At 48.6% G+C, this 70,540-nt stretch overlaps 2 protein-coding genes and 1 long non-coding RNA gene across 4 annotated transcripts; 1 reads left to right on the plus strand and 2 right to left on the minus strand.

The window, feature by feature from the left end:
• Window positions 1-574: 574 nt before the first annotated feature.
• On the minus strand, window positions 575-16,172 carry FBXO41 (F-box protein 41). Its single transcript, XM_030921224.1, has 12 exons — window positions 15,218-16,172; window positions 12,537-12,762; window positions 11,975-12,048; window positions 11,365-11,723; window positions 10,369-10,610; window positions 10,030-10,145; window positions 9,762-9,914; window positions 9,322-9,417; window positions 6,504-6,622; window positions 6,153-6,311; window positions 5,040-5,155; window positions 575-4,926 (listed from the first exon to the last, which is right to left on the minus strand). The coding sequence occupies exons 1-12, from the start codon at window positions 16,120-16,122 to the stop codon at window positions 4,864-4,866; spliced, it is 2,628 nt and encodes an 875-aa protein (XP_030777084.1). The 5' UTR covers window positions 16,123-16,172; the 3' UTR covers window positions 575-4,863.
• A 15,338-nt stretch (window positions 16,173-31,510) lies between these two features.
• LOC104661362 lies at window positions 31,511-33,023 on the plus strand. Its single transcript, XR_747841.1, has 2 exons — window positions 31,511-31,561; window positions 32,815-33,023. It is a non-coding gene; the product is annotated as an uncharacterized LOC104661362 (long non-coding RNA).
• Window positions 33,024-37,329: 4,306 nt separating this feature from the next.
• Window positions 37,330-40,605, minus strand: EGR4 (early growth response 4). 2 transcript variants are annotated; one of them, XM_010361967.2, is made up of 2 exons: window positions 40,088-40,436; window positions 37,330-39,684 (listed from the first exon to the last, which is right to left on the minus strand). In XM_010361967.2, exons 1-2 carry the CDS (start codon window positions 40,221-40,223, stop codon window positions 38,363-38,365), a joined length of 1,458 nt encoding a protein of 485 aa, XP_010360269.1. In that variant the 5' UTR covers window positions 40,224-40,436; the 3' UTR covers window positions 37,330-38,362. The 2 variants fall into 2 exon arrangements, with proteins under 2 accessions (XP_010360269.1, XP_010360268.2); XM_010361966.2 differs by having other exon boundaries at window positions 37,842-39,687; window positions 40,088-40,605.
• Window positions 40,606-70,540: the final 29,935 nt, after the last annotated feature.

The raw sequence follows: 70,540 nt of genomic DNA on the forward strand, positions 1-70,540 counted from the left end.
TGTTGTACTGGTGCTGAATTTGCCCTTGAAGATAGTCTCCCAGCTGAGAGTCAGAAATGATGTATCTCAAGGCGTTTCCTCTGGATGCACACACTGAAAGCAGGGTTGAGCAGTGGCAGGACAGTAACCCTAGGTGGCTTTTCTGCAGCCCTGAGGCAAGTTTTTGTTGTTTCTGAGACAGGGCCTCACTCGGTTACCTAAGCTGGAGTGTGCAGTGGCGTGATCTCAGCTCACTGTAACCTCCACCTCCCTGGCTCGATATCCTCCCACCTCAGCCTCCCAAGTAGCTAGCACTGCAGGCACATGCCCAGCTAATTTTTCAAATTTTTTTTGTAGAGACAGGGTTTCACTATGTTGCCCAGACTAGTCTCGAATTCCTGGGCTCAAGCAATTCTCCCGCCTCAGTCTCCCAAAGTGCTAGGATTACAGGTGTGAGCAACTGTGCCCGCTGGCAAGTCTTGCTAATACTTCATTCCACTGGGTTACTTGCCTCTGTACACTTGAGCTGCAGAAAGACCATGATAGCACAGATGACAAGTGTGGCCACAATACCATTTACTTCTGGGGCAGATATACCAGTTTCACCATCTTCTTTATTGGATACAGAGCCATAAATTCTCTGATGCCCATGTGAGTCCTTTTAAATACATACACTCAGGTACATTCAGCAAAGGGCATCTTATGGGTGACATGGAGCAAAGTGCTGGGATGGCGATGCCTGGGTGGGGCAGAGAAGTGTGGCCAGGAAAGGCCCCCTGGGGGCTGGAGGTACAGGCACCACTTCAGAAACAAAAATAAAACCAAAAATTGCTTTCCACCCCTCTGCCTGTGCTTGGGGCTGGGGAAGCTACCCTCTCACGCTCAGGCCCATTATAGCCTAGCTGTGCAGGAAGGCAGGGCCTAAGGGCCAGTTATGGAGGTCGCCCACCAGTGGTGCCCACTAGAACCAAGCCTGCTGGCATCAGCCATGAGGCAAGCCTGGGTCACCTCAGGCCTCTGCCCTGGATACAAGACCCTTGCCAGGGCAGAGCTGAGGCTGGCAAGCCCAAGGCCAAGCCTTCCTTGGGCCATGCTGGCAGTGGCAGAGGAGGCTTAGTCTCATGGTGGGGAGCCTGCCTGATTGTCAGGGCAGCCTTGGGACTGGCTGAGGTCCCAAGGGGTTGGGGAGGGAGTCGTTGCCTTAGCTGGCCCTGGTATTCTGATCTTTACCCAATCCTAAACCTTATCCTCAGGCAAGGGCTGCAGATGAACACACTTGTCCAGGAATACATACATACACACAATACACAGCAATATATACAGAAATGCAGGCTGGGCACAAGGCTGGGTGAGAAAGCATGGCCACTGGGGTAGAGAGAAGGGCCAGGCCCCCAGGGGAAGGAAGTTACACTCATCAGGGACTGACAGGCTGGGACATGTCCCATGGGTTCGAGTTAACTTCTCTGGGCACTTGGGCCATACACCCACTCACTATCTCTCCTGTTTTTACCCCAAGTCCAACAGGAACTGGGACTTTGGCACCAATAGTCACTCTGGGAAGGCCTCCTTCAACTTAGCGCCTTAGAGGGATTGGGGCCCAGGTGACTCCCCACCTGTGGCCCCAAAGATTAGAGACCAGGACCAGGGTAATAGGCAGGACCCAAAGGCAAGGGATGGAGCCAAACCTTGGAGTAGCAGGCCTTGGGAAGGAGGCCTTTTTTTTTTTTTTTTTTTCCTCCCCCTTTTGAGGCAATTCCTGAGGGGCTGGCTCAGACTCGAGTGTCACAGGACCAAGAAAACAGGAGCTGCCTTGATCCTTAGGTGGTCTCTCCTGGCTGGGGAAAGGCCGTGGTGCTGGGCAGCCCACCCACTCTTTATTCCCGCAGGGATGCATGTAAGTGCATCTTCATTTCCTGTTGGTGCTGTGGGGAAGCAGCCTAAATAAAGCATGAAGTACTTAAGCCAAGTACACCAACCTCCCAGGTAGGCACTGGGGCCAGACTGGATGGCAGGGGGTGGTAGAAACACCAAGTGGCCACCCCCACTGGGCCTCTACACATACCTGGGTCCCCTGGAGCAGGGCTGCTTGCTCTCAGATATTCCTTTCTTGCATCTTACTGGGTATGAGATGTGGAGGGATCCCTTTGGGTGGGTAAAGATGGATGAAGTGCTTCTGGGGATAGCCAGGCCCTCTGTCCTTATTCCCATCCTCAGCCCTGGCTGTATGGTTGCCAAAGAAATCCATGCATAGAGCCTCCCAGCAAGCCAAAGCTCCCTACTCAGCAGCAGGGCTCATCCCCAAGGAAAGAACAAAAGAAGAGCATCAAGGGGCTGGTGGGGCAGGGGCTGCAAAGCTGCCAGTGCTCAGGCATGCATGAAGGCTGGGGGGCACAAGTCTGTCAGCCCGGGGGTGCGTGTGCAGTGGGATACTCTGACCTCTCATTCCTGCTGCAAAGGATTGGGCCTGCTCACACACATCCTTCACACACAGCCAGAACAGGGTGGAGGACTGAGGGGCTTTCCTGGAAACAGCCAAACCCATGGGAAGTGGACGTCCCCCAGGCAGAAGGGTATCTTGTTCACCCCTCTGCCTCCAGTGCTGGTGGTGCTCAGTACTGTTGCACAAATGAATGAATGAGTCAAACTGCAACTAGCATCTGGCCTTTCAGCACCACCTTTCTCCCCCCTAGCTCGCTGCCCATATGCCCCAAACTCCTTTCCCTGTGCTAATGCCAGGCATTCTAGTGTGTACCACCCAGAGAGAAGTTGCCCAGAGCCTTGTATTCAGGGATGGAAGGTCCCTGGGACAGAGAAAATCCCTCAGTTGGGCAGACTGAAGCCAAGCAGGGCATCCCTTTGTGCTTTGTCCAGGAGACAGGGAAGGCAGCACCTCTGGTTCTGGGGTCACAGGGAGCAGGAGCTGCAGGCTGCAGTTGGCAAGGCAGGACCAACAAATCCAAGGTAGCTAGGCCCTTAGTGGACCCCCACCTCCCTTCCAGGCCTCTGGAGGAGAGGAAAGAAAGCCATGCTGCTTTTTCCTGACCCCTGAGGACAGGGAGAAGCCAATGGAGCCAGCTGCTCTGGGGTAGGGGCAGGGGGTGCCACACACAGCCAAGGCTTCGTGCAGGACTGGGCAGGGAGTTGCCAGCATGACACCCTTGGTATTTTAGGTTTTCAAAGGGCAGGGACAGAACAAGCCACAGGAGGAAAAGTCAACAATGATAGCAAGATCCGGGACAGAGCTAGGGATGGCGCCATGGGAGCTGGGTGTGCTGCTGCGTCCGTGGGGTCCCAGCTCTGGAGGACTCTCTACAAGGTAACCGAGGGCTGGGTCTTCATGTCCAAGCCAGGTTGCGTTAGGGAGTTGGGTTCCTGGGAAGGACTGGGTAACGAGGGGACCCCATCCCCAGCCAGGACCAGCAGCCTAATGGCTAGGGCTGGGAGCTGATCCTATCTAGGAGAGAAAGAAACCCTAAGACAGATCTAGTTTAGATGTTTGAAAGAACTTTCCAAATGAAAGTTGGCAGGACCCCCGGCCTCTGAGCCACTATGGGAGTTCTGAGAGGAGGAACTGGGGAGACCTCAAGCCTTTGGAGCCTTGGTTCTGAGACCTGATCCTTTGGGGACTGCAAAGGCCAGTGAAAAGCCCCACTGGAATCCTGTGGCTTCTAAGCCAAGTGGCTCCAGCCCAGGTCCAGCACTTCCCCTAGGCAGAAGACCCCAATGCAGCCCTCAGCCCGTGGGGCCCGTGGAGACCGAGGAAGGGGGAGTGAGTCTGTTGAGGAAGCTCTTCCTCTTCCTTGGCCCCATGGGTCTGGCTCCCTGCCAAGGCTACATCTTCAAGCAAGCTAATTAGACAAGGAAGCAAAGCAAGCCACCCTCCTCCTGGCTTCCTCCACGGCCTCAGCACAGAGGGCGGCCCCGTGCCTCCCTCCCAGACAGCCTTGGTGACCCGAAGGCCATCAGGTTCCTGCCCAAGCACCTGGATTAGAAGGAAATTCTTTGAGGACAGGAAGTACTTCTCACTGTGACAGGGCTGCCTGGGGCTGGGACCTTGACCCTCTGGAGGGTCCCTCAGGAATGAATGTAGGTATAGAAACGTGCGCCTTTCAGCTTTGAATTTAGCTCTGGTATGCGGTAGGGTGTGGGGTTGGGAGGAGGGGTCTTGTCTTACAGCAATAAATAAGTTTCCTCTCCCTGGCAATCCCCCACCTTGGAAGGGTGGTCTCATCCTGGAGAGAAGTTCTGGGTGATTGTTTCCTTTCCAAACCCACCCCCACTACCCCACTGTACTGCTGCCCCCAGCTTTTGGCTGACCACGTGCCCAGGCCCCTAGGTCTGCCTGTGGTATCCCCAGAAAATGTGGATTCAGAGCCTAGGCAGGCTGTCTGAAGGGGTGCCCCCAGAAGGCTGGGGCAGGGTTGGGGAGAAGAGTCCTCCTTGCCAAGTCTGAGCTGCCCTGTGGAGACCCCGCTGGCCTGGGGCCCCAGAGGCTCCTGACCAGGAGGCTGGGCCTCAGGAAGGAGAGGCCGGCCAGAACAGCTGAGGAGCCACTGGGTGGTTATTGCAGATCCTCCAGGTGATGACACCAGGCGCTGGTGGTGACAGCTCCTCACTGGCTGTGCCAGAGGCTGCTCCAGCCGGGGTAGGGTCGGGGTCGGAGGGCAGCTTCTGTCCAAGCCCCTGTACTAGGGAAGCAGTGCCCTGGGTCAGGCCCGTTGCTCCGCTGCTCCAGGAAGAGGACAGGAGATTTGTCAGTCCCCCTCCAGAAGCCAGGGATAACACTCGACCTCCAAAGGTCTAGTCCAAACCAGGGTCCCTCTGAAGTCCAAAGAGAGTGCCCTGATATGGGGCTGGCAGGGGCCCTGCCGCCCCCTACCCGGGTTAGCAGCCGCCTTCCACCTTGATGTGCAGAATCTTAGAGAAGCCGGGCCTCCGTCGCAGGGCCTGCGGACCGAACCCTGGGTTAATTCTCCCTCCTGCCACACTCACCCAGGTCACCAGCCCCAGTCTAGGGATGCCACCTGGGGTCTTGGACAGCCTCAGAGCCGACCCCTCACCTGGAGTTTTGTCACCATGTCCTCAAACAGCTTTTGGGCCTCAGGGCTGCTGGGCTCTTTGAAATAATCCGCAATCCCAATCTGGACCACAATCGACTTGAGGTTCCGGCAGATGCCTGAGAAAAGATGGGCAAGGCAAGGGCGTGTTTGGCCTGGGCTGTGGAGCTGCCTCCTCTCCTCTCACTAATTAATGAAATCAGACAATCAGGTGCCAGCCACTGGGAACACGACAAAGGAGAGCAGACCCATGCCACCTGGGGGCTTGTGACCGGATGCGGGGAGAGGGAGGTGGGGCTGAGGGACAGGAGAGGCTGCAGTGGCCTCTGGGAGGGTGAGTGGGCAGCCGCCAGTTGTCCAAGGCCTCTAGGAACTTCCCTGACACAGGGGGCAGCTATACTATGGTCTGGGCATTTGGGGATGAATGACAAGGAACAGAGTGGCTGAGGTAAGGCTCATGGATCCAGGCTGAAGCACAAAGGAGGGGGAGGTGGGACAAACACTTGGAACAGACGGCTTAAGGAACTGGATATGGCGTGAAGTCGGGGGAGGTGGAGGAAGATCAGATGGCTGAGAAGGGCCTGGAGGTCATGATTCTGGAGGCTGAGCAGTTAGTTCTGGTGATAAAGTCCAGGGCGTCCCATGTGGCTGAAGGGGGAAGAAGGTCTTGGAAAGAGGGTCCTCAGTGCAGGTGTAGTGACTGAGAGTGGAGTGGGTGGTTTGAGAAAGGTGTGGAAGCCAAGGAGGTATGATCTGGAGTCCAGGGAGAGAGGAGTCTTCACCCTGAGAACTGTCCTGGGGTGGGGGGTGGGGGGAGCTTTCACATATCTCATTTAATCCTCTCACCCATACTAGAGAGTCACCTTAGAAGATGGGAATACAGGACTCAGAGAGGTATAGTAACTTGCCCAACATCACTCAGCTAATAAGTAGCAGAGCCAGACCTGGGACCTAGGTCAGTCAAGCTCCAGAACCAGTGCTCTTAACCTGTCCCCCTGCCTCTGCCCTTGGCTGGAGGCCCTGATCCATCTGCCCCAGTGATAGTTAGGCTACCTGCTGACAGAGCCCCGTGGCAGGTGATAGTCATACCCTGCCCCTCATTTCCCCATTGCTCACTGTTGAAGTGCAGCAGGGCCTTAGGGGTGACGGGAGTCGCTGTGAGCACTAGCATCTCCAATCCCTTCAGGCCTTCCCGGCAGACCTCTGCCGCCACCTCCTGGGTGATCTCTGACACATGGTCAAGCTCCAGGACCTGCAGCCGCATGCAGTTTCTCGCTAGGAAGAGGAAGAAGGGGGATCCTGCTGACAAACTCCCCAGGTCATCCCTGCAGCCAGCACCCTGGCCACCACTCTGCCACCCGCCACCACCCAGGCTGCAGCCCCAGGCCCCTGTGGGATTTCACGGGGCAGCACTGCACCCATGCCTGCTTCTTACTACCCACCACCCCAGTCCAAGGAAAGACTCACCAAGTGATGCCAGGCCCTGCACCCCACAGCCGGCACCCCCGACCCCCAGGGCCCGCAGGTGGGGCCAACAGCGACCAATCATCTGCAGGCAGCGGTTACTGAAGCGCGTGGGCTGCTGGCTGGAGAATGGGAAGGGGGAGCCGTCAGGGAAGTCTTTGGATGCCTGACACCCCAGCATGCTCCTCCTGTGGGACCCCTCCCTGATTCAGGCAAGCGTTCCTCCAACAACCCAGCTGGTCAAGTCAGAAAACCGGGATCATCCCTGACTCCTCTGCCCTCATCTCATCCACCAAGTCCTGCAGCTTCTGATTCCCAAGCACTCTGTTTTTTTTTTTTTTTTTTTTTTTTTTTTTGAGACAGGGCTCATTCTACCACCCAGGCTGGAGTGCAGTGGTGCAATTTCCGCTCACTGCAACCTCTGCCTCCTGAGTTCAAGCGATTCTCCTGCCTCAGCTTCCCAAGTAACTGGGACTACAGGCATGCACCACCATGCCTGGCTCATTTTCTTGTACTTTTAGTAGAGACGGGGTTTCACCATGTTGGCCAGGCTGGTCTCAAACTCCTGGCCTCAAGTGATCCACTGCCTCGGCCTCCCAAAGTGCTGGGATTACAGGTGTGAGTCACTGTGCCCGGCCTTAACTACTATTGAACCCACAGTTCAGACCACCATTGGCATTCTCTGGGTTAACACTAGTCTCCCTGCCATCTCATCCTCCACACTGTAGACAGGGAACCCCTCATTCCTACATCCACTCACTCCACCATTCAGCAAGTGGTTATCAAGTCAACAACAACTGAGCTAGTAGGCCCTGGGGTGCAGTGCTGACAACATAGACGCGGTCCCTGCCCTCAAAGAGTGGACAGTCTCTTTGGTGGCAGGAAAGTGGTGAGGGGCATAGAACATTACCAGTCTGATCTTAATCCCTTTCTTAAAATCTAAAATTCCCCCAACAGCTTCCAATACTTTCTAGATAAAATGTGAAAAACCTAAATTCCTTAGCAAGGCCCTTCCTGATTGCCCCAACTTTCCTTTCCATTCACACCAAACGCCATTTCCCTGAACACTTCATCCCTCAACATTTGCCCAGGCAACAGACATCTCTCTGGCATCTATTATGCACTTGGTACCAGGGATACAGAAATGGACATTCCTAGATTCTGCCTTGAGAACCACCCGCCTAGTGGAGGAGATCGAAATATCAAGAAATTATTGCAAAGTAGGGGTGGGTGTGGTGGCTCATGTCTGTAATCCCAGCACTTTGGGAGGCCGAGGCAGGCAGATCACCTGAGGCCAGGAGTTCGAGATCAGCCTGGCCAACATGGTGAAAGCCTGTCTTTACTACAAATAAAAAAATTAGCTGGGCGTGGTGGCCCATGCCTGTAGTCTCAGCTACTTGGGAGGCCGAAGCAGGAGAATGGTGTAAACCCGGGAGGCGGAGCTTGCAGTGAGCTGAGATCCGGCCACTGCACTCCAGCCTGGGTGACAGAGCGAGACTCCGTCTCACAAAAGAAAAGAAAAAAAAAAAAATTATTGCAAAGTAGATGACAGAGGGATCAGGGCAAAATGCAGTGGGGATTGAGGCAGGGGAGCAGTGACACGCTCTACCCAGGGTGTTACAGAAGGCACACTGGATGGCTGGGAGGAGCTGTCGCGTGGAGAGGAGCAAAAGAGCCTGGTGTGTTAGAGGAACTCCAAGCAGAGTGAGAAATGATTTCATAACCTGGATTCTCCAACGACCAGCTCTTTCATACACTGACCTCCCTGAACCACCTTTCATATATCAAACAAAGCTGGTGGTTTTTAGCTGGTGTTTACTGAACAATTACTGTGGACCCTGCAGGCTTTGTGTACCTGATCTCATTTGGGCCAGCAACAGCCCTAATAAGGTCCATAGTTCCTAATACCACCTTTACTTTGCAGTTTGAGAAACTAAGACATGATTGGGATTCCCAAGGTGGCACTGCCAGTAAGCCAGGACATGACCCCAGATCTGATTTTATTTATTTATTTATTTATTTATTTATTTATTTATTTATTTATTTTTGAGACAGAGTTTCACTCTTATTGCCCAGGCTGGAGTGCAATGGCACAATCTCGGCTCACCGCAACCTCCGCCTCCCGGGTTCAAGTGAGTCTCCTGCCTCAGCTCTTCGAGTAGCTGGGATTACAGGCATGCACCACCACGCTCGGCTAATTTTGTATTTTTAGTAGAGACAGGGTTTCTCCATGTTGGTCAGGCTGGTCTCGAACTCCAGACCTCAGGTGATGTGCCCAACCTGGCCTCTCAAAGTACTGGGATTACAGGTGTGAGTCACTGCGCCCGGCCAACCAGGTCTGATTTTATTATTTTTATTTTTTTATTTTTTTTTTTGAGACGGAGTCTCGCTCTGTCACCCAGGCTGGAGTGCAGTGGCCAGATCTCAGCTCACTGCAAGCTCCGCCTCCCGGGTTCCTGCCATTCTCCTGCCTCAGCCTCCCGAGTAGCTGGGACTACAGGCGCCGCCACCTCGCCCGGCTAGTTTTTTGTATTTTTAGTAGAGACGGGGTTTCACCGTGTTAGCCAGGATGGTTTCGATCTCCTGACCTCGTGATCCGCCCGTCTTGGCCTCCCAAAGTGCTGGGATTACAGGCTTGAGCCACCGTGCCCGGCCCCAGGTCTGATTTTAAAGCCCTGCTCCTAATGCCTCAATGGACAGATTAATGTGTGTTAATCTGTCCTGATAGCTTGTGGAATGGGCTCAGATCCGCTCAGTCCTCAGCCCCAGACCAGGCCCAACCGTGTTCCCCCTCCCATCCCCCAAACCTGCCAGGGCTCACCAGGGGTGAAGGGGTGCCACTTGGAGGGAGACGATCTCTCTGCAGCCTGCGCCCAGGGCCCAAATGACCTCATGGCCCACGGGGTCTGTGGCACTCCTGTGAAAAGATAAAGCTGCTGGTAATCCCAAGACTTGGGAGGTCAAGGCCGGGGTTGGGGATCACCTGAGCCCAGGAGTTCTAGACCAGCTTGGGCAATACGGCGAGACCCCGTCTCTATTTAAAAAAAAAGAGAGAGAGAGAGAAAATGAAAAGATACAAGACAAAGCTGGAGTTGCCCACTCTTGGTGGCCTCTGCTCTTGCCAAAGCTTCCTTCCCTTCAGCCATAGAGCTCTTGGATCCCTTTGCTTGAGAACCCTGGCGGAGGCTATGTAGCACCTAGGGATCCCGTAGGACCCTGGGCCTAGAGGGAACAGGCCATGCTTCTAGTCGGTTGACCCACCTGTAGGTGACAGCCTGCAGGGCACGGCAGTAGCAACTGGCCAGCCAGAGCGAGCGGTCGGTGAGGATGTTTGGACAGTGGGAGATGCGCAGGATCAGCAGGTTCCCCCCAGCTGCCTTCAGCAGGGACTCCAGCCCAGCTTCCAAGCAGCCCCTGGGGATGACCAAGAGGTCAGAGAGCTGGCCACCTCCTCCTCTGGGAAACATCCTTACTTAATTCCAGGTCTGTGGCCCAACAGCACCCAGCACCCACCCACTGCAGGCCTCACCGGGTGCTCCGGGCATACTCCTCCTTGCTCTCCTTCTTTCCCCGCTGCCGGGGCTTCAAGTTCTGCAGCGTCAGAGAGTGGGCCTGAGTGCACCACTGAGCCAGCATTGCCAGGAACTGTGGGGGAGGGGAAGAGTATTTGGAGATGAAGGGGTCTGCACTTGGTTGGCTGGAGGTGGGCCAGCCCCGGATAGGAGGCTGCATGAGAGCATTTCAGGGAAGCCAGGTTGGCGCTACAGTGTTGTAAGGGTTGCAAGGACCAGACCTTCAGGGGCCAGATTCTACCCACGGGGAAAGGTGGGTTCACAGCAGGGCACAGAAGGCAGGCAGGGGCAGGCACCTTGGAGCAGACTCGGGCATTCTCAAGCAGCACCCTTGTCCAGACTGCAGGGTGGCGGGCCACGAAGCGCCAGTCCCGGCAGACCTCAGCAGCATGCAGCAGTGTGCGCGTGTCCAGGTAGGTGAAGATGCAGAAGAGGGCAGCTCGCATCTTCAGGATCTCTGGGCTGATGACCTCATTGGAGCGTGAGGGGCTGCCCCTCTCTGCTCGCCGACCCCGTCCACTGCCTCCCTCAGGGCGGGCTGCAGAATACAAGGGTTTCAAAAGTGAGCGTGGAGGGTCAAGGCTGGTGTGGGGATGTGTGTGGGGAGCTGGGGCAGGGTAGGAGCTGCAGAGCAATGGGCATGCTGTGGTACCAGGGCCTAGGAAGGAAGGAAAAGGGGCATCTGCGTCCCTGTCCTTTGCGGTACCCCATCTCCAGTTTTACAAATTACAAAAAGGCATCCCTTGTGTAAACTTTCTTTTTAAGGTTATATATCATTCAAACTCACCCCCTACATGAGGCAATACATCAGATTTGGAGAGGGAAAGGGGTTGGAGGGTGCTGCAGTATAAATTGGGCCTCTGGAAACAGAAGGTGGGCATGGGGCTACCCAGAACATGGGGTGCAGCTACAACCCTGACCCTAGCCCTCTCACCTCCCAACCCACCCATATATGTTGGGGCCTTCTGTGAATATGGTGGGAGGCCTCTCCCCCACTGCACCAGGGGCTTCAGAGTTGGGAGGCAACAATCAACTGCTGTCCTATAAATGTTGATGAGCCCACCACGTGAATGGACCTCCCCGTCCCTTGGATGTGGCATCCTTGTGCATCAGACAATCTGAGCATACTTGTGCCACTGCAGCCCTGCCCTGTCACAAGAGTTCCTGCCCTAGGCTTGAAGAGCGCTATGTAGGAGGGGTGGGCAAGTCTGGGGAAAGGGGAGGGGGTGCAGGAGCCCAGGAGATTCACTGCCTCAGACCTGTGTCCCCCTGCCAACCCTTCCGGGACCTACCTGAGAGCCGGCAGCTGCTCAATGGCCCAGCCATAGCAGGCCCGGGACGGGGCGCATCCAACGGGCCCTCAGCCTCTGACTCAGTGGTTCGGGAGCCAACGTCAGAGACATCACCCTCTTCCCCCTCAGTGCTGTGTCGGCGGGGTCTGCGCTGCCAGTTCTGGATGGCCTGGCGCCGCAGGCCTGAGCTGCGAGGGGGCTGGGACCGCTCTGAGCCCCCATTGGCAGCCTGGGCCCGTGTGCCCAAGCCCCCAGGGCCACTGTCCTCAGGGGCCCCCTCCTCCGGCCTGGGCAGCTCCAGACTGTCACTGTCATAGCAGCCTGAGCTCTGGGATGCGGCTGGCACACGGCTGGAGGCCCTGGGGCAGGGTGGATCACACAGTAAGGGGTGAGAGGCACCAGGCCTGCCCAAACTCCCCACCCTGCCCCTACCATCGGCTGAGGGCAACCCACCCGTGCTGCTTTCCAAAAGCCCCCTCTGGGTGTGGAAAGGCAGACACACGTGACCCAGGGGGGTAGGGACAGGAGGATGACACAAGCCCCAGACAGGTCAGCGGATCTTTCCAGGGCGAGGGTGGGCTGCATGGGGTGTGCTGGGCCCAAGGCTTACCCTGTGCTGGGAGAGGAGCCATGCCGTGACACTGCATATGTGCTAGGCACGGCCGGGCCCGCGTGGTGTTCTCGCTGTGGGCCCCCAGAGCAGGAGGTAAAGGAGAGGGGCGGAGGAGGCAAGAGGATGAGCAGGAATAGCAGGGGAAACAGGGAAAAAGATGGAGAGGAAATGGGGGAGAGGAGAGAGAAGGGAAAACAGTTGGGAAAGATGGACAAATGGACAGACAGACAGCACAGAGAGGCAGGCTCACCAGCCCCTCCCCACACCCACCCAACACCCCGGACCCCAGCTTGTGGCTCCTGGACTCTCATTTGCAGGGATGGGCAGAGATAGCCCCTGAGGGCTGGAGTCACTGAATCATATCTCACTACAGCCTCGGGGACTGGCACTGGCACTCCTGCCCAATCAGAGGGTCTCCCCATTCCTGGCATCTGCTCATGGGGGAAAAGCCAAAGAAGGGGCGAATGGGGCATCATGGGGAGATATCCAGCCACGTGAAAGGTGAGGTTGTGGGGGACCAGGTGTGCAGGTAGAGGAGAGAAAGCAGGTGGGCACTCACCATTCTGCCTGGGCCCCGGGCATTGGGGCCAGCACCACCGCCCCCACCTCCACGGCCCAGGCTGGCACTGGGCGTGCTGCCACAGCTGCTGCTGATGACCTGCAGCTGTCGCTCGGCACGGTCAGCCCGCTCAAGGAGCTCCTCAATGAACTGCTGCAGCCGCAGCTTGGCGCTGGCCTCCCGCGCCGCTGTCTCCTTCAGGAACTGGTCGATCTGCACCACCTCCCTGGGCCCAGAGCAGTCTCTTACCCCAGAGCCTCAGCCTGCCTGCCCACCCACCCTCTGGAGGAGAGCCTGGCCAGTGCGGGGAGACACCGGCACAGCTGCCTGCAGTGTCTGCTAACAGTCACATGGGTTCCTGCAGAACAGGCCTAGCCCCACACGATGATACATACAGAAATGCATGCATGCACTCCAAGCCACACACTCACACCCCACCCACCCGGCCCCAGACCCTGCTCTCCACAGAAATACTACACACCCTGCTCTCCACAGAAATACTCAGGCATACTCAGTCCCACACAACCACTCGAGGCACACATACATCCCCACACACGTACCCCATGTACATTCATATGCCATAACCAGACACATCTCTCTCATACAGAAACACAGACATGTTCAGTCACATGTGCATGGCCTTCAATACCCAGCATCCCAACACAGAACACTCCTAGGCACATACTTAGAGCCACCAGCCATGTCACATATCCCCACACAGAGGCCCATTACACAGCCCCAGGCACAGCCCCACACATTCATGTTCGTGTACTCACATCATTTTCCAGCTCGGACATGTGCTCACGTGTGAGACACGCAAAGAACCATGGAGGCACAGTACCACCGACACAGTCAAACATACTTTCAGGAACCTTCAAAAATACACACTAAGTCACATCACCCCATAGAGGAATACACTCAAATGCGGAAGCATACTGATAGTTTGCACCAACTTCTAGGAGCTGCATGAACACATGGCACACTTAGAATCAGCGTGTACTTACTCCCAAATGCATTCCCGGTTGTTTGTGCATCCATTCAATGTTTATTGAGCACCCTCTAGGTGCCAGGCACTGTTCTAGGTATTGGGGAAATAGCAGTGAACAACTCCTGCCTTTATGGAGTTTATGTCACAATGGGGACACATAAATAACATCTATATACAAATGCTCCTTGGCTTACAATGGGGATACATCCCCGTCAGCCCATTGTAAGTTGAAAATATCATCAGTCAAAAATGCATTCAATGCACTTACCCTACTGAACATCAGTGCTTAGCCTGGCTTGCCTTAAATGTGCTCAGAGCACTTATATTAGCCTACAGTTGGACAAAATCACTGAACACAAAGTCTATTTTATTAAAAAAAAGTGTTGATCTCATGTAATTTATTGAATACTGTACTAAAGAAACAGTATGGTTGTACATACTGTTTTTCATTTTCACACAGTACAGTTTCTATGGACTGCATGATGCTTTTGTAGCATCGGAAAATCTAAAAATTGTATCAAACCATCGTAAGTCAGGGGTCATCTGTAGTTCATAATCCTACATTTAAAGACCAGAGAAATGAAGAAGATTGAGACAGCTAGAAGGAAATCCCAAGAGTGTCCTGGAAGCCAAGTGAAGAAGGCATGTCAGGGATCAGCTATGTCAAATGCCACCAATGGGCCAAGTAAGACCATGGCTAGGCCTTAGCAACAGAAAGGTCACTGGTGACATGGGGACCCTGGCAGAGGTGGAAACCCGATCAGCCTGGGTTCAAGAGAGAAAGTGAGGAAAGAAATTGGAGACAAGAAGTATAAACAAATACAAGGAGTTTTCTGTAAGGAGGAGAGAAAAGGAGCAGTAGCTTAAGGGGAAGAGGGTTATGGCAGATGAGAGAAATAACATGTCTGGATGCTTTTAGAAATATGCAGAAACAGGCTGGGTGTGGTGGCTCACGCCTGTAATCCCAGCACTTTGGGAGGCCGAGGAGGGCTGATCACGAGGTCAGGAGATGGAGACCATCCTGACTAAAACGGTGAAACCCCGTCTCTCCTAAAAAAAAAAAAAATATATATATATATATATAAAAATATATATATATAAATAAATAAATATATATATACACACATACACACACACACACAAAATTGCCAGGGGTGGTGGCGGGCGCCTGTAGTCCCAGCTACTCAGGAGGCTGAGGCAGAATGGCGTGAACCCAGGAGGCGGAGGTTGCAGTGAGGCGAGATCACGCCACTGCACTCCAGCCCCGGGAACAGAGCAAGACTGTCTCAAAAAAAAAAAAAAAAAGAAAAAGAAAAAAAGAAAAAAAAAGAAATATGCAGAAACAGAAAATCTGATGATGGGAGAGGGGAGAGTTGAGCTGTGTCTTTGGGTAGGCAAAAGAGAAGAGGATCTGGTGCCAAAATGCAGGAGTTGGCTTGTCTAGGACAGAGAAGAAAGGCAGTCTTCACAGAGGCACAGGGTCACACTGCCATGTCCTCACAGTACCAAACACACATCATCATGACACTCTTGGCCCCACATGCATGCTCCTGGCCACAGATCCTCTATTACAAAGCCATGGTCACATACAGACACACTCAGGCACACCCACGGTGGTGGTGGCGGCGACACAGTGACCGGCACAGGCACAGGGCCTGTGGGTCCACCCACAGGGCCCCGAGGGTCCACTCACTGCTGCTTGCGGCTCAGCTCCTGTTCCTTGTGCACCAGGTCCTGCTTGAGTGAGGCCAGAAGCTCTACGCTCACGTCCACCTGGCGGGAGAGCTCAGACGCGCGTTCCTCCAGCTCCTCCTTCTCGCGCCCAAGCCTCGCACTCTCCTGCCGTGCAGTCTCCAGCTCCGCCGCCTTGCGCTCCAGCTCGGCCTGCAGCCGGCCCACCTGGCCCGCGATCTTCTGCTCCACCTCCTCGCTCAGGCGCTCCAGCCGCCGGTCCACCTCCAGCTTCTCCAGCGCGCGGATCTTGAGGCGCGCCAGGCCCTCTTCGTAGGCCACATCGGCAGGTGAGGGGGACGCGGGCGAAGCGGAGGCAGGCCCGGGGCAAGGTCCGGGGCCAGGCCCAGGCGGCGGCGTCGAGCACGCCGAGGACGCCACGGACTTGCGGGCGAACAGCTCCCCCAGCGGGATCTCGATCTCGCGCAGCGCATAGCGCGCGGCGGCGGCGGGCACGAGGCCCGGTTCGGCCAACTCCTCACAGGGCAGGCTAGCGGGCACCAGGTCGCTGGGGAAGTGTGCGAGGGGCGCGTGGTGGTGGTGGTGGTGCAGCAGGTGCGGCGCCGCGGGCGACGGCCCAGCCGCCTGCTCCTTGCCCTGGAAGGACGTGCTCTCGAAGACCTCGCGCCGGGCGCCGGGCACGGCCAGCAGGGCGGCGGGCTCGGGCGCCAGCGGGAAGCCCGAGGCGGCCGCGGCGGCGGCCGCGGCCGCGGCGGCGCCGTCGCAAATGCTGTTGGTCTTGGAGAGGATGTAGAGCGTCTCGTAGGTGTGGCTGTACTCCAGGTGCGCGCGCAGCGACGACAGGCTCCGGAAGCGCTTGTGCTCCCCGCAGCGGGGGCAGCGGTACGGCAGGTCCAGCGAGGCCATGGCCCCGCCGCCCCCGCGGCACGCGGGCTCCACCGCGGCCGCCCCGCCGGTCAGCCAGGCGCGCTCATGGGGGACCACGGGCCAGGTCCCCTGCGGGGTCAGTAAGGCTCAGGGCGCCCGCGGCGAGGAGGCTGGAAGAGACGCGATGAGTCTTAGGAAGAGGGTATCACTGCTCCCACCCCGGCTCTCAGTCCCGGGCCCTCATCCCCCAGCCATGAGGAAACAGCATCGAGGGGCAAGGTGCGACCTCCCAGAGGAGGCTGGCTTGCTCTGGCACCTGTGCGAGGGCCTGTATATGTGCAAGAAAGAGAGAGCGAGAGAATGAGATAATCTGTTTTTAAAGGGGCTGGCTCGTAATTACTTTTATTTATAATGGTTCCAACCTGGAAACGACCCAAGTGCCCATCAATGGTAGAACGGTTAAACTGTAGCATATTAATGATGGAATCTACCCAGCAATAAGAAAAGAAACTATTGGTACACACAGTGACATGGATGAGTCCATCCAATATTATGTTGCATGAAAGAAGCCAGACCAAAGAGTGCATGCTGTAGAATGCCAGAGATGGAGTTCAAGAACAGACACAACTGATGATGAAGTCAGCATAGAGGTCCCTAGCTGGGGGCTACATGGACTGGGAAGGGGCAAGAGGCAGCTTTATGTGATGCGGAGAATGTTCTATATCTGCTCTGGGTGGTGGTTATACAGTTGTGTACATATTTAAATAATCATCAAGCTGTATACTTAAGATGAGTGTAAAAATCCTTGGAAAGAAGATGCTTATTTTCAGTTTTTGCAGACTGCACCCCCACACAGGCTGGAACTATTGGTACCATGTTGCAGTAACCAAAACATCACTCTACCTAATGACATCGCTTGTGTCACTGTTTTGTCCCGACTTCTGCACCACATCCTCCTATCCCTATTACTCCAAGCCCTTAAGTCTTTTTCTCAGACCTAGAAAAGGTGAAGTAGGCTTCCAGTAAGTGTCCCTGCCCCACCTTTACCCCAAGGGCTTTATTATCCATCCTCCCCACATCCCTTTTGGCACAAGGTCCCTCCATCCCCCCACCAATTCTGGCATTCCAACCCTCCTCACCGTCAACTCCTGCTGCCCCTCCAGATCTGGCTTCCTGTCACCCTTCTCCTACCTTGTGGGGTCTCCATCCCATTCCTCACTGCCATCCTCTTCCTAACTGTCTGCAATCGGGCTTCCACTGCCCTGTGATCAAGGTCACAGACCACCTGCTGATCAGTTAAGCCAGTTGTCATCAAGGGTCTTCACCTACTTGGTCCCATGGCTGATACTGTTGACCCCTCCATCTTCACAGGCTGCCATGAGCTTTCCTGTCTGGATTTTCCCATGGGTTCTGCAACTTCCTGTTCTTGCTGCCTTCCTAAACGTCCTCATTCCCTGAGGTCTGCCTCTGGAGCCCTCCGTCTCTATCCTCCCCCCAGGAAGGCAGTCGGCTTCTCTCCCACAGGTTTACTCGCACCTGTAAGCTCTACTTCTCCATCCTGACCTGCCACACAGTTCTGTTGCCTTCTGGCATTTCCACAGGATGTATGGGTGGATGTCTGTTCCCTTTGCCAGCCCAGCATCCAGTCCTCCTCCTGGTAACAGCACCCTGCTTTGACCATAGGGAACCATCCTTCCCCACTTTCTCAGTCCACATGGTCTTGGGGATGTGACATAGACCTGGCAAATCCCCAGTCCTGGGGTAAACATAGAGCACCAAAGTTGAGCCAGTGAGCCCCAGGACTGTTCTAGAATGACTGAGGGAAAGCATTGTCTTTGGGATCAGGTTTCTAAGCTGATGGAGAAGGCCGGAGCTGCTGGGGCCATCCTTTCTCCTTTTGGGAGGAGACACCTAGGAATGAAGCCAACCCAAAGAAGCAAAACTTAGATGGAGAAAGACATTCCTCACAGACACTGTTTGAGAGCCTGGCCTGTTCAGTTACACAAACTAATCAATTCTGCACCACCACCCCCTTTTTTATGAGATGGAGTCTCACTCTTTCACCTGGGCTGGAATGCAGTCGTGCAGTCTCAGCTCACTACAACCTCCCCCTCTGAAGTTCAAGCGATTCTCCTGCCTCAGGAGTCCCAAGTAGCTGGGACTGCAGGCATGTGCCACCACGCCCAGCTAATTGTTGTATTTTTAGTAGAGACAGGATTTCACCATGGTGGCCAGGCTAGTCTCGAACTCCTGGCCTCAAGTGATCCACCTGCCTCAGCCTTCGAAAGTGTTGGGATTACAGGTGTGAGCCACTGCACCCAGCCCCTATTTCCCTTTTTTGCTTAAGCTAGTTACAGCTGAGTCTGTCTGTGTTACTTGCACCCAGAAAACATCCTAACCAGGAAATTAGAATCAGAGATGGAAAATTTTCATAGACCCACAAAAGAAATTAGCTGAACTAAGGAGGGGGGCATAAGCTGGCACTACTTCCCCCATTCCCCACTCACAGGTTGGTGAACAGAGCAGCAGCAAAGCAGATGATGAAACTGTCTCCCACCAACCCTGGAGCTCAGGCCATGTACCTAGCATGGCTGGAACATTAGGGGATTTGGAGAAAAATGTCAGGATGTTGGGAGTGTCTTTCCAATGGCCTCAGTAAGGTCCAACAAGCAAGAGATACACTCTGGCTGAAAGGAGCCCATCGGAAAGCAGAAAGGAAGAAAATTTGGGCTTGCCCAGAGAGGCCCTTTCTGCTTGCGGCCAGTAATTCAATATGGCTGAGAGTCAGATAATTAAGAGCCAGTTCTTTGCTTCAAGCTAAAGGCAGCTCAAGCGAGGACAAAGAGGCTGGGAACTAAGAGGGAGACAAGCCTGGGGCCTGACAGGCACTCAACTCCTGGGGCCCTGCTGAACCTCTCCTGCTGTGCCCCCCCCGCCCAGCTGGACAGAAGCTTCCATTATAAGCAGCCTTCCATTGGGATGAAGTTTGAGTGAGAAGAGGCAGATAACCTTCTGCCTCCCACCCCAGACTAGGAGTTTGCATTGCCCCGTGGCAGAGGCCCAGCTAGAGGCTGCAGAACCAAGGGCTCCTGGGATGGGCAGAACACTGGGGCCTGTTGCTAAGAGATATCCCTACCCTCCTTCTACACCACCACCAGGGACTTCATTCAAGAATCATAACTTTCTTTAACTTTCTTTTTTTTCTTTTTTTCTTTTTTCTTTTTTTTTTTGAGACAGAGTCTCGCTCTGTCACCCAGGCTGGAGTGCAGTGGTATGATCTTGGCTCACTGCAACCTCCGCCTCCTGGGTTCATGCCATTCTCCTACCTCAGCCTCCTGAGTAGCTGGGACTATAGGTGCCCAAAACCACGCCCAGCTAATTTTTTTGTATTTTTAGTAGAGATGGGGTTTCATTGTGCTAGCCAGGATGGCCTTGATCTCCTGACCTCATGGTCTGCCCACCTCAGCCTCCCAAAGTGCTGGGATTACAGGCGTGAGCCACTGCGCCCAGCTAAGAATCATAACTTTCATAGAGGTCTCTCGCTTTGGCTAATAGCTCTGGGGATAACCAAATGCAAACTGACTGAAAAGCCTCCCAGGGATTAAGGGAATTGTATTGCCAGAAAGCCCCCACAAACCAAAGGATTGCTCAGCCCCTATGGTTGCCCTGAACCTCCCCAAACCTGCATCCCTCAGTGCTCCTCCCACAGAGACAGCGAAATCAGAGCAGTGAGGTTGGTGCACCAGGGAACCTCTTCCTCACCATTCAGTCAAGCATGTGGACCACAGACCAGGTTTTTTCCTCACCCCCCTCTTCAACTAGGAGGGTTTTTCTTCTTTCAGCTATACAATTTTCTCTCCATCATTGTAGTTGGGCCTCAAATGGAAAGACCATGAGCTTAGTACCTAACCAAACAGCCCCTTGCCATTGCCAAGATGTTGAATGGGGGATAGATATGGTAACTGGGTGAAAACTTGGAATGTCTCCTCCCAGAAGTGGGATAACTATACTTTAAGTTTGATGAGGGATAGTTGCATTATGATAAACATGAAAATGTTTTTTGAAATTACACAGTAAAGGGGGACTATGTTGATCTTGGACATCTAAGAAGTGAAATACAGTGCACTTTTATTGTTTTTACTGCCTGGCTCTAATCCCTCTTTATTGTGAATTGATCCCCAATTTTTCCTTTGAGAACCATTCCCTGCACTTTGAATAGATTTGGGTAGGGCTGACCACATCCATTGGCTCCCAGGGAACACACATGACCTCAGTCTGTTCCATTAGAATCACAGTGGTCCGGTCAGTAATGGACTCATTTCTCAACCTGGGCCGATACAGGCACTTCAGGAGCTGTGCTCAGTTGGTAGGATGTGAGCCTGGAGCATCTTGTGGCCATTTTTGTCCTCTCTTTGAGACAAAAGAAGTAAAGGACCCCTGATGATATCTGAACATCCACATCCAGATGTGCCTGAAGCTCTAACCCAGGACTTGACCATTGAGAAGGGCTGCAAATGTTTTTGTAGCTTTAATCATTTGCGTCAGTTGCCAGTCTCTAGTAATGAGACTCCAGACTAATACAATGGCCCACAGTTTCAAAAGCAAATCCCAGACTTCTCCTCACTTACTACCAGCACCCCTGTTTCCTTTGGTGTCACTGTCCTCCCAGCCATGCCACTGACCATCTTGATTTTTCTCTCTGCTAACCATCAAGACCTACTGGTTTTTCCTTCCAAGTGCTTTCAACCCAACTGTTCTTTTCTCATGCTTTGTACTCTTCTAGGCCACAACCTCATCACATTAGACTGCTGGCTCAGCCTTCAGTCCTGCAGCTCTATTCCATCTGTAAAGGCATCGGATTCCTCTGCTCAGACTCCTTCAAGGGGACCCCCATCCACTACCAACTGCAGCCAAACTCCTCAGCTTCACGATCTGGCCTCTGTGCTCTTACCAATTTGAAACTGAAAAGTGGCCTGGCTGTTTCACTTCCATGTCCTTAATTGTGATGGCTAGACATTTTTTCACACATACACCGGCCACTTCTATCTCTTTGGTAACTTGCCTGTGCACTACTTCACTCATTTTCATACTTAACATTCATCTTTTCTTATCGATTTACAAAAGCTTTTAATATTATTGATCCTTTGTCATTTAATACTGCAAATATTTTTCTCAAGTGTGTTGATTGGCTTTTACTTTTGTTTATGGTCTTTATTGATATACTAAAGTTTTGAATTATGCCGCAGTAAAATCGGATTTTGTTTTTATGCTTAGGAAATCTCTCCCTACCCAAAGATTATAAACAGTTACATATGTTTTCTTTCGATACTTGTGATTTCCTTTTTTAAAATTCCAGAATATTTTTTAGAATTAAAGATTTTAAACAAATAACCATAATACCATAAACTAACAATGACTTGGTAGTATATAAATACTTTAGGCTGTATGATTTCCTTTTGGACTTTTTTTTTTTTTTTTAAGAGACAGGGTTGGGAGGGGGGAGGGATAGCATTAGGAGATATACCTAATGTAAATAACGAGTTAATGGGTGCACCACACCAACATGTCACATGTATACATATATAACAAGCCTGCATGTTGTACACATGTACCCTAGAACTTAAAGTATAATAATAATAAAAAAAGAAAAAAGAAAAAAAAAGGAGACAGCGTCTCACTTTGTTGTCCAGGCCGGTCAGAAAGTGCTAGGCTCAAATGATCCACTCACCTCAACTTCCCAAACTGCTGGGATTATAGGCCTGAACCACTGCATCTGACTTACATTTGGATTGCTTTTTTTTTTTTAGACAGAGTTTTGCTCTGTTGCCCAGGTTGGAGTGCAGTGGTGTGGTGATCTTGGCTCACTGCAACCTCTGCCTCCTGGGTTCAAGTGATTCTTGTGCCTCAGCCTCCCAAGTAGCTGGGATCACAAGCACCCACCACCATACCCGGCTAATTTTTGTATTTTTAGTAGAGACAGCATTTCACCATGTTGGCCAGGCTGGTCTTGAACTCTTGACCTCAGGTGATCTGCCCACCTCAACCTGCCAAAGTGCTGGGATTACAAGTGTGAGCCACCACACCCGGTCCATTTGTATTTTATAACCCAGCTAGAAATTTTTGGTGTGCATGGTGTGACAGGAATTTTTAAAAACCAACTTTCCATTATAGACATTTTCATACATGTTCAAAAATAGACTATTATGATGAACTCCTAGGTACCCATCATCCAGCTTCAAGAATTCTCAACTCTTGGCCAATTATTTTTCATCTGCACACTACTTCCCTGCTTCACACTTGCCCTGCCCCCACTATTGGATAATTTTGAGCAAATCCTAAATATCATATTATTTCATCCATAAATACCTTAGTATATATGAGACAAGACTTAACTTTCTTTTTTTCTTTTTGGACAGAGTTTCACTCTGTCTCCCAGGTTAGAGTGAAGTGGTGTGATCTCAGCTCACTACAACCTCTGCCCCCTGGGTTCAAGTGAATTCTCCTGCCTCAGCCGCCCGAGTAACTGGGATTACAGGTGTGTGCCACCAGGCCCAGCTAATTTTTGTGTTTTTAGTAGAGAGGGGGTTTTACCATGTTGACCAGGTTGGTCTTGAACTCCTGATCCACCTACCTCAGCCTCCCAAAGTGCTAGGATTACAGGCGTGAGCCACCACACCTGGCCAAGACTTAACTTTCTTTTTTTAAAAAAATGATATGTAGTAGGCTGGGTGCGGTGGCTCACGTCTGTAATCCCAGCCCTTTGGGAGGCCGAGGTGGGTGGATCACCTGAGGTCAGGAGTTTGAGACTAGCCTGGCCAACAGGGTGAAACCCCGTCTCTACTAAAAATACAAAAATTAGACAGGCGTCACGGCAGGTGACTGTAATCCCAGCTACTCAGGATGCTGAGGCAGGATAATCGCTTGAACTCAGGAGGTGAAGGCTGCAGTAAGCCATTGCATCACTGCACGCCAGTCTGGGCAACAACAGCAAAACTCCGTCTCAAAAGAAGAAAAAAAAAATGGTGTGTAATAATTGTTCCAACATCACCATCCTTTAGGTATATTAAAACCCAAAATGTAGCCTTGAGAAGTAAATCCAAAAGATGGTTCTTTGAAAAGACCAGCAAAATAATTAGGTCTCTGGCAAATCTATTGAGAGAGAGAGAGAGAGAGAGAGAGAGAGAGAGAGAGAGAGAGAGAGAGAGAGCGAGAGAGAAACAGAGAGAGAGAGAATGCATTTATATATAACACATGGGGAAAAAGAAGAGCGATAACTGCTGGCACAGAGAGGATTTTCTTAAATTACTACCAGGTACAACTCTTGGCCCAAATCTTTGAAAATCTGGGTGAACTGAATGCTTTTCTAGGAAAATATATATTATCAAAGTTGACTCAAGAAGCAATAGAAAACTTGAATAGACTAATAACTATAGACAAAACTGAAGAAGTTGGCAAAGTGACCAGAGATATTCTAGAGTTCACATACGTACAGAACTGTTCAAGAACAAGGATATTCTATAATGTATGGTGAGCCTGGTGTCAGGGCATCTGTGTGTATCTGTTCATCCTAACTAAGTGCTGGTCCTTCCTGTGGGGGGCATCTTTCAGGGCCCCAGAAGTAGCTAGCCTTCTCCCCACCCTGCTGTCTCTCACCATATACTTTTGAAGTGCCCCTTTTTGCCTCACAGCATCCTGCTAGCCAGGCTGCCAGAGAGCAGGGGAAGGCGAAAGTCTGGGGGTGTCAGCCTGTGGATGGATTGTAAGGTGGAGGAGGAGAGGGACTTCTGGGGTACAGGTGCCTCTTCACCCCAGGCCAGCCCTCCTCACAGTTGCCCTCCATCTGCTGGAGCTGAGGAATGACTACAAATCTTAGGAAAATTTTTGTCTAGATTTATGCACCTCCTAAGCATGCACCTGAAGCTTTGCTTGAATGCAGGCGAAAGGGCAATAAAGTCAGGGGGAGGCGGGACAGAGGAAAAAGGAAAACAGAAGTGTTCAAATTTTATCACAAGTCTGTACTATGAGCACCAGGACAGAACAGTTGGAGATTTTCCTTTGCATTCTAGTCTCCCCAAATCAGCAACCTCTGCAGTCCTAAGACTTGCTTCCTTTTTTGGCCTGACCATGCCTCCAGACCTGTGATGCTTCTCGTATCTGAAATGCCTATCTCAAGCCTACTTTCTTTTTTTTTTTTTTTTTTTGAGACGGAGTCTTGCTCTGTCGCCTGGGCTGGAGTGCAGTGGCCGGATCTCAGCTCACTGCAAGCTCTGCCTCCCGGGTTCATGCTATTCTCCTGCCTCAGCCTCCGGCGTAGCTGGGACTACAGGCGCCCGCCACCTCGCCCGGCTAGTTTTTTTGTATTTTTTAGTAGAGACGGGGTTTCACCGTGTTAGCCAGGATGGTCTCGATCTCCTGACCTCGTGACCTCGTGATCCACCCGTCTCGGCCTCCCAAAGTGCTGGGATTACAGGCTTGAGCCACCGCGCCCGGCTCAAGCCTACTTTCTTTCAAGTCCCCGTCAAGGTTTTCTTTGGATAGAAGGATTCTACAGACTGAACTAATCAGAGGTACTTTTTTTTTTTTTTTTTTTTTTAAGGCTTACAGGTATGTGAGTCTTATCTCTTCAAACAAGACCAACCATCTTAAGATGTGTGTCTTCTCTAGCTCGTGCTTCCTATCATATTCTCACATGTTGACTTTGCCAGCAACACAGATCATCTTGCATTTCTATGGCTTCCACCATCATGTGGTCACTGATAGTCCCTGCAGTGGGCATTATGATTTTCATCTGCTCAGCAAGTCTTCTTCACCTTCTGGTAATAGCAACAGCTCATCCTTTCTTTAGTGAGCTGCCCCTCTGTACTTTATGTGGTTCTGGCCGGGGTGTCAATCCTAGTAGGTGGGCACATGACCCAGGCCTGGCCAATCACAGTATTTCTATCTTCTTGGCCACAGTGATTGACCCAGGGTTGAGCATATTCCTCAAGCTGAGCCAACAGAGTCCTCTACTGGGAGTTTATATGAAAGATCAAGTAGTCCTCTTGTCCCTCTGGGATCCCATGCTAGGATGGTGAAGCTATCTATGGCCTTGTGCAACCTCCACCCATCACATGGAGAAAGCCCATGCATGGTGGGGAATACTCAGAGGAAAGCTGAGCCAAGAGCTGGAGAGTCCTCACCACATCTGTGAGGACCTGGGTGTCCAAGACTCATTCATTTCCCTTCTTCCCAGTTATAGGAATTGGTAAATTTGCTTAAAGTAGTTCAGGTTGAATTTCTGTCCCTTGCAATCAAGAGTCTTAACTAATCGTCTCCCAAATCTGCATTTCTAGCCAAGAGTTCTCTCCTAAGCTCTATTCAAACCCAAATTTATTCTATGTCTATTTACTGAGTACCTACCCTGTGCCATGAGCTATACCAGGTACTGTGCTAGGTTTGTTGAGGGCAAAGACAACAAGATCCAGTCCTGGCCTACACACAGTTTGTTGTCTCCTGGGGCTGACTGAGGTGTTAGAGGATACAATTATGAAATAAACATTATGCAAGAGGCAGGCACAGGATCTACACTTAACCTAACTTGAAGAATTGGGGGACTGGGGAACCCCCAGAGACGGTAGCATCTAAGCTGACTCTTGAAGAGCAAAATATAATTGCCAGGTGAGGAAGAGCAATTATGAGGTTGGGGTAGGAGAAGACAGACATTCAGAGCACATGAAACAGCATGTATAAGGGCAAGGAAGTGAGAAAGAGTATTCCTCCTTCAGGGAACTAAAATGTAAGCTCCTCGAGGATAGAGACATTGTGTATCTCAAACACTGCTATTTCCCCAACACTTCTAACAGTGCCTGGCGTGGGGCAGGTGCTCATGGGGCAGTGTTTGTGGAATGAACAAATGGCAAGGGCTTGATCAGATTTAGTTTAGAGAATAAAATACAGAGAGCCAAGGTCAGGAAGAAGGTTGTTGGAACACTGGAAGTGGAAACTATTAACCAAGGTAGCAGGAGTGCAAATGGGCAGAAGGATGGATATGGGAGCAATTAAGGAAGGAGAGTCAAGAAGGCCTGGTGACAGAATGACCGTGGCAGGTAAGAAAGGGAGGAATCAAGAATGAGGCTCGGGTTTGGGTCTTAAACAACTGGGGAGATAAGGACGTGATTCAGCAAGGAGGAAAAGTGGAGGATGGCAAGTTTTGAAGGGAGATAATTTTGGCTGTGGATTCCATGAGTTTGAGGTTCCAGTGGGCCGTGGAAATAGAGATATTCAGTACATGGATTGCAACACGGAACCAAAAAATACAGTTTTGGCAACTTAAGGGTAAAAAGGAAAGTATTTAATCAATGAGCAAGTCCAGGGAGAGGGTTCAGAGAGAGGGGAGCTGGGGGAAAAGACGGACCCTCAGAGAGGCAGAAGAACCAAGAGGTTCCTAAGAACCAGCAGCAGAAATGGGAGTTCTGGCAAGGAATCTTAGGGAGGAGAGGACGTTCAGGAGAGGAGTGAGCAACAGTAGAAATAATGTTGACAACTCAAGTAACAGCAGAAGAGGGAAGGGCCCACTGGGCACTTTCAAGAGGGCTGCTTTGATGGGCCTGGTTGATGTGGGCTGAGGAGAGAGTGAGGTAAGGACGTGAGGAGACAATGAGTGAATACAAGAAGCTCAACTGTGAAGAGAAGGAGGCAGCATGGGAGAATCCAGAAGCAGTTTCTAAGATGGGAATGACCTGAACATATTTAAATGCTTCTTAAGGCTAACCTAATTCTACTCTATATCTTCACTTCTGCAGGCCCGAGGCACGAATAATTCAATGCCTTAGACCTGAAATGTATAGCAATTCTTTAAAAAAAAAAAAAAAAAAAAAGGTTCTTAGAAGCAGCCAGTAGACAGGGAGAGAATGAAAAGAGTGGTATTTCAATATTGGTGGCTCAAAGCTTAATGTGACTAATACTGAACTCACAATACCCCAATGCCCACCTCCAAACATTCTTTCTAATGGCTCCCATCTCAACCAATGCCCTTGTTATCTATTCAGCACCCTGGATAGCGCCCCATCCCCCGCCGCCCCAAAGCCATCTCTGAATTTTCAGTGCCCCTCAGATCTCATCAATCACTGATTTTTGTCAACACTAACTTCTAAATATTTGATTCTGTCTACTTTTCCTAAAGCCACTTCCCCAGTTCAGACCTATATCCCCTTCTATATAGATCACTGATATTGTCTAAATGGAGTCTATAAATCTCCCAGCTTCGAATTCTCACAGCTTTCAACGTTTTCTGCATATATTGATCCAGTCACATCACTTTTATTCTAAAAACATTTCAGAAGGCTGGCCATCTTCTGAGAGGTTACATCCACCTGGCCTTGCCCACCCTCAAGATTGGCTGGAATCTAACCATCCCTGAGCTCCGCCAGCTCTAGCTTTTGTCTTTGCTTCTCTCCCATATGCGTTCTTAGGGTGCCCTACAAGATTTTGCTCCATGGGGAAATGCCATGCACTGTCATATCCCCAAATCTAGGCTCATGCTGGTCCCTCTTCCTGGGACTCCTGGGCCTGAATTCTGCAGGCCCAGTTCAAATGCCACCTTTTCCTTCAAGCCTTCCTTGACCTCTCCCTCTACAGCTCAAATCATATCACTGCATGAATCACTCCTTACTGTACCTCTTCAAGGATGTGGTAGCAGGTATCACATACTGATAATCATGGACATGTCTGAACATCAAATAACTCCTAACACATACACTGGAAGCAGAGACAATACAACGGATTCATCCTCACGCACAGTAGATATCAGTATGTTGTTAGAGGAATCACACTGAATAATGGAGAAATTGATTTCATGTAACCAAAGCAATTTCCACCACTCGTCATCATGGAACTGGATGAACTGGTTACAATTAAGTAAATCCAAGAATCACCACGAATAACAGGTGGCTTCCTGGTTCTGCTGGTCACCTACTGGGAGGTAAGAGCTTGCTGTCTTCTCATTGCTGCAGCTTTGCTCTAGCTGAGTTCTAAGGCTCAGGGCTTGTCTGCTTCAGTCCATTTTATCCACCCAGCAAATGATGTCTAGCACAAGGCCCATGCTAGGCACTGGGTACACATAAATGAATGAGAGTTGTGCCATTAGGGTGCCTGCAGTTTAACAATCAAAACAGTGAATACTTATCTACTAATGATTCTGGTCAGACATCATGTTATTCACTCGGTCCTCACAACAATGCTGCCAAGTAGGTGGTACTGCTTCCATACTAGGATGAGGAAACTGAGGCTCAGAGAGTCCAAATCACTTGCCCAAGGAAAGCCTGTCATGGACTGTTGCTTTGGTGGTCCCCAATGAGACATGCCTCCCAGTATTTCTGTCCTTATGTGCTCTCCTCCCACACTGACTCAGGGATTGGCCATGTGACTTGCTTTGGCCAACTGGACATTTGCAAGCCTGATGCAGGCAGAGGCTTGATCAGCAGTTGTAACTTAGGACTTATCCTCTTGGAATACTCCCTCCTGGGATCCAGTTGGCACATAAGAAACTTGGGCTAGACTAGTAAATGATTAGATGCCACATGTATTGAGACCCTGGAGAATGACAGGCTATTTTGATGTCCCTCTCCTATTAGTTTCTCAATATAATGCAGCTGTGTGAGAGTCCACGTGAGAACAGCAGGGCCCACAGCCACAGCCACAGTCACAGCTGACCCACAGACCATGAAGGAATAATAAATCACTGTTGTTTTAAATCCAGAAATTCTGGGGTGGTCTGTTACAACCTAATGAATAACTAAAACCATGATAAAGTAGGATATGAACCCAGTACTACCTGACGACCAAAGCTCATGCCCTTGGTCTCCACATTGTGCTCCTTCTGATTGGGAACATCATGCTAACACTGTAATACACACAGGTTGGCCCATGGTAACATGCAATAATTTTTTTTATGTTTTTGAGACAGAGTTTCACTCTTGTTGTCCAGGCTGGAGTTCAGTGGCATGATCTCAGCTCACCCCAACCTCTGCCTCCCAAGTTCAAGCAATTCTCCTGCCTCAGTCTCCTGAGTAGCTGGGATTACAGGCATGTACCACCGCACCGGCTAGTTTTTGTATTTTTAGTAGAGATGGGGTTTCTCCATGTTGGTCAGGCTGGTCTTGAACTCCTGACCTCAGGTGATCTGCCTGCCTTGGCATCCCAAAGTTCTGGGATTACAGGTGTGAGCCACTGCGCCTCGCTGTTAAATGAATGGATAAAGGGTGTGATAGGTCACCAGAGAGGTAAAGAGATCTAGGGAATTCAAAGGCAGGATGGTAATTACTTTTCAACAACCATCACCCCCTTCCCATTACAAATATTCCAAAACAAAGCTGGGCACAGTGGCTATAATCCCACCACTTCAGGAGGCTGAGGCAGGAGGACTTGAGCCCAGGAGTTTGAGACCAACTGGGCAACATAGGGAGACCCTGTCTCTACCAAAAGAAAAAAAAAAGTAGGCAGGTGTGGTGGCCTATGCCTGTGGTCCCAGCTACTTGGGAGACTGAGGTGGGAGGATCGGTTGGGCCCAGGAGGTCAAGGCTGCAGTGAGCTATGATCACTCCACTGCACTCCAGCCTTGGTGACAAAGCAAGAGCCTATCTAAAAAACAAACAAATATTCCAAAACAAAAACAAAAATGAAGCCATATAGGCATTCCTAAATCTAGAAACAACTGCGTGAATATCACCAAACTCCCTTTCTGTGTCTATCTCTTTCTCTGTTAAATTCAGATCAGGCAAAATTGAGAAGGTGATAGAGTTTGTTTACTGGTGGCCCTGCCTCTCTGCCCCCAACTCCCCATTCTTTTCCTCTCTTTCCATGTAAAATTCTTTCCCTCTCTTTCCATGTAAAATCCACATGCAGAAAAGGGGCTGAGAAGGTGGAAATTACAGAAATGGGGAAGGAAGATTTGGATGTTAACAGATGGATTTACAAGCCAAAGAAATGAAGTTCTAAGCTGGGTACTTTTAGGAGGCATCTGTCAGCAGGTGGAGGTATCCTAAGGATGGGGGAGGCAGCTGGAGTTGTCCCCATTATACCCCTATTAGGCCCCTGTGGGTGGGGAGTAAAGGAATGCCCACTGCCTCTATAAATCCCTCTGAATCCCCCAAGAAGGCTGGGGCTCTGACTCTCCACACCTGTGGCTGTGGCCCCAACATGTATACCTCCCAGAGTAGTCACTCTAGCCTGGCGAAGACCCTCAGGGGTCAATGCATCCAGTCCTCTGCCTTCTGGCAGCCCTGGCACTGCTTTTTCTGTTCTAAGCCCTCCCTCACTCTCCTGCTCCTGCAAACAGGCACACACCTCCCAAGGTCACACACAGGCTCCAGAACCTGGATCCCACACCCAGAAAACCGTCTGGGTCCCTCGCTGCAGAGAGACCTAAGGAGAGAGCAGGCCCACACAGTACTCGCCGGCAGACTGTGGGCAGCGCACACAGGCCCCGTGTCACACACACTCGCATGCAAAGCAATGCAGAGGGGCGCACACATTCAGAGACACTGTGAGCACTGTCACCAGTACAGGCACTGGATATAAAGAGTCAGAAACATGCGTGCACACACATGCACACCTCCAGGCAATCACACGTGCACACCAGCACGCACTGACACCCGCACAGGTGCCCAGCCAGGCCTCAACACCAGGCCCCTCCCCCAGCCCCTCAGAAGCCGGCAGGGAGGGTTGGGGTTTCAGGGCGCTTCCCCTCCTCCCTCCCTCTGGCCCCTGTTCTCCAAGGTCCAGAGTCCCAGTGGGGTTCTGGAGCCCGCCCCCGCCCCAAAACCTGGCTCAGGGAGCGACAGGCGAGAGGGGGGAGGGGAAACCTGATCTCAAAACGTTCTGATTTTAATTTCTTAAATTAACCCCTTCCCTTCCTCTGATTTGGCCTGCCCAGAATCCCTCCCGGTTGGGCGGCCTCGCGGGCCTCCGGAGGGCTGTGGGGGAGAAGGAAGGGGAAGAAGGCACAGTGGCTGGGGTCCTCCCTCCTTCCCTCTCCGGGAGCAGTCCCGCAGCGTGCCCGCAACTCGCCCTTACCTCCTCCACCCCGCGGCGAGGCCAGGCCCAGCGGCCCAGGGCTGGGGGGCGCAGAAGAGCCCCTGCGCGCCCGGTCCAGACGCAGGGCCGCCTCGGGGCCTCGGATCTTGTTCCACTCCGCAGCCTCGGGTGGCGGCCGCGGCTAGCGCCCCCGCCTCCCTGTCGGGGCGGGGGCGGCCGAGCCTCCCAGCCAGTCGCAGCGGGAGGGGCGCACGAACCCGGCGGGAGGAAGGATGGAGGAGGAGGAGGAGGAGGAGGAGGGGGAGGAGGGGGCGCGCGGCCGGAGGAAAGCAAGGGAAGTGGGAGGGAGGCAGCACGGAGGTGGGGCGGAGCCAGCCCCTCCTCCGGGGCGGGCTCTCCAGCGAGCTGGGGAGCTGCAGATGCGGCCAGAAGCGGCTGCGCCGGGACCCCGCGTTTTCCGCTCAAGGTGGTTTCGATGGGGGAGGGGTCTTCGGCGCCGCCCTGGGGGTGCAGGGACAGCTTGCGCCGCGCTTCTCCCGGATGCCAGTCTTCCCGGCTCCCGGCACCGCCCAGTGCACTCCCCGCCCTGGGCACCTCCAGCTGTGGCTTCTGTTGCCCACCTTGAATCAGGGCCTCTCCACCCTATCCCTACCACTCTGGCTTGAGCCTGCTTCCACGTGGGGGCAAATCCGGGGGTGGGCTGTTCTGTGAATCCGGAAGGGGGCGGGCGCGGGCGCTACTCCTGAGACCTGCGCCACGGTCCCTAAGCGGCCTCATGGGCAGCGCGCCTGGGTCGTGCACTCGGCGACCTCGGGTCAGACGCTTGGTCTCCGTGGAGACCGCCTGGGATGATCCCCTCTGGGCATTCCTAAGGAACCAGCGGAGCTGCTGCCGGACCCCATCCGGGGACCCAATTCTGCTCTTAAAGAGCCGCCTAGGAACACGTGTACCCATCACAAATCCCATCCCGGACCTAGAGGAGGAGGAAAAGGCCTCCAGGTCCCTGGTTCCCTCCTACCCACTCCCATCACTTGGCTAGGAGAGCAGCCAGGCTTCTTGGGACTGGAGCACTCAGAGGGCCCCACCTTTGGCCTAAGGCCTACCCAGCTGGTGAGGCAGGAACAATCTGGCTGTCGTGCGCTTGGAGGAAGTCCACAGGGCTGCAGTAGGGCTGAGAAACAGGTTTGGAGGCTACCAAGGCCAGAGCAGAGCTGAGGCTTGGATGAGAAAAGGGGAAAGTGTTATTTCAGCCTGAGGGTGGTGCTTGGGCAGGGCTGTGCACATGTGCCTTGAGGGGCAGTCTTGTTGCAGGAGAGCAGAAACCCAACTTAGTCCCAGGATTCCAATAACTCTGGGGCTCATGGGAACTCTCTTTGATCCCCGTCCCATTCCTGTGAAGGCAGAGGCATTGGGACATTCAGTATCAGGAAGGATAATTTGTAAACTTGTCAGTGGCTTTGGGGGAATGGCAAATTTAATAAGGACAGAGGCTGTACAGTGGCCAATCAGGTCGAATTCCCCCTCTCTTGATCTCTTCCTCTCTGTAGCTCTTGAATTTCTTTCCTCCTGGAGGAAGTCTTCTGAGATTGGGCAAATGAGAAATCACTTTTCCTAATACCTAAACGATAACAGCTCCTATTAACCAGGCGCCAAGCATCATGCTGATAATTTTTATGCATATCACTTACTTTTCCTAATATTATTATCCCCACTTTGCAGATGAAGCCGCTAAAGTTCAGAGCTCAAAAAATGGCATAGTCAGGATTTGAACTCAAATCATCAAACTCCAAAGTCTATGCTCAACCACAGTGCTCTCCTGCCTTCTCTCTATAATAAAGTCCACTAGACCTTCACCTGTTAAAATGCAGATTCCCCAAATCCATCTGCTCTTGCAGATGGCCAAAAATGTCCGTATATTTTCTTGGTTTAACCTTTGTTGTGATGTTTCTCCTCACTCTGTGAATCCTGTGAATGTGTCAAAACAATTTGGGACCTGCACAGCTATGTATGTGTGTGCTTTTGTGCATGTGTGCATGAGTATGTGTGGATGTGTGTGTGTATGCAGGTGTACACAGGTGCATGTATCGTGAGCACATGCATGTGTGCATGTGTGTATGTGTGGGTATGAGTTCATGCATGTGTATTTGCACATATGTGCATGTGTGTGCATATGTCTATGAATGTATGCATGTGTATTTGTGCGCATGTGTGCTCATGCTACATTTCACAGATAACAGTTCCTGCTTGGTTGTTATGGGAACCACAGTTCTAAAAATGTTAAACTGAATCCCACTCCATGTGAACCAGAGAAACCAAAAGAGAGAGAGAGCTCAGTGATGGAGACACCTCTGGGGTCCCAGAGCTGAGGCAGAGAATTGTGGGCTCAGGAAGAGCTGGAAAGACCCAGACTAGCCAGAGGTGTAGACCCACTCATGAGACCTATGGTGCCCATCAGAGCCCCTCGCTGCAGACTCGGTCCTCAGTCCTGCTTTTTCCCATCTCTCCCTCCTGATCCTTTCTCCTCCCTCTCTCTTTGCCAGCTTCATGCTCTCCAACCACCTTACTTCTCTTCCTCCCCTTTCTGTTTCCCTTCTTCTCCTTTTGGGTTTTTTTTTTTTTTTTTTTTTTTGGTTGTTGTTCAACTAATTGACACAATAATTAAGCACTTTCATGTTAGGCTTGGTGATATGGGGACCACACATTTGGATCAAACAAGGTTTCTGCCCTTGAAGGTGCTCAAGAGTGGGAGCATTTGGATAACTGGTGGGGGAAGAGAGGTGGCAGAGCAAAGCACAAAGGGAGAGATAACAGAGGAGGTTGGAAGGTGAATTTGGATCAGATATAGAGGGCTTTGACAGCAAGGGTGAAAAATAGGTATTTTTTAAGTAGGAGAGTGGAAACCTTGGTCAGTTTGGGATAAACACTTGTTTGTTGTGAATGGCATATTAGGAAATTTTCATCATTAGTGCTGGGCAATGTGGAATGAAAGAGGGATAAGGGAGGCAGAGGGACCACAGGAAGCAGTTTGGCATAATGTAGCCCTCTCTCAAATAGGGTACAAGAGTTGGGGTGAAGAGAGAGAAAATAGCAAACATTCTGGGGTGCTTTCTCAAACTCTCCCCCATATCCCACCTCATCAAGATTTGTATTACTTTTTCCCACCTTTCCAGTGTGAGAATCAGGACTTCTCTGTTCCTCTATTACTTATGTGTGTGTCGAATTTCTCAGGTGCACCAGAAAGTAAAATAGTTGGGAACCACTGGCCCAGCATGTAGTAGCACTCAGTATCTGTGGAGTGAGTGAATATTTAGATATGCACTGGTCTTGGAACTGGAAGGTCCAGGTTCAAGGCCCATTTCATTCTCTTATTATCTGTGTGCCCTTCAGAAAATCCCCAAATATCTTGGGCTTCAGTTTTCTCTTCTATAGAGCGTGGGTTTGGACAGGATGTTCTTTTTAAAAAAAAATATTTTAAAAAATAGAGACAGGGTTTTGCCATGTTGCCCAGGCTGGTCTTGATCTCCTGCACTCAAGCCATTCACCCGCCTTGGCCTTCCAAAGTACTGGGATTACAGGCATAAGCCACCATTCCTGGCCTGGACAGGATATTCTTACAAACTTCTTCCAACTGCAATGTTGTTATGTGATTATATGAAATTGACATAGCCAAGGAATGTGTGTATATGGAGGGAGTGGCATGGACTAAGGTGCTGGCAATCGGCACAGAAAGGATAAATGTGGGAAATATTTTAATAGAAGAATTCATATCATCTGGCTTCAGTTTTCAACAACATTGCTGACTAGATAGCCCAAAGACTCTCTTGCTACAAAATATGTGGACTGCTTCATAAAATTGACAGACATTTCCTGAAATGCTTAGCTGAGCTTGCAAGAAAGGGGAAAAAGTCTACATGGACCAAAATAAGGGGACCAAGACCAAGAAATATAAGCATCAGATATGCCGTGACTAACCCCAGAAGGCATGGGAAGGGAGGCATATTGCTTGTTTGTCCTGACCTGGGTCCTGGTTAGAGAAGGGGGAACTGCCTCTGAGAATTTATAACTACTTGAGCTGGAGTTTGAACTCAAAACATCTGCATGTTACAATAACTTCAAGCCAAGAAATTAACAAAAGATTGATCTCCATCAGGTGATACTCTTGGAGTGCCTGGTAGAAGCAAACAGGAAACTGCTCAGGAGAAACATACCGTCACTCAAGGCCACAGAGTATTGCTGCCCAAGTAAATCCCCACTGAAGTTGAGCTCACAAGCTAAAGATTATAATACGTAACAGGAAACAATGTGCCATGAATGAGAGTAGAGAAGACCCTGAAGAATTACAGTAAGATTCAACAAGTCTAAGTGACAGCCTGGATGTGTGGGGAGGGAAGAAGCAAAAGTGAATCCCACAGAGCTGTAGTTGCTTAGATGAGTTCAGCGAATCAAATAACATTGCTATTACCAGAAATGTGGAAGGGTGATTTGATTTTAGACAGACTGTATTTGGAATGGCGGTGGGACATCCATATTGGGGTATTCATTAGAACCATGGGGCTGCCTGACTTAGAAGCCATTTACGTAGGAATAATAGCTGAAGGCTTGGCAATGAATGTACTCTCTAAGGAAAGTGTTGAAATAGGAAAGAAGACAGCTAAGAACTGCTCCAGGAAAACACGTTTTGAGGACCAGTTGAAAAAGAGGAGCAAATAAGGAAAATGAGCTCTTTGGTCTCCAATTCTGGTTGGGTCCTGGGTTTGGATTGATTTTCAGATTGTTTGGTTTTAACTCTTTCCATCTCTAGCCTAACATTCTCGTCCCTCACAATCCCTAGGGGACGCTCCAATAAATGGGAGCAGTGTCCCTTGGGACATAGCAGGAACTTCTCAGCTAGGAATTATAGAGCCAGACTGGGGCTCTGATACCAGGACTACTACTAAGTCACTTCTTTGGGGTTCAATTTTCTCATCAGTGATGTTAAGCCTAGGTGAGTGTGAGGACAAGGGGAATAATAGAGCTGATGGCACTTGCTGGAATGCTGCTGGAGAGGACAAGATAGGGGTGATCAGGGGCCAGCCACCCACTGTCTGCATTTCCTCCTTTGTTCAGGTTGTGTGGTTTGGCAGCAGTTGCTTGAAATGTGGGCCATTATGCTTTTCTTGCCCTACTCTTCATGAAAAGTGAAGTCAGGTGGCCTATGCCTAATAAGTGAAAGGTGTGGTGACTTAAATAGTAAGACAATGAGGGTCATCATTATCTTGCGTCTCCATGAATACACCACTTACTTATCACAGTGCCTGACAGTTCACCATTTGGGCCTCTTCATAGGGTTAAACATTGCCCTCTGCAGGCTGCTCTTCTAAAATGTTAATTCTCCTAGAAGAGGTAATATTAAATCCTTTACCACAAATTAGTTTCTTAGATACAAGATACTTGGCCACATGAAAGCACTTAACACCTGGGGAGAGAAAAGGATGGGATTCTCTGAGTTGATCATTTTGTCTCTGGTCAGTTGGACTGTGCGGTGGAGCGTGAGCATATCTGAGAGTGAAGGGGTGAAGAAAGAAGCAAGAGGATCAGAAGCTGGTTTGATCTGGCATCACAGGGCTGTAAGCTCTCTTAATTCAAGAACAGCTCAGCTCAGAAGAGAAAAGAATGAAGTCCCCAGACACAGGCCTTCTTTCTTCCTTATCAGAGAGGGGTCATTGGAGCACAGATGGAGAGCACAGCAGCCTTTTTATGCTCCAAGGTCTGCCCAAGATGGCCAGAAAGAGTGGAAAAGCTTTGGGTAGGGAGTTCAAAGAGTAAAAAGGGCCATCTTCACCATTACAAGGTCATGCTTTCCTCATCACCCTCCTAGCCTTCCTCTGATCCCAAAGCCATAAAGGGTTCACTTGGAAGGACAGCTGGAGAAAAGTGGCTGTGGCAGGCACATGGCTGAATGGTAAGTAGGCTGATGCCTCCTGGAGAAGATCCTTTTTGTGGGAAGAGCAACTAAGGTGACCATGAGTCTCTGGCAAGTGCCTGCTCCTTGCTATATTCAGGTGTGCTCTAGCTAAATGCTGATACCTTTTGGGCCCTGACACCATGTGACTCTTGAACAGATGCATAGATACTGTCTAGAGCCTCTGTGACAGTGAACGCTCTGGGCTTTCACAAACAGCACCAAAATACTGCAGCCTTTTGCTGCTGTCGCTACTGCCTGGAGCTCCCTCTAGCTGCCAAACCTGTTTCTCACCTTCTGGTAGGAAGCGTTTCCAATCAGTGCTGTTAAGCTTAGGTGCCTCCATTCTGGGGTTGGAAAATGAGGGTTGGCTTTGAAGTTAGATAGATGTGTTTGACGTGTCTGTTCCTAGCCTGGGTTAACTACATTGTTCCAGCAAGCTATCTACATTGCTTCCACATCTTTGAAGTGAGGTGTATGCCTGCTTTATTTGGGATTGTGAGGATTAAGGAGAATAATATATATATAATGTTGAACACCTACACCTTTTAACCACTTTGAAGTTCCAGAAACACCTCCAGCCCTTAGGTGAGCTGTGATTAAATTCGTTCATTAACCCAGCACACATTTATTGAATGCCTACTCTGTGCCGCAGTTCCTGGCAGGTGTACCTGAAGTGGGTGTGTAACATGTTCAGGGCCTGTACCCCATGAGCGTGGGGATGTCCTTTATCCTCGGGCACTTATGGTCCTGGGGGAGAAGCTGAGGGGAAGGGTCAGGAGCTTACATGGCAGATTCGGTAAGCTTTTAGCACAATAATTTTAATTGCAAAAATAAACAGTTTTGTCAACTGCTTGAGAGTAGCGTCTGCTTTACAAAAATTAACAACAACAAAAGGAAAAAAACCCCAAAGCAAAACGTTACATCCAATGGCTGCTGGATAAGACACTGCTGTACAAAGTCCCGCGCGAGACCGGCTTGGCGCTGCCCCAGCCTGTCTCTGGGGGTTATAGAGGAAGGCGTGGGGCGTGCGCCAGTTACAAAAGACTGTCTTGAATCCCAGGGTAGTGCCTATTCACTGGGTGGTCTCAGAAGACTTCCCCCAAAGCGCGGCTGACAAGGGACAGCGCCTGGACCGCGGGAACTGTCCGCGGAACTGGTGCTGAATAGGGCGTGTGCGGCGGGCGCTTCAAGGAAACTGGAAGCGGGACCGGAGGCCGGCCCTCGGGCGTGCGAGGAGGAGTTGGAAGAAGAGCGGGGAGGGGAACGGCCCGGATCTCGTGCGCGCCGAATGGCGGCGCTCCAACCCATAAACCCATCTCTTGCTCAGAGGGAGGCGAAGGAGAGGCCCAGCGAGTAAAAGCCGAGGCCCTTGAGCCGCTCCTCGGCGCGCGCCTTCTGCTTGAGGTGCACCTTGCTGTGCCGTTTCTTCTCATCGCTGCGCGCGAAGCGGCGGCCGCACACGTCGCAAGCAAAGGGCTTCTCGCCGGTGTGGGTGCGCACGTGCGTGGTGAGGTGGTCGCTGCGGCTGAAGTTGCGGAGGCAGATGCGGCACTGGAAGGGTTTGTGGCCCGTGTGGATGCGCAGGTGGCGATTGAGCTCGTCGGAGCGCGCAAAGCTCCGCACACAACTCTCCACCGGGCAAGCGAAGGCCTTGGCGTGCGGCCGCGGGCAGAAGCAGCGCGTGCTGCATTTGCCGCCACGGCGCCCCTTGCGTCGCACCTTGGCCTGGGGGAAAGGGGTGGGCGGCGGTGGCGGCACGGGTGGTGCAGCCACGCCGCTGCTTCCAGGGATGTCCGCCACCAGAGGTTTAGGGAAGTCCGCCGCGGCGGTGCTGCGAAGGCCCAGCGGGGAAAGCTGAGGCTGCGTACTGACCAGAAACTCTCCACCGTCGCCGCTACTCCCTCCCTCCCCACTAGGAGGGGTCAGGAGCCCAGGGAGGCCCTCAGCCCCCTCCCCTAAGTCACCCGGGGCCCCCGGGAAAGCGTCGTAGGCCCCGCTAGGGTAGAGTCTGTTGGCTGGGACGGCCGACAGTTCCGCAGGGCAGCTGATGGACAGCAAGTCCTCAATCTTGGTCCCTATTGCGGGAAAACGAGCCTCGGGGGCGGCCTGGTAGCCTCCCTGTGACCCACAGTTCCCCGGGCCCCCCACAGAAAGCAGCTCCCAGGGCGCGTAGGGACCCTTGAAGGCAGAGGCAGCGTCCAGCGCTGGCGAGGCGGGAGGCGCCCGGAGGCCGGGCTTGACGTCGGGCGGGGAGAGCTGAGGCTCATACAGGCACTGTGAGGGGGCGCCCGCGCAGGGCGAGGCCTCCCAGAACGCCTCTGGGAAGGGGACAGCGCCCAGATCCGGGGAGTAAAGGTCCGGCGGAGCCGGCAGCAAGGCATCGGGCCCCGCGGGAAAAGAGGCATCCAGCGGGGATCTGGACGCTGCTGCCTCTGGACCGGGGAACGGTGCCAGGCCTAAGATGCCCGACATGAGGTTGAAGAGTGCCTCCGGGTCGTGCGGGTGTTCGGGCACTGCCTGAATGAAGAAGCTACCGCTGTAGCTGAGGCCGGGAGGGGGTGTGGGCGCAGGCCCCTCCAGGAAGCAGGAGTCGGCTAAGTCCCCACTTGCGCTGCAGCTGTTCAAAGCCCAGCTCAAGAAGTCGCCTGCTGAGGAGGGAGCAGGAATCAGCTCTGGGCACATCAAAGGGTGCACCTGAGTCCACAGCCCCTACCCACGAAACTCTTGGTGCCCACGGATATACACAAAGTGCCTTTTGCACATTCTGATTCAGCAGGGGCCCGCATACGTCCCGAGGAGCACATAGAAACATGCACACGCAAAACACACGTGCACAGGCAAAAGGGCGCTCTGATAACCGCACAGGTTCCTGCGGAGGCGCTGGCAGCCCAGTGTGGGTGGGAATGGGGGTGCGCACCCCAGGACTCCTAAGCTTCCCATCGCCCCTATTCTCACAGCTCCAGTGTCCCAGTCCCTCCCGGTTCTCAGGTGTGGTGCGCCCCCGCGCTGCGCTGTAGTCTTCTGAGCACCCCTGCTCGCCCTCCTTACCTCCAGGGTAGCCGGTGGCCGCGGGAGCGTCCCTGGCGGGCAGCCGGGGCAATTCAGCGCTGGGTTCGGCGCAACAGCCTTCAGTGGACTTGACGAGGAGCGCGTCGGGTTCGGAAAACTCGCTAAGGTGGAGCATGGCGCGGCGCCGGCTGTGGGGCGCCCGGGGCCTCGCCCGCTGGGCTTGGGGGCGCGCGGGTGGCGGGGAGGCTGGCGGTAGGGGTTCCCCGCAGCGCGCAGACCTAGGTGCCCGGGCTCCTGGCTTCGGGCACTCACCTCTGGGAAACGAGTTGGGGAGCCGCGGCGCCCTCGCTCGCCCGCACCGGCCTCGGGCGGCGGCTCCTCGCCTCTCCAAAGCGCAGCCGGGCTCCCCCAACCCACAGCCCCCCCACTTATATAGCTGCGGCGGCGCTGGCTCCGGGCTTCCGACTCCCCGGGCCACTGCCATTTTGGGAGGCCCCGGCCCTGCCGCCGTGACGTAAATGCCCAAACATGGACACAGGATGTGTGCCGGGGACTCCCGAAAAGGAAAGCTCGAGCTGTGACGTTGTTGTTGTCGCCGCAGCCGCCAGGCTAGCGCCGCTGCGTGCGCGCGCGCTCCCCAAGCGTGGAGCCTGTGTGCGCCGGGGCCGCGGATGCACCGGTCTGGGGCGCTGCGCCTCACCCCGCCGACAGTCCGGTAGATGTGCTTCCCGACTAGAGGCAGAGGCCGAGGAGCAGCAGGGGAGGACCTTGGACTTGGGGTTCCACAGTGTTGGGTTTGAATCTGCCCTCTACCACTTACTAGCTTGACATTGAATCCCCTTTAACGTCAGTTTCTCACCTGTGCATTTCCTATGGAGAGAAACTGAGAGCACTTAAACGTCCAGGCGCACTCAGTAAACCATGGAGATTATTGCCATTCGTTTATTTTGCTCACGCCTGTGTTTTTCCATTTTAATTTTTTTTAAATTTGTGCTAGGAAAAATAACTTATTTAAATTAAAAAGGACTGTAATACTTGTCAATAGTAGAAGGAAAGTCAACTAGCACAACAGGGTATATTCTAAATTGAAAAGTAAAAGTCCCTGTTTTTTCCACCCACGTTTATTACTAACTCCTGGGGTAGCCACATTTAAGTTTCTTGAGTATTCTTTCAGAAAAATTTTATGTATATTCAAGTATACACATTGTTCTGCAATATTATTATTATTATTTTTCACTTGAAATAACTTAAGAGATTGTGCCATGTCCTAACATAAAGATCTTGTCATTCTTTTTCAAGGCTGTATAGTACTCCATTGTAAGGGAGGACCTTGAGTTAGTCGATTTGTCCCCTATCCGTGAGCATGTAGGCAGTTTCCAACCTTTTACTTATACCAATGTTGTTGGAGTCAACATCCCTGACTATAGAAATGTGAATGTGTTTGTGAGATAGATTCCAACGAGTGTAATTATATGCCAAAGTATATGTAAAATTTTGATAGACAACTGGCAAATTGTCTTCCAGAAAAGTAGGGCCAATTCCTGCTCACTCCTCCCTCACCCACAGGGTATGAGATGCTTCTGCAGACCATTTTTTCTGCCTTCATACAAATGACTTTCACTCTAAGGAACACATAGGGAATCCTATGTGTTCCCAGCAACACATAGGGAATCCACGGGAAATATCTCCCTGGAATCAGTACTTGAAATAGTTGGGCTTCTTTTGAGAAAAAAAAATTCCTAGCCTTAAGGAGGCTGTGAATCTTGGCTGCAGAAGCATCAGAGCCAACTCCAGCAAAGAAGCTTGCCTACTCTCCTAGTCTAATTTCCCTTCTGCTGTGGTTTTCCCTCTGTCTCATTCTTACATTCTTTTTACAATGTTTATTTTATTTTGTATTATAGCTCACTTAACTCCTTTCTGAAACCAAATAAATAAATACATGGGGGGAAGGATTAAATAAATACATGGAATAGCCTGTTCTTCTTTATTAAGAGCATCAATTCCTGAGACTCTGTGTGCTGGAGGGTAAGGCAGGCAGGTCTAGGGCTCCGCCTTCCTTCTCTACTTTCTTTGAAATAGAAACAAAGCCCTTTGGGGGTGGTGGACTCAGCATCATGGTCTGTATAGTTCCCATCCTCTCTTCCACCCCGTGCCCTCCTTTTCAAGAGAGAGAGAGAGCCCAAGAATGGCCAAACCCCACCACATTCTCAGTCCTTTCACCCGATGTCCATTATCCCAACATCCATTCATTCAGTTTCTCGATGTTCATTCATTCAGTATTCATTTCTTAAGTGCCTATCAAAGACCAGAAGGTAGACTTTGGTTTTATGTCTGCTGGGACCCTGAGCCCCATCTCCAGCACTAGGTGCCCACTCTTCATCCCACTATGACCCTATAAGTGTTTTCACAGAATAGGTCCTTTCACACAATCACCTGCAAAACATATGCTGACACATTTGTATGCATCTTCTCCTCGAGTCCACAAATCATACAAAGGTTCTCACAGGGTCATGCACTTGCAGTGTGTCTTACTAAATGGCTACACTTATGGTTCTGTGTTAGTAACACATACATGAGCATGTAGGAAATGCAGAAACCCAGCAGATGTCTGTAAAGATTGGACACACCAAGCATGATTTTCCTTATACTCTATTTCAGATCCAGGGTTTGATTCTAATCCAAATGCATTGCCAAGGCCAGGTGAGCCCACACCAGACACGCAGGGCACACATGTCTCAAATCCACTCTGGCATCCTACTGCCTCAGAGGGAGGAGGAGGGGAGGAGTTTGGCTGGGCTGGTGTCCAGGTCTCCCCAGGTCACCCCGTCGGGCCAGATTGGTCGGCCCCAGGTTGCCCATCCCTTCTGCTGTTCTTCCCTCTGCCACAGCATTCCTCCTCCTTCTTAGTCACAGATAATTCCCCTACTCTCTTGGTGAGTTGCCAAGCCATTGCTGCTCTCTGCCAAGGGCTGTTGGACTAGGTCTGTGTTAGGACAAGGGTCCAAGTCACCCTAAGTTTCTTGTGTTAGAGGCCAGACCTGGGGACAGGGCTTGGGGTTGGGTAGGAGTGATTAGGAAAGGAGATAGGGAAGAGACAGCTTGTGCTCTGGGTGTGGGATGGCTCACACCCCCATGTCTATGCTACTCACCTCCAGTGGACACACATACACACACTCACAGGCACAGAGGATGGCTGCCTCTGGAGGGCAATTTACATTTGCATTTGGCTCCTTGAGTACTGGGAGGGAATATAAAGGGGGCTGAGCATTTTGTAGTTATTCCCAGCTCGTCCCTTCTCCCTACATTTTAACAGCTTACAAAGAGATTCTGGGCCCAAAAGGTCTTTGGGAAGGGAAGGAAGAGAGAGGAGCTTAGATCTATGAGCTCCATTTTAATCACACTTCAAATATAAAAACACAAATGTACACAAGGGAAAAAAGGGAAATCACATACATTGAGCACTTTACAAATATTTTATCATTCAATCTCCACAAAAGTTCTATGGAGTAAGGAATTGGAGACCAGTTTCACAGATGAGGAAGCAGACTCAAAAACGTCAAATGACTTGATCGACACCACACTTCTATTCAGTGGTAGGGCTGAGAGTCAAGTCCAGGCTATCTTACTCTATAAGACAATTTAGGAGAAGATAATTAATTTTACAAAAGGATTCACTGTTAGATGGCTTTAGATGGAGGATCTCCCTGTAGCTTTCAAATAGGATGTGATGTGCAAACTCAAGCTGGCTGGTGCCCATCCCTGCAAGAATTCCCTGGAGTGATGGCCATGGATAGGTCACACTAGTGGGTCACATCTAGTACTGAGGAGTAGCACATATAAGGTTCTTTGGAGCTGCTGTGTAAGTTGTTGGTGTGTGTGTGTGTGTGTGTGTGTGTGTCTGTGTGTGTGTTTGTATGTGTGCTCTTGGGGAAGGTGAGAGCGAATTTTCTATTTCCATGGGAAAAGGTGCAAAGGAGAATTCACTTTCTAGACAAGCACTGAACAAACATTTGCTGAATGAATTAATGAATGAAGAAATTCATTCATCAAATATTCATAGAGCACAGCCCAGTGCCAGATGCTGGGTTGGCCCTTCAGATGCTGATGCCGCAGTGCATGAGACTGGAAGCTTTGAATCCAGGGAAGGAGGTGGGGGGGCAGAGGGAGGGTAGAGGCAGCCTCCCTGCTCTCTCTTCTGGGGAGGGCTCAGCCCCTGTCATAGTTCTGGTTATGCTACTGCTCCCTCCTCCACACCCTACCTTGATCTTTCTGCTCTAAATATCATTGTGTTCAAATAATAGTGTATATATTTTAAAAGACTCCAAGAAGACAGCTGCCTGGGAGTATTAATCATGAAGAGGCCAGCACTCGGTCTCCATGGCGACTCCTGACAATGAGAGCTGAGGAACAGTTCCATGTCCCACTTCCTGGGGCCATGGAGATGCAGGGGCACTGCATCTCTCACTCCTCTTTCCTCTCTGCTTCTCCTTTCTTCTCTCTTCCTTACCTCTCCTCTCTTCTTCTCTCCTGCCCCCTCCCTCCATTCCCTCTTTTTTTCTCTTCCTCAAGGATTTATTTAAAAGCAGAGACAGAGGCAGGGTCAGCCATCAGATTAACAAAAAACATGGCCAATGAAGCCACAGCAGAGATGAAGGCTGCATCCAGTCGCAGTGTCTGCAGTGCCCAACTCCACTTCCAAGACCTCAGCAGTGCCCCCGGGCTTCCACAGCCAGTAGGGCAGAAGTAGTGTGATCATCTGCCCCTGAGGCAAGAGGCCGACCTTCTCTGTCTCTTTTCTCTTCCCTGCTCATGGCCCATCATTTGTTTGTGGTTTGGGTCATTATTATGATTATGAGTATGGCTATTATTTTTAGTGCCCATGAAAGTAACAGGCTTATTGAAAAAAGACAAATGTTAAAAATTAGAATGCAAAGAACGGGGTATCTTTCACTATCCTGTACACACACACACATGAACACGTTTTAGGTCAATTCCTATAGAATTTTTTCATGCATATTCATGCAACATGCATTTAGTCAACATCCATTTAGTCAACAATCATTATCATCATTCTTATTTACATCATTTTCATACTATACATAGTCTTGTAACTAACTTAACAGTGTACCTTGTTTTTTTTTTATTTTTTCCATAATGATACCCATCTATAGTGTTGATCTATAGTGTTGGTAACAATTTCACCAGAGTATTTCATTGTGTAGATGAATATAATTTTTTAACTTGTTTCCTGTCTTTCACTATTATAATGAATCTGGCTATATATAGCCTTTTATGTATATGTGGTACATTGATAGGGTAATAATATTACAGTATTCTAGCTAACAATTGCATGTTATTTACTATAGGCACTATCTGACAGGTATTGAGAGCTTTACATATACTCATCATTTAATCCTCACCACAACCTGATTAGTAGTAGTATTATTTCTATTTTACAGATGGAGAAATTGAGCATGGAAGACTAAGAAATTTGTCCAAGCTTACCAGGTTAGTGATGATGCAAGGGATTTGAACTCATACTATAGCCATAGGCTAGGTTACAAAAAGTGAAATTTCATGCTCATTTCAGCAGCACATATACTAAAATTGGAATGATACAGGGAAGAGTAGTATAGTCCTTAAAAAGAGTGAATTTTTTTAGGACTAAGGTACAAACACTTAAAATTATATATATTGTTAAATATTTCTCTAAAAAGATTGTTCTAATCTCTGGGCCAACTAGCAGTATATGAGGACCAACTGGTAAACAGAAAGAGGCATCCCAGTGATATTTTAATTTTTGTTGTAAAAATTATCAGTAAGGATGAGAATCTTTTCACGGGGCCTTAGTATTTCCTTTTCCATGATATTTAGGCTTAACACCTCACTCAAATACTTTTTTTTTTTTTTTTGAGACGCAGTTTCACTTTTGTTGCCCAGGCTGGAGTGCAATGGCGCAATCTTGGCTCACCGCAACCTCCACCTCCTGGATTCAAGCGATTCTCCTGCCTCAGCCTCCCAAGTAGCTGGGATTACAGGCATGCACCACCATGCCCTGCTAATTTTGTATTTTTAGTAGAGATGGGGTTTCTCCATGTTGATCAGGCTGGTTTTGAACTCCTGACCTGGGTGATCTGCCCACCTTGTCCTCCTCACCCAAAGACTTTTTGAGTGGAAAAACCTTCCTTATGCTCCTCACATCCCTGTAGTGGGCACTGAAAGTGAGGCTGCTCTGCTCTGGCATAGACTGGGAGGACTGGGTGGGGTCACTGGGTGTGGGGGCTTCTGTACCCTCCTTACTTTTGTTCTTTCTGTTTTGAATTCTTTCTATTTTTATTTATTCATTTTTTGTAGAGATGGGGTCTCGCTTTGTTGCCCAGGCTGGTTTCTAACTCCTGGGCTCAGGTGATTCTCCCACCATGAACTCCCAAAGTGCTGGAATTACAGGTGTGAGCCGGCACACCTGGCCTGTTCTTTCTATTTTGGATCATGGAGAGAGGTGGCGAGGAGAACAAGGTGGCTGCATGCCATTAGGAAAAGTGGATTCTTCCAAGGTGGCTTGGCTTCTAAACTGTTCTCCTACAGGAGAGAGGGAGGTTATTCTTTCTCTTGTCTTCCATTCTACAGTCCTCCTTTGGCAACACTGGACAGAGCTGAGAGGTAGATGATCACAGAAGAGGTGTGACTAGGGTGGGTTCTAGGAGGGTCAGAGGTAGGCGGACGGTTACAATGACTTCACACTGCTACTGCCCTGTGATTTGGAATCGGTCTCCCATCAGTTGTTTGGATCTAAGCCTTGTTCTCCCTTTGTGGGCAATAATGGACTTGGATCTTGCTGAATGTTTTTATTTGATTAAATAATGGTGTTCAGAGCACTAATTTTCAATTCATGTGTTAAGAAGGTAAAAAGGAGGCTTAGTGAGCAGACTGAGAGACCTATAGCTCTAGAATAGAACTGGAATCAGAAACGAGCCTTCTTAACCTATCTGTCTGGCATGTTTCTCTCTCTGGCCTCCTGTTTTCACTTATCCGAGCTCATCTCACTGTCTTTTCACTGTCTCTCCTCCCCCATCTTGCCATAGTTTTCTTTAAACCTCTTTGAGGTAGATTGGTCACTGTACTGAGCTTGGACAATATAACTCCGAAATGCCCAGGCAATTTATCCACAGCTAGGTCCATTGAGCCATAGTCTGGGTCCTCTGTGTGTCCTTGAATCCTGTCCATCATCATCAGGCTGGGCTTCTGGTTGCAAATCACAGAAAAGCAACCTCAATTAGCTTAGAGAAGAACGATGAAAGAAAGAGAGAGAGAGAGAGAGAAAGGGAGAAAGAAGGAAGGAAGGAAGGAAGGAAGGAAGGAAGGAAGGAAGGAAGGAAGGAAGGAAGGAAGGAAGGAAGGAAGGAAGGAAGGAAGGAAGGAAGGAAGGAAGGAAAGAAAGAAGGAAGGAAGGAAGGAAAGGAAGGAAGAGGGGAGGAAAGAAGTAACTTATTAGCATATCCAAGGGAATGGGGAATCCAAAAAAGTGTCAAACAACCAACCTGTAAGGGCATCAGGGACACACTGGGTGTCGGAAGCTGGGTATCAGAGGCTAAGAGTTCTCAGAATGCTCCCAGCTCCTTTTTTTTTCCTCACTGATAACTGAAAACCTGGCCATTGGCAGATTGTGTGTTCTACACATCAGATGCTGTGATAAATGGATTTTCATTCCCAGTTCCAGGTAGGGAATCCTAGAAAAGACCTCTGCTCTTCTCCCGAGGACAATTATATGGCTAGCAGGCAGGGTAATATACAATTGACAACACCACTAGGGTCTTGTGCTTGTGCTTTGAGGGCCAGTCCCAGAAAAGAGGAACTCACTGTGAGCCAGGAAGCCTCCCTTGTCCTTGAGGGCAAGAGCTGGGCAGCAATGAGCTCTGGCAGGTTCTCATAACCGGGGCAGAAACAGTTCCCTCTGCTTAACAATGCCCCTGGAGCAATTCGCCTACTCCATCTGTCTGCCAGCTCCAAGGAACACTGCTCAAAATAAAAATCCCTAATTAGCAATTCCTTCAATCCACAGCAAAACAATTTATTTGTTTCCTAGAATAATCTGGAGCCACATTTGGCTTGGCAACCAGTGGGTTCTACATGTTCATGCGGTGTGCCATGTGAAGACTTCAGCAGGGAGTTTTATTCAGTCAAGGCATGAGGGGGGATACCCTGGGGGTCACCTCCCCAGGCAGCAGCAAGTGGGGGCCTAGAACAGAACTGGTTTTATCAATGTTGTGCAGTGAGTTTCTGGTACAGGGTAGGTAGCGAAGGAAGAAAGTTCAACAGGATTTCTAAGTACCTGCTCTCACAAAGGCCAAACCAGTGATCCCTACATTTGGTAGGGATACATGGCCTGCAGGAGACATAGAGAATCTGACAAGAGAGTAAAACCTCAAGCCAGGGAGTCAGAGGAACTGATTGTGACCCAGTTCTGCCACTCGCTTGTTCTGTGACCTTGAACAAATTACAAATACTTTCTGTGCTTGTGTATTCTCACCTGTGAAATGGGAGTATGTTATCTTCTCTACCTACAGTCTCAGGATTAAGAGTCAGAATTAACAAATTGGCCGGGCACGGTGGCTCAAGCCTGTAATCCCAGCACTTTGGGAGGCCGAGACTGGCCGATCACGAGGTCAGGAGATCGAGACCACCCTGGCTAACACGGTGAAACTCCGTCTCTACTAAAAAATACAAAAAACTAGCTGGGCGAGATGGCGGGCGCCTGTAGTCCCAGCTACTCGGGAGGCTGAGGCAGGAGAATGGCGTAAACCCGGGAGGTGGAGCTTGCAGTGAGCTGAGATCCGGCCACTGCACTCCAGCCCGGGCGACAGAGCAAGACTCTGTCTCAAAAAAAAAAAAAAAAAAAAAGAATTAACAAATTAAGTGGTGGTTGAAGCACAGGTACTTGCTACAAAAAAAAAAAAAAAAGGTGATGTTAGAAACAATATGTCCAGTTGAGAAATGGTGAGTAATTCTTCGTACCCCAAATTTATGCCCTGTGTTTTCTGGGCATCTATGCATATGGGGGTGGAATTGGTCACTATGACATGAATTTCATGACTAGTTGTTTTCCTCCAATCCTTGCTCTCATTCATTCATCATTCATTCATCTAAATATTTGTTGAGGACTTAATACATCAGCCAATTCAACTACGTATTACAGAAAGGTGCGATGCATGTGCCAGTGGGAGAAGGACCGGATGGTTTGAGATCATAGAATGAAGCAGGAGGTCCTTAGCTCATCAAGATATTCAGGGAAGGCTTCCTTGGGGAAGGAAGTCTAGTCTCCATTTGAATGGAAACTAGAAGGTTAAGTAAAAGTTAGCCAGAAAAAGGGAAAGGTTGAGTGAGGAGAATGTTCTAGGCAAAAGGGACAGCATATACAAAAGCCAGAAAGTGAGAGAAAAAAGACAAGGGAGGAGAAAAGGATTCAGGGAACTGGCGGAAGCCCATGACGGCTGGAGCGTAAGGAGGGAAAGGGCAAGCGGAGTCAGGCTGGAGAAATTGGTGAGCTTAGGATCCCGGAAGATGTTTTAAGCGGGTTTAGGCATTTGGACTTGTTCCCCCCCCCCCCCCCCACCTATCTGATCACAAGCTTCCATGCATAGGCATTTGGACTTTATCCCTAGGGTAATACAATGCTATTGAAGAGATTTAAGCTGTATAGGCAATGCGATTTTTATCTTAGAAGGACCAGCGTTCTAAGACCACCTTCCACGCTCTAAGATAGCATGGAAGGTGACCTGGAGGGTGGATCGGTTAGGAGGCCATTGTGGCAAGTCACCTGACAGTGGGCTCTCAGACCTGAACAGTGGGTGGCAATAGGAAAGGAGAAGCTTTCAGAGTCAGCAGTCATTTAGGAGCTCTTTTATAACACACACACAAGGGTGAATAGCTACCCATGGGGCAGAAGAGAGAGGAAGGAGTCAAGGTTGACTCTTGGGTTCGGTTTTGACCATGGGTTAGTGGTTTTTTTTTTTTTTCAAGACAGGCTCTCATGCTCTGTTGCCCAGACTGGAGTGCAGTGGCACGATCATGGCTCAACTCAACTTTCCCCAGCTCAGGCAATCCTCCCACCTCAGCCTCCCAAGTAGCTGGGACCACAGGCACGCACCACCACACCCCACTAATTTAAATTTTTTTTAGAGGTGGGGTCTCACTGTGTTGCCCAGGCTGGTCTTGAACTCCTGGGCTCAAGCAATTATCCTGTTTCAGCCTCCCAAAGTGCTGAAATTGCAGGCATGAGCCACCGTGCCTGGCCAGTGGTCATTTATTTAGGTGGAGAATCAATAGGAGGAAGAGTCTTCCTCCGACCCACTATATTTTATTCGTGGAGCTTTAATTTACATACAGTAAAATGAGCAAATCTTAAGTGTATCTACCATTTGATGACTTTTTAACATAAATCAATATATAGAACATTTACATCCTCTAAAAAGTTCCCTTGTACCTTTTTCCAGTCAGTAGATACCCCCTCTTTCAGGTAACCATATTTCTCAGTTATATCACTATAGATTAGTTTTGCCTACTCTTGAACTTCATATACATGGAATAATTCAGTATGTACTGTTTTGTGTCTGGCTTCTTTTGCTCAACATAATCTGTATAAGATTTACCCACTCCATTTTTTTTCATGCATCAGTATCAATTAATATATGTTTTATATGTATCAATCCTTTTTTCTCAGTCACTAACTTTCCATTGTTTAAATATACCAATTTGTTTATACATTCCCTTACTGATGGAAGTAGATTGTTGTTGCTTAATTCTAAGTGTGATTGATATATTTTATCACACTTTAAAGATGTCATTTACTTCAGCAAAAAAACCTTTAAAAATTGAGTAATTACTAGTCATAAACTTAAGAATGTGAAAGATGAATATGAAGAAAATGATGAAATTTTTTCTGAAGGGCATTGAACAATAGACTAGGTGGGGAGAGATGTCTTATCGGATGGGAAGACTCAATATTATGAATATGTCATTGTCGGTGTTGGTGGGTTCTCTCTGAAGCAGACATTGAGAGGGAAGGCTACAGGGAGTTTATTTGGGAGTAACACATGGGAGAGATAAAGGCAAGATTGGATGGAAGAGCCTCATACTGCAATGAGCATCTGATGGTTTCAGCCAACCTAGTGGCGAGTTCCAGAGCAAATACCCATTAGAAGAATCCTGCACTGGGAAGAAGAGGCCAGTCCCTATGCCCTCTTTGCTCTCAGTCATTGGTGAGGGGCCTAGTTGGAAAGAGCATGGTCTTGGCCTGAAAACTGAGGTGAACCTGAAAGGTGCTAACAGCTGTAGGCTCATGGATAGCTGCACTGCTTGCAGCTGAATGGCAAATCCTTTGTTGAAGGGAGACTCAAGTGGCTACACCTCCATAGCTGCCACAGTCAGTTCCCCAAATCAATCTGTAAGTTTCATGCAATTTCTGTAAAGAGGCCAATAACATCTGTGTTTTTTTTTTTTTTTTTTTTTGTGGAACGGGGTGCAATTTGACAAATTAGTTCTAAAACATGTTTGGAAGAATAGGAAAAAATAATCAAGAGAATTTTGAAAATGATGTCTAAAGCTCTATCAAATATCAAAACCTGTTAACATAATGTAGTGCTAGTGCAAGGGATACCCAAATGAACCAGTGGAACAGAGCTGAGAAACCAACCCACATGGATATGGAATTTAGAATATGATAAAAGTACCTGTTCACAGTAACTCAAACATTTGATTATTGAATAAATGCTATTAAGAGAACTGGGCAGACCTCTGGAGGAAAAAGTAGAATATATATTTTACACAACACTCAAAAGTAAATTCCAGATATATAAAAATACAATAATAAACCCCAAACTATAAAATAATCAAAAAATAAATCAGGTAATTTTTATAATCTTGGCATGAAGAAGGTCTTTGCAAGAATGAACTAAAACTCAGAAGCCATATTGGAAAAGAATGGCTATGTATCCATCAAGAGGGGATTAGTTAAATAATTATAGTAATTCATGTGATTAAAAAAACTGTAGCAGAGGCCGGGCGCGGTGGCTCAAGCCTGTAATCCCAGCACTTTGGGAGGCCGAGACGGGCGGATCACAAGGTCAGGAGATCGAGACCATCCTGGCTAATACGGTGAAACCCCGTCTCTACTAAAGAATACAAAAAACTAGCCGGGCGACGAGGCGGGCACCTGTAGTCCCAGCTACTTGGGAGGCGGAGGCAGGAGAATGGCATGAACCTGGGAGGCGGAGCTTGCAGTGAGCTGAGATCTGGCCACCGCACTCCAGCCTGGGCGACAGAGCCAGACTCCGTCTCAAAAAAAAAAAAAAAAAAAAAAAAAAAACTGTAGCAGTTTAAAATAAGATAGATCTATATATACTGTTAGAAAGTTGTTTTGATATATTGTAACATAACAAAAATGAATTGCAGAACAGTACATATTTTTAGTCTATTAAATTCGATAGTGAGTATAAAAATGTTAATTTGTAGAAAATGAGCTGGATGGATACATTTCACACTAATAACCTGGTAACCTTTGTAGAGTGAGACTGAGGGAAGAGAGTATGCTAGGCACAACCGAGGAGCCAACCTCAAGGACTGGGTATCTATTAGGCGAGACCAGATGAGTGCCACAGGTGCATCTGGAGACAGAGGTTTTAAACTTCCCTGCTTGTAGAGTGATCTCCTCAGTGCTATCATCATTACACCCACTAATTCTGCTAGCCAGTATAAAAACAAATCATGAAAAATCAGGTAATAAATATGGAAAAAGGGAAATGAAATAAAAACAGTTTGAAAATATGGTAGTTGGTATAATCAATTGGGCAGAAGGTAGATGCGGATATTTTGGACTGATTTGCTTAATCTCTATTTCTCCTTGCTTCTGAGGGCCTCCTTGTACTGCAGAGGCTGGAAAGCTGAAAACTACAGTTCTCAGATTCCTTTACAGCTAGAATTTGAATGCAAATTAAGTAATACCAAACATATGCCTTGTGTGAGACTTAGAAGGTGGGCACGGGGCAGAGTCATCTCCCTGTCTCTTTGGGTGGTTTTTCTACTGTTGAGCCATATCAAGGGACATGAGCAGTGCTCCAGTGCCCACTCCCTGGTTTTTTAGGTGTTGAAAAGTGGGTGTGTTGGCCAGCAGGGACTTCCTGGTCCCTGTACTATAGCATATTTTTGAGTTTAATAATTTTATGTTCTGAGATTCATTCCAGCCCTTTCAAATAATTTGTAAGTATTTGATATCTTCTAGTAAACCTCTTCCGTTTTAAAACCTATAGTTTCTGTTTCCTAGTTTCAGTTATCTTATTGCTGTCTAACAAACCATCCAGAATTTAGTAGCTTAAAACAACAACAATAATTTATTTTGCCCACAAACCTGCAATTTGGGCAGGGCTTGGCAGGGAAGGTTCATCTTTGTACCACATCGAATGAGTTGGAGGGGTTCTACTGAAGGCTGAAGGGTCTACTTCCAAGAGGGTCCATGCATACAAGTGGGCCAGCTGGTGCTGGCTGTCAGCTGAGTTTCCTGGGTTCCTGTCCACGGGGACTTTTCCAGGTGACCTGGGCTTCCTCACAACAGAGTTGCTGGGTTCCAAGGGAGAGATTTTTGAGACAGAGAGAAAGACAAAAAGAGAGAGGGAGAGGGATCACCTTTATTACTTAGCTTCAGAAGTCCCATAGCATCCCTTCTGCCATACTCTAGTAGTCAAGGCAGTTATATAGACTCATCTAGGTTCAAGGGAGAGGACTTAGACTCCACCTGTTGATGGAGGAGTGACAAAATTCTGGAAGAGCATGTGTGATGGAAATATTGCAGCCATTTTTAGGAAGTATCTGCCACATGCCTGCTCTGAATCATGACTGATATAGTTAATAACAAGGATTTAAAGCCCTCAACAATTTAAGCATAAAAGGTTGAACACTAAATACAATAGAAAATATTAAATCTGTAAATATTGAAATAATATTTTATTTTATTTTTTTTATTTATTTTTTTTGAGACAGAGTCTCACTCTTTCACCCAGGCTGGAGTGCAGTGGCACAATCTCGGCTCACTACAAGCTCCGCCCCCTGGGTTCATGCCATTCTCCTGCCTCAGCCTCCCGAGTAGCTGGGACTACAGGCGCCCACCACCACGCCCAGCTATTTTTTTGTATTTTTAGTAGAGATGGGGTTTCACCGTGTTAGCCAGGATGGTCTTGATCTCCTGACCTCGTGATCCGCCCGCCTCAGCCTCCCAAAGTGCTGGGATTACAGGCATGAGCCACCACGCCCGGCCTCAAAATAATATTTTAAAGGAATATACAAGTATTTAATTTAATACAATATTAAATTTATAATTAATAATAATTAAATCTATAAATATCTAAACAACATTTTAAAGGAATATACAAGAAAATATAAGTGAAGGAAGATTTTTTAAGGTTAAATTTTTCTTAAATAAAAAGGCTAAAACATAGAAGCGAATAGTTTTAAAAAGAATGAAGTTTAACACATAGGATGGAAAGGTAAGGGAAAATAATAGAAAGGAGGTAGAACTGGAAGCCTGAAAATTAGGAAGAGAAGCAATGAAATGGGGTAAGGATAGTATAAGAAGAATGGTTAAAACAGCCCTTATTGAGTCAACAAAGTATATTCAAATAGCATTGAGACAAAAGCCTATTAAATTAAATAGATCTTTGTTAAAATAAGGAAAAATGACCAGAAGTCAGTTAGAAGTCATTTCTAGCCCTAGACACGAGGAATCCCTCTTGAAAGGCCCTGTGGAACCAGACTTACCTTACAGGGCTGCTGCTGGTAACCTTGCTACATCCTGCCTTTGGAGGTACCATCTCTGCTCTCTCTCGCTCTCTCTCTTTCTCTCTCTCTCCTTAACCGTTTCTTCTCCATGCTAGTTTCAGACTTCTGTCTAAGAAAATCTCCTTAGACTTTGCTGCCTATATCCATGGTCTTTCCTTGTCCTGTGACCATCACAACTGCGTTATCATCCTGGTCTTGGCAAGGAGAGAACAGAGCCCCATTGGGTTGCTTCTTGTGGAGGCCATTTTGCCACCGTGCAGGTTCAGGTAGAAGGTGGTCTGAGAATTGGTGTGGGAAGGTTGTCACGAGGACCCAGGAGTCGGCTATATCTTCAAAAATGCATCCTGTCAGTATTTGGGTTCTTTAATTTCCCTTGTCTAATCTGCCTTTGCTCTTATGGTTATTTTGTTTTCATGACAGTGATTAAGAGGAGAATCAGCTGTCACCCCAAGCACATGCCATGTTTCCCAAGGGGACAATCTGGGTTGATTCGCTTTCCTGGACAGTGCTTTTGCACTGACTCCTTTGACTCTTTTGTCCCTCTCTTTTCACTGGGTTGCTATCATTTCTACCACCAGAGCCTTGTTGTTGAGGCCAAAACCCCCACCACCATGGAAGACCCAGATGTCCTCCAGGCCTCTTTGGGAACCACTGTAAGCAGAATTTACCCAGCTGTTGGGTGCCAGCAGCAAGTTCTCCAAAGCAGCTCCGCGCAGAGCAGGAGCTGGGCTGGAGGTGGAGGGCTGAGAGGTGAGCGTGGCAGGCTTCAATTACGTTGCTAGGTTCTGAGTTGCTAGGTTCCGAGTTTCCTGAAAGGCTGTGCTGGCTCACCCTGGAAACAAGTTGCTTTCCTGGCAGCTCCATATATAGGCTGCTGGGTGCCTGCTGCCAGCACCTTTGCCTCGGAGCTCCTGGGCTCCCTGGTGGTTCTGCTGCCTTTTAGAGCCTTATGTCCCTTGGTTATCAGAGGTTGAGCCTTTCTCCAGAGCAGCAGGATTGCCAAGACTCTTCTTTGGGGTGTTAGCTTTGTGGGAGGGGCTGGAGGATATGGGAAGTAGGAGTGAGAAAAAGAGAAATTGAAGCCTGTGATTGAAACTATTTCGTCTCTCTCCTTATTTTAGAAAATTAAAGGATGAGAGTGGTGGGGTCCACACTGTTCAATGGGGGAGGGTTCCTTGGCCCACCCCTGCTTTCCCATAGGCCCTCCCATGACCATCTCAAAATATGGCTGGCCCCCCAGGCTGGGGACTGTGCTGGAAGCAGGCTCCATCTTTGATGTGGAACCAAGAAGCATTAATGGATCCATAGGGAGACTGAGCCTCAACCCATTGGCCTCAGTAGTCCACATTTTGACCAGCTGAATGAATTGGCCCTTGATGACAATGAAATGGATTTTTGAAAAAATTAGTGGGGACAGAGAAATGGAAGGACCCTCTGGTCAAATGCCTAGAGAATACTCGCAGATAACACTGATGGGTGCTAACCCTGTGCTAGCAGTTTCTGTTTGTCAGCTCCTTTCCTGCTGCTCACTGCAGCTCTATGAGGTAGGTGATTTTATTGTCCATATTTTATGAATGAGGAATCTGAGGAACAGAGAGTTTAAGTTTTGAATCAGGATTAAGAAGATAGAAGGTGGAGATCTGGGACATAAACTGGGTTCCAGTACTGTGCCCCTAACCACTTTACTCTCTTTCTTCTACTTTCTCACGTCGGCCGGACTGCCTTCCTATCAGTCTCCTGATCCAGCCCCTGACTTGGCTATCCAGGCAGGAAGCCACCTATCCCATAGCAGACCTGGTCCTCCAGAGACAGCTCCCCAGGTGGTGAGTCTCGGGGTGAGACTGCCCTCCAGATTTCCCTCAAGAGCTCCTATCTGACCCAGCATCTGTGCCCAACCTTCCTATCACTTTGGCCACATTAACCTCATCTTAGGGGCTCTTGGGCCTTCTGGAAAGTCTAAGAGCAAGACCCAGATTTAGACACTGCCCTTCCTCATGCCCCTTGTCCCTACGACTTCTCACCCACCCTTCTTAAGGCTTCAAGTCTCTTTTCTCTAAGCCCTTGTTCACAGCCTTCTCCAGTGAGGCTCTTCCTGGCTTTTTCTCCAGGCCTTGCTCAATTTGACTCAAATTCTCAAGTAGACTTGTCCTTCCCCTTGTTACTGTGCTCTCAGTATCTTTTTTTGGTTATTGTTGTTAAGCTTTGGTCAAATTCTGTGTTTTTGTATAAATTATCTATTTGTATAGACACCTATCTCCCCTATTCGACACCAAGCTCCTTGCAGGCAGGCATCAGCTCTTATTCACCTTTGTATCTTTTCTGCACCCAGGGCTTGACATACATTAGATGCAATGCACATTTATCCAGGTGACTTGCCAGCAGGGTACAGATTATTTCTGGCCCCACAGTTATTCACTATCCATTAAACACCCTTTACCTTTATACAATTATTTTTTGCTTGAACCAAATGAAAGCAATCTTTCTTTTTTTCTTTTAAACTGATTATCTTTGTGTACTCTTATATATGATACATTTCATGACACAAATTTTAATTAAACATTATAATTCTGCCAAAGGAATACTTGAACATTTCCTTTGATTATTTACAAATATGCTTTTCAAAACTTTTGAACAAATTAGAAATCACATTTGTAAGCAAAAATAACATTAACACTAGAAAACCTTATTAATTTGCTAGTATTTGCCTAACGATTGTAGAATTCCCAGGTCAATATCTAAACTTTTCAAAAATAATGAAGCTTATTCTATCACTTTCCTCCTACTAAGATGTTATTATATAGTAATTCTTTAAAACCTCATCCCTCAAAAATTTATGTATGTTTTATAATATTGGAAAACTAGTGCTGATATATAATTTGTACATAAACACAAATACTAAATTGGGGAGATATGCTAATAATTTATTTTTTCATCTTTATTGTTGTAAAACTGACAAATAAAAATTGTGTATATTTAAGGTATACAACTTGATGTTTTGATATACATATACACTGAAATAATCATCATGATCAACTAATTAACATATCCAGCACCTCACATAGTTAACGTTTTCTTTTTTTTTTTTCTTATGGTTATAACACTGAAGACCTTATGATTTCTTCTTAGCAAATTTCAAGAATCTAATATAATATTACTAACTATAGTCACCATGCTGTGCATTAGGTCTCCAGAACTTATTCATTCTGTGTAACTGAAACTTTGGATACTTTGACCAACATCTTCTTATTTCCCCCTCACCCCAGCGACCACCCTGGCAACTACTCTCTGCTTCTATACATTTTACTGTTTTAGATTCCACATGTAAGTGAGATTATGCAGTATTTGTCTTTCTGTGCCTGGCTTATTTCACCTGACATAATGTCCTCCAGGGAGTACAGGCACTCGCCACCACGCCCGGCTCTTTTTTTGTATTTTTAGTAGAGACAGGGTTTCACCACGTTAGCCAGGATGGTCTCGATCTCCTGACCTTGTGATTTGCCCGCCTCAGCCTCCCAAAGTGCTGGGATTACAGTCGTGAGCCACTGTGCCTGACCTGGAACCAAGAAAATCTTAACTGACACGCTCATCAAATTTCATGTTTCCTTTATTAATTTGTGGTTTTGCTAATCATCTTTAAATTTCTATAAATCCTTCTTGTATTGATTTTCCTGCTTGAATTGCCTTTCATAGAGATGAGTTCTGCACTTTCAGTGGGTGCAACAGGACTGCTTTTTATTTACTTTGACTTGCTTTGTTCACTTTTCTAGCCATATCCTGCTGCCCAGCCCTTGATGCCCCACCATTTGGTATTTGGGATTTAGGGACCAAATTTACGTTTCTATCCTCTTGCTATCCAGCATCCTCCCACACTCTCCCAGCCACTCTGGAGGCCGGGGCAGAGGACAGCTTCAGCCTAGGAGGTCAAGGCTGCAATGAGCTATGATCGCACCATTACACTCCAGCCTGGGTGACAGAATGAGACGCTGTCTCAAAAAAAATAAAAAGAAAGAATGTCCAGTTTCCATGTCTAGAAGGTAAATTATGAACAAGAACATTAAAATGGTATTTTATTCACTTCAATGACGTAGAAGTCATTGAATGGCTCCCAATTATCTGACCTCCTGATGTTCATGCCCCTCCCGCAGTGATTGGACTAACCTGTGTGATGACAGGACATTGTAGAAATGGTGGTGTGTAACTCTGAGCCTAGGTTATGAAAGGTATTCCAGCTTCTGCCTGGGTCACTCGTTCTAGGGGAATGCAGCTGCCATGTCATGAGCATACTCAAACAGCCCTCTGGAGAGGCTCCTGTGGAGAGGAACTGGAGCTTCTCACTGTCATCCAGCACCAGCCACAGGAGTGAGTCAGCTTAGACCTGGATCCTCCAGCCCTAGCCAGGTTTCCTGGATGTTTCAGCAACATCTTGACTTGACCCTCCTGAGACTTTCATGAGAGGCAGAAATATCCACTGAAGCTGCTCCTGAATTCCTGGCTCACAGATACTGAGCTCAGATACTGTGTGAGATAATAAATGTTTATTGTTTTAAGCTGCTACATTTCGGGTGTAATTTGTTATACAGCAATAAATAACTGGAACAGATATGTATATAGATCCAAGCTGTATTAGTTTCCTGGGAATGCCATAACAAAGTATCACAAACTGGATGGCTCAAACAACAGAAACTTATTGTCTCACAGTTCTAGAGGTCGGATCTTTGAGATCTAGGTGTCGGCAGGGCTGTGCTCCTTCTGCAGGTACTTGGTGAGGATCTGTTCAGGTCTCTCTTGCAGCTTCTAGTAGCCTCAGGCATCCTTGGCTTGCAGATGGCTGTCTTCTCCATCTGTGTCTCTTCACATCATCTTCCATCTATGCATGTGTCCATCTGTCCTTGGGTCCAAATTTTACCTTTTTGTAAAGACAACAGTCATGTTGGATCGGGACCCACTCTAATTGTTACCAGAAAAAGTGGTCTTGATCCAGACCCCAAGAGAGGGTTCTTGGATCTCGGGCAGGAAGGAATTAAAGGTGAGTCACAGAGCAGAGTAAAAGAAGCAAGTTTATTAGAAATGACTACGTTACAGACTATGGTGTCCTCACAAAGCCAGCAGAGGAATGCACTGTCTTTAAGCTATTTTTCTTATATAGGGGTCTTGTCTACATAAAGACTAAACTAAACCATGACTACGTGGGGGTGAGCAGATAGCATGACAAAATGTATCATCCTATTGATTTCAAGAAACGATCCTTGACATTTTTGTGTGTGTGAGTACATCAAAACATAACTATTATTATCTTGAAAGGGTATGTTGTTTTGGGTGTTGGGACATCTGGACTTTCTGTTGTTGTAGGAGTTTGTCCTTGCAGGCATTACCAAGCTACTTCCTCAGCTGTAAACATCTTAGCATCATGGGTTGTGACTGGTAAGGAATGTGCCTTGCTAGGTTTAAGATGGAGTTGATTTTAAAATGATATCACTGTGGCTCTCCTGTGCTCCTGCTTCCTTAACATCATGACCTCTTTGTAACTTGATTACCTCTGTTAAAGACCCAAATAAAGTCCCATTCTGAGGCACTGTGAGTTAGGACTTCAGCCTGTCTTTTCCTGGGGTGTATGATTCCACCCATAACAAATGCTTATGTGTCAAGAAGTCTGGAGGCAGAAGTCTCAGGGCTGGTGTGGCAGCTATAGGATGCCATCAAAGATGCAGGCTCCTTTTAGTTTTCTTTTTCTTTTTTGAGACGGAGTCTTGCTCTGTCACCAGGCTGGAGTGCAATGGTGTGATCTCCGCTCACTGCAACCTCCACTTCCCAGGTTCAAGCAGTTCTCCTGCCTCAGCCTCCCAAGTAGCTGGGATTACAGGCGTCTGCCGCCACGCCCAGCTAATTTTTGTATTTTTAGTAGAGATGGGGTTTCACCATGTTAGTCAGGCTGGTCTCAATCTTGTGACCTCGTGATCCACCCGCCTTGGCCTCCCAAAGTGCTGGGATTACAGGCGTGAGCCACCGTGCCCAGCCTCCTTTTAGTTTTCTTTTCCACCATCCTTCATTTTGGGGAGGATTCTTTTTCCCCATTTCTGCTTTTTTCCTCCATGAGCGGGGATACCCATTACTGAAATTCCTATCCTTTCTAGAAGGAAAATGAAGTTTCTTCTCTGTTCAGTAAAGTTAGGGAGGGTGAGCTTGGTGTGCCTGTCTTAGCTCTGACTTCTTTTCTTCTTGGGAGACAGCTGCCAGCAGTAGGGACATGTGCCCTTCAGTGTTCTCCCTTATGACATTAGATTTATATGGGGAGGGGCCTTGCCCCTTGAGTGGGCATCAACTTAGAAGTTGGGAGTTTGCAGTTTCAGAAACTTCAACATTTGGTACATTGGCCAGAAACACTAAGAAGTAAAAACCTAAGAGTGGGATGAAGAGGAAAAAATATTCATATGGAAAATTTTTTGGTGGGGCCAGATGTGCGGTTTGGAGGTTTGTACTGTAGTTGTGGTTTAAAAAGAAGGAATTTTTCTGCAGTTGGCTTTTAATTCTGTGATCCAGGTGACAGGTTTTCAGCTGTCTACATAGTGTTTAGCTCTTAATGTTACTGTAGCTTATGGAAGTTTTGTCCATAGATGAGTGACTGTCTCCATAAAGAGGTGCTCGCTCCTTCCTTCCTTCCTTCCTTCCTTCCTTCCTTCCTTCCTTCCTTCCTTCCTTCCTTCCTTCCTTCCTTCCCTCCCTCCCTCCCTCCCTCCTTTCTTCTTTCTTTCTTTCTTTCTTTCTTTCTTTCTTTCTTTCTTTCTTTCTTTCTTTCTTTCTTTCTTTCTTCTTTCCTTCCTTCCTTCCTTCCTTCCTTCCTTCCTTCCTTCCTTCCTTCCTTCCTTCCTTCCTTCCTTCCTTCTTTCTTTCTTTCTTTCTTTCTTCTTTCTTCTTTCTTTCTTTCTTTCTTTCTTTCTTTCTTTCTTTCTTGTCTTTCTCTCTCTCTCTCTCTCCTTCCTTCTTCTTTCTTTCTCTTCTCTTTTCTTTCTTTTCTTTTCTTTTCTTTTCTTTTCTTTTCTTTTCTTTTCTTTCTGAGATAGCGTCTCACTCTGACACCCAGGTGGGAGTGTAGTGGCACAATCATAGCTCACTGCAACCTCAACATCCTCCAGGCTCAAGCGATCCTCCTGCTTCGGCCTTCCAAAGTACTGGGATTAAAGGCTTGAGCCACTGGGCCTGGCCTTGTTTTCAAACTTGAATGTGAATAGAATCACCCAAAGGCCTTGTTAAAACACAGATTTCTAGATCTCATCTTTTTATTCTCTTTCCCCCAAGGGATTGTTCTGAAGCAGTTGAGTCCTACCTGGCAGATATCTTGTGTGGCTGAGTAACAGCAATGCTTGCTTGTGAAGCTGTGGCCAACTTGGTTGTATACCAGCTTGGGTTTGCTTCCCCTCCTTGCCTCCCTCACATCTCACTTCCCTCCCTCTTGCTGCCCTGGGGCTTGTCCCTCTCAGAAAAGCACTAGCACAGAAGCTTTGCCTCCGTGCTTTCTGCTAGGAAACCTGGGCTAAGGACGGGCTGAAAGGGAAGTGAATCTGAAATAAAATAACATTTTTAAAAAAAGAAATTAAAGGGCTATATGTAGATGGATTCTCCTCAAAGAAATGGCAAGTGCATAGTCTCCAAGTTAACCTTATGCTGGGATATCTTCTGATTGATTGTAAGTTCAAAACTTTTTGGACTTTAATGGTTTCTGGACGACTGGAATAATCCGGCACTCTGGTGAGGCCAAAGCCGAGGAAATGGTCTCGCAGTCTCCATCTCTCTCTTCCAGTCAGTTCCTTCTGAGTGTCTGCTGGGGTCTTTTTTTCTTTTTGAGACAGGGTCTTACTCTGTCACCCAGGCTGGAGAGCAGAGACATGATCACAGCTCACTACAGCCTCAAACTCCTGGGCTCAAACGATCCTCCCTCCCCAGCCTCCCAAGTACCTAGGACCACAGGCATGAGCCACCTCACTCAGCTATTTTTTTTTTTAAATTTTGTTGAGATGGGATCTCTCTATGTTGCCCAGGCTGGTCTTGAATTCCTGAGTTCAAGTGATCTGCCCGGCTTAGCCTCCCAAAGTGCTCGGGTTACAGGCATGAGCCACCGTGCCCGGTTTCTCTCATACTTGTTATTTCAAAAATGGCTGCCACAATTCCAGACATTACATCCTCAATCAAGGCAGGATGAAGAGAGGAAAGGGTGGTCCCAGCACAACCTTCTTTCACACTTAAACCTATTATCAGGAAAGCAGCAGCTTTCTCACCTCCACCCATCCCCATAGACTTTCCTTATGTCTCTTTGGTTGGAATTAAGTTATTTAGTCACCTTTGTCTGCAATGAAGGCTGGGAAAGTGAATACTAGGCTTCTCACCTCTACAGTGTAAAAGACAAAACAGGAACAGACTGGGATTGGTTGTTGGGTTATCCAACCAACAGTGTCTGCCATGTGAGCATTATATGATTTATATGATTATTTACCTTGCTTTGAGTGAATATATACATTGTGTTTCCTGGGATGGTCACTTCGTATCTAAGTAGTTCAAAATGCTATTCTATTTCATGCGTATGTGTTTTCAGATTGCATTTTACCTACTTTATTAGTCTGCGTATGCAGTAGGCAAGACTCTCAGTGTTGTCCTTGCTCTAGGGCCCATGCCCTTCAAGCCAAACCCTGGCCCTGGGCATCCCAGATATATGGTGCATGTCCCAGATGTTCTGTGCCCGATACAGCGGATATTCTCCCAGAAGGCTGGAGAGTTGCACCTCATGCTGAGAGAGAGCGAAATAGACGTGAAGTGGAAGTCAGTTGCACTACGTGAGCTTCGGTCGTGGCTCTGCCCTTTTCGTTGTAATGAGTCTTTGGGAAGCTGCCAACCTCTCTACATGCCTTGCTGTAATATAGGCACGAGAACATCTATCTGCCAGGCCATACAACCTAGTTCTTAGTAAGCGGTGATGGTGATCTGTCTGAGAGCATCTCCTACTGCAGCTTTGATTACTCAGGCGAGCTGAATTGTTTGTTAATTTTCAACTTTCAAGATATAATCTTCATCTCTCTACCTCCTGTCTGTCTGCTATAGCTTCCCAGGACCATTCCAGCCTCCATTGCTTCCCTTTCTCCTTTAGTTTTCATAGAACATATGGTCTACTTCACAATTTTAGCCTACAAACTCACACTGTCTTGGATTGTTAGTTCATCCTCTCATGGTTTGAGTCTCACTTCCCCAACCAGTCTGTCTGATGTCCTATCTGAGGGCTGTTCCACAGATTCCTTTTTTCCTGAGCCTCCAACTGTTGATACAATATCAGCACTCAGTAGACAGCTGTTGAATAGAATCTGCAATGTCCCAAAGATTAGAAAGAGAAATACCCATGGCTTCGAAGCCTGTGCCATGCTAAATGGCCACTGGAGCTCAGCCGTCCTCTTCTTACTTTGTTGTCTTCTAATTAAGAAGGATGTGGAAATGTAGGGTGTAGGCCTGGATATGTAGAAGGCTGGGTCGGGCGTGTTGGCTCACACGTGTAATCCAGCACTTTGGGAGGCCGAGGTGGTTGGATCATGAGGTCAGGAGATTGAGACCCCTGAACAACATGGTGAAACCCTGTCTCTACTAAAAATAGCAAAAAAATTAGCTGGGCCTGGTGGTGCGTGCCTATAATCCCAGCTACTTGGGAGGCTGAGGCAGGAGAATCACTTGAACCAGGGAGTCGGAGGTTGCAGTGAGCTGAGGTCGTGCCACTGCACTCCAGTCTGGTGACAGAACAAGATTCCATCTCAAAAAACAAACAAACAAACAAACAAACAAACAAACAAACCACCTGCTCTGTTCATACAGCCCCAAACTTGCTGTTAGTGTCCCTGAAAGTTCATAGCTTGGACTCCATAACCTCCTTGGCATACTCCTGAGTCTGTTCTCTCATTCAGAAGTCATGGTTTTTAGCGAAAGAGCCCCTGTCAAGCCTGAACACCTTATGGGCATGGGCTCAGCTGGGTATGTGGGGACTGAAATTTGGATTTTCCCATTGTTGCAGTGACAACCAGGAACATCAACTCTGGACCAGGTGGGAGGAGATCAGGCTTCTCCTCTGGGTCCGCAGCCACTAAGGTCTCTAACCCTGGGACATTCACTTAGTTTCTCCAAGTCACAGTTTTATCACATCACAGAAGCTGAGAATTGAAGGCTTATTTTCTAGAGAGGTGTGTGTAGTGTTGACAGCACTGGACTGAGGATCAGGAGAGATTACTAGACCTCCTGAGCCTTGAGTTCTGCATCTATAGAGTGAGGGGGCAGGAGATGTATAAACTAAGATTTCTTCTTACTCTGAATTGTGGAATTGTAGGTTTGTGACTTACTAGGGGTCACAGCATGAGGTAGTTGGTTGCTAAATCTGCTTTTCCTGGTTCCCTTTCTAGATTTGAGTCTTATTGCTTGAGATTGGAATGTGTTTATTGTCTTTGACTCCTTAGCTCTGTTCTCCTCTTGACTCTTTGGGGTTGGGCTATGGGATGCTGAGTGTTTCAAGACTTTTTCAAACCTTTGGGACATTGTTTACAGCACTGTGTACTTTGGAGAGAGCTTTTACATGTATTATCTGGCCAGAACTTGACAGTCTCTCTCTCTCTCTCTCTTTTTGTTTTGTTTTGAAAGAGCCTCACTCTGTCGCCCAGGCTGGAGTGCAAAGGCACGATCTTGGCTCACTGCAACCTCTGCCTCCCAGGTTCAAATGCTTCTCATGCTTCAGCCTCCTGAGTAGCTGGGACTACAGGCACATGCCACCACACCGAGCTAATTTTTGTATTTTTTTTTAGTAGAGACAGGGTTTCACCATGTTGACCAGGCTGGTCTCGAACTCCTGACCTCAAGTGATCTGCCCACCTCGTCCTTCCAAAGTGCTGGGATCACAAGCATGAGCCACTGTGCCCGGCTGACAGTCTCTTAAGAGCTAAGTATTTATAGCCATTTTCCAAATGGGAAATTGACTCTTAGAGAAGGACCCAAGGTCCCAAGGCTGCTGACTTAGGGGCAGAGCTGGGCAAGAATCTAGGTCACCTTAATTCCAGCCAAAGGATATTTACTCATAACATTGAGGGGGTATTGGGAGAAGATCGTGTGGCTCAATGTGGGGAACATAATGGGAAACAAAGGATACTTGAATTGAGGCTCAAAGGAGAAGGGAGGAAGAGGTGGTTGCCCTGACCTGGCCTTTCTTCACTGCCACCAAGCCAGGCTTAATGCCTCTGTTTCCTTCAATCAGAGAAGGCTGATTTTTTTTTTTTTTTTTTTTTTTTTTGAGACAGAGTCTCGCTCTGTCGCCCAGGCTGGAGTGCAGTGGCCGGATCTCAGCTCACTGCAAGCGCCGCCTCTCGGCTTCATGCCATTCTCCTGCCTCAGCCTCCCGAGTAGCTGGGACTACAGGCACCCGCCACCTCACCCAGCTAGTTTTTTTGTATTTTTCAGTAGAGATGGGGTTTCACCGTGTTAGCCAGGCTGGTCTCGATCTCCTGACCTCGTGATCCGCCCGTCTCAGCCTCCCAAAGTGCTGGGATTACAGGCTTGAGCCACCGCGCCCGGCCGAAGCCTGATTTTTTTAAACTCTGGAAGCCATATGTGGTCATCACAAATGATTTAATCTGAAAAGAAGGGGAGAGAGTAAGAAGAAAGATTCCTCTGCTGTGGCCCATCTCACGCACCCTCTCGTAATGTCTCGAGAGTGTCTGCATAGAGTTGCCATCCTTTCCATAGTCCCTGGCATGGCCGAGGCACAGTCTATCCCTCATACTCTCTATTTATTTTCTATTCTTTTTGTCTTTTGAGATAGAGTCTCATTCTGTTGCCGAGGCTGGAATGCAGTGGTGCGATCTTGGCTCACTGCAACCTCCGCCTCCCAGGATCAAGCTATTCTCCCACCTCAGCCACCCATGTAGCTGGGACCACAGGCATGCGCCACCATGCCTGGCTAATTTTTGAATTGTTTGTAGAGACAGGGTTTCACCATGTTGGCCAGGCTGGTCTTGAACTCTTAGGCTCAAGTGATCCTCCCGCCTTGGCCTCCCGAAGTGCTGAGATTACAAGCGTGAGCCACTGGTGCCCAGCCACATCCTGTATTTCAATTGGGGTGGAATATTGGTATCTGAATTGCAGCACTTGTTCCTTCTCCCCTTCAGGGTTCCCTCAGCTCTACATGAAAGTGGGAAACATAGCATCACTTTATTAATAGTGTACAAGTAGATGCTCCCTGCCAGGAGCAGGGTTTCTCTGAGCTGGAGCACAAGACTTAGGTGTGAAAGCCTGGAAAATTCTTCCTATGCCCTTTCTTCTGAGAGGCTAGTTGAGTCTACAGAGCCTACCCACTCCCCTTCCTCCCACAGATGCAGGCAGAGAAGCTAGGACAGTGGAGGTTGACTAGAAGGATGGCCAAGCCTGCTCTGCTCACTGCATGGAGGCAGAGAGTGAAAGGGAGTGAAGCCTAAACTCTCACCTCTCATAAAATATAATTGCTCTGCCCACCAGTAAAACACTGCTCAGGAAACATAGTCTTGGCTTTGAGCATCTCCTCCAAGCTCAGAAAGGACTGGTAATGTGGTGTTCATTCCCCAAGAGGCAAAGACGGGCATACAAGGAAAGTGGGAGAAAGGTCCCTGCCTTACACATAACAGAACTTTCTCTTTTTAAAGTGACCCCTTTATTTTGGGCACAGTCCTCCCAACCTCCCCACTTAAACATGCAAATATTCTGTGAGGATATATTGATACCTGCTATGCTAGAAATTGGGAATCAGAGACAACATAGACGTACCATCCAGAACAGCAGACAGCCACCTAACAGTTGAAATGAAGTGCTCTGATAACAGTGACAATAGCTAAGTGTTCAGGGAACCCTTACTAGGTACAGGTATTACACCCAGCACACCACAGGCTTCATCTTGTTCAATCCTCGCAATAATCCTATATGGTAACTTTAGTATTCCCAGTTTTCAGATGAGGGAATTTAAGTTTAGAGAGGTTAAATAGCTTGCTCAAGGTCACACAGCTAGCAAGAGGCAGGGTTGGGAGTTGCGGCAAGAGTTCTGCCTAAAGTCTCTGTGTATAACCACTGTGTGATATTCCTATGATCGAGGACAACATGGGGTGCCACAGGAGTCCAGAGAAGGGCAGTTACCCAGGTGGCAGAGGTCAGGGGGATCACAGAGAAGCTCACATATCACTCTGTGAATGCTTGACGACCTATTAGGGAGCAGCCCATTAAATGGGGCAAAGAAAGAGGGAGCATTAGTAGGTCAGGTCTGCACAGGACACCTCAGCAGGGGAGGGAGGGGAGGGGTAGGCTGAAAGGGGTGAGAGGAGTGTGGAAAGGGGTGACGTGAAGGCTGAAGTTCACAAGGATATATGAGCAAGCTTGTTCACCTCCATGTTAATCTGGAAGTGTTAAATAGTGACCGCTATTGAGGCTCGTTGACATAAAAATATTTATCTCTGAGGAGAACACAAATGAAAATATCTAAGAGAGGAGGGAGGGGAGACATCAGGGCATCAGGAGCCGGAATCTCAACCATCTGGAATCCTACTGAGATTTGGCGGCCCATTGCAGAGTCTCAGGTATCTTGCCAAAATCTTTTTTAAAGGAGAAAAAAACAATAATGTTGCCTTCTAGAATAATGCACCAGAAATGCCTCACGTTGGTATTTACAGACGTCCTGCCAATGCCCGGAGAGCATATAATGGATGGATAGCAAAGGCAGCGAGGGGGAGAAAAAGCAGCTGAGTGATTGAGCTGTGCCTCCTTGGGTTTTTATTATCGTTGCTGCCTTCAGCCATATGCTTTTCAAAGGCTCTGACAAGCCTGGAATGGTTTCAAAGGAATTCCTAAACCCAGATTTCATTATCGTCATTACATCTCTGGATTGTCAGTGCTCTGCATAGGAAACACAAATTTACGAAAGTTCTTAAATGTTTCTCCATAAATGTTGATCAGCCTCTCCTGTCATTACATGAAATGTCTGGGATGTTGACATAGAGGCTAATAAATAGCATTTCTCTTCCTTGAAATAGGATGTCTTGCCACTTGAGTGGGTTCCAGAAGCTGCATAAAAAAGGGAATAAACTGGTTTCTTTTTCCTTTTTCATCTATTTGGTTGTTCCTTACCACCCCCACCCTCACTGCCACTTTTAAAAACAGAATGAAAACAGACTCAATCTGCTGAGAATGCCCGTTTTTAAGTACACCACGGACCCTATTTGTGCTGCAGCTGACAGCCAAGGCATTTATCCCTCTGCCACCCACCACTGGATAGCCTATTTGGTTGTGAGTTTCCATGCATCTCGGGTCTTTTGCCATCCTTTTTCTTGTCCCCCTTCCACATACCAACCTTGCTCAATTTCACAAACAGAAAAACTAAGCCAGAGGCTGATGAGTCAGGTGAGTGATGAGTCAGGAGCAGAGCCTGGGAGACCCTAGGACCAAATGGGGCTCTGGAACACTGTAGCATCCCTGATCCCATCTTCATCTCAAAGGACAGCATGCTTCTTTGCAAGAATGATGGCATCATACTAAGGGTTCTGGAGAACTAAAAGCCATAAGTACATTGGGTGCTCTGTTAAAACCTGTGTAAAGGGAGCAAAGGGATATATCCTGTGAAAATGCAGAAGTTTTCCACTTGAGAGAAGTTCTTGGATGGATGGAATATGTAGAGATCTGGGGAATGCTGGGATATTCTATCCAAGATGAAAGGCAAGTTGCTTCACCTTGTGCCTTGTCATTAAGAAAATTAATGTTTCAAGGACACTCTTGGATATTGGAGGCAGAATCATAACACACTTAAATGTCTGCTGCAAAAACTTGCTCTATTCATGGGATAACATGAACAGCTCCCTGGGAGTCAATACAAAGGCATGTTCAGCACTTTGAAATGAAAACATGGGACCACTAATATATTTTTCTTGAGCACACATTGCATACCAGACATTGTTCTAAGTACTTTATGCGCGTCACCTCATTTGATCCTCACAAAGGCACATAGGTAACGTGGCAGATAGAATTTGATGCCATATATCTCCCGAATTCATTGGTCTTAACCACCGCGCTTTACTATTTTCATTTTCAGATCCATCAGTTGATCTTGGAGATTGCAATTTCCAGGCGATGCCCATTTCTCATCTAGTCTATCATAATTTCATTTTCTTCAACCTATGGAATCAATTATAAATTTAACCACCTACAAACCCACTTACAATAGTGAAAAGTGAGAACAAGTAAGAGGAAGAAATTTACCATAACTTGTATTTTAAAGGAAAGAAAAAGGGGAAAGTAATTATTCATTCTTCAAATACTCTAGAAGCAGTACAGGAATATGCAATTGATTATGAATATGGTAATCCACAAAAATGAATTTTGTCTTTTTTTTTTCTCTGTCACTACCACAATTGGGGAAATATATAACCTCCAGGATTTGGGGATGATTCCAACAACCAATAATTTTAAAAACAATATTTGTTCAGAATTTTTTTCAGAATTACAGTTTCAGATAAATTAATCCTTTTTGTTCATTTCTTACATGGCCTTGAGTACTTTAAAGTCATGGTATAATTCTTCCTGTGGCTACACTTACCTCCTACTTATTATGTAAGAAAACACCTTGCTCCCAGCCCTAACATTCCTCCCCAA

Source organism: Rhinopithecus roxellana, chromosome 17 (genome assembly GCF_007565055.1).
Source record: "Rhinopithecus roxellana isolate Shanxi Qingling chromosome 17, ASM756505v1, whole genome shotgun sequence".
Lineage (NCBI taxonomy): Eukaryota > Metazoa > Chordata > Mammalia > Primates > Cercopithecidae > Rhinopithecus > Rhinopithecus roxellana.

Coding starts and splice junctions, on each gene's coding strand:
- EGR4 (XM_010361966.2), bottom strand. CDS start 40,532: ATGGCAGTGGCCCGGGGAGTCGGAAGCCCGGAGCCAGCGCCGCCGCAG. Junction 39,688..40,087: donor GGCCACCGGCTACCCTGGAG/GTAAGGAGGGCG, acceptor CTCCCTCCTCAG/CAGGCGACTTCTTGAGCTGG.
- FBXO41 (XM_030921224.1), bottom strand. CDS start 16,122: ATGGCCTCGCTGGACCTGCCGTACCGCTGCCCCCGCTGCGGGGAGCAC. Junction 12,049..12,536: donor CCCGGGGCCCAGGCAGAATG/GTGAGTGCCCAC, acceptor GGGGGCCCACAG/CGAGAACACCACGCGGGCCC. Junction 11,724..11,974: donor GGCTCCTCTCCCAGCACAGG/GTAAGCCTTGGG, acceptor ACCCTGCCCCAG/GGCCTCCAGCCGTGTGCCAG.